Genomic DNA, 72089 nt, shown 5'->3' with positions numbered 1-72089 from the left:
ATGGAGCTGTTAGCATCTGTCATCCACTAAGATGGAGTTGTTAGCATGTCCCATCTACTAACATGGAGCTGTTAGCATCTCCCATCCACTAACATGGAGTAGTTAGCATCTCCCATCCACTAACATGGAGTAGTTAGCATCTCCCATCCACTAACATGGAGTAGTTAGCATCTCCCATCCACTAACATGGAGTAGTTAGCATCTCCCATCCACTAACATGGAGTAGTTAGCATGTCCCATCCACTAACATGGAGTAGTTAGCATCTCCCATCCACTAACATGGAGTAGTTAGCATCTCCCATCCACTAACATGGAGTAGTTAGCATCTCCCATCCACTAACATGGAGTAGCTAGCATCTCCCATCCACAAACATGGAGTAGTTAGCATCTCCCATCAACTAACATGGAGTAGTTAGTATCTCCCATCCACTAACATGGAGTTCTTAGCATCTCCCATCCACTAACATGGAGTAGTTAGCATCTCCCATCCACTAACATGGAGTAGTTAGCATGTCGCATCCACTAACATGGAGTAGTTAGCATCTCCCATCCACTAACATGGAGCTGTTAGCATCTCCCATCCACTAACATGGAGTAGTTAACATCTCCCCTCCACTAACATGGAGAAGTTAGCATCTCCCATCCACTAACATGGAGTAGTTAGCATCTCCCATCCACTAACATGGAGTAGTTAGCATGTCCCATCCACTAACATGGAGCTGGTGGCATCAGTCCTTCACTAACATGGAGTTGTTAGCATGTTCCATCCACTAACATGGAGTTGTTAGCTTCTCCCAGCTGCTTTTGACAGTCACTGAATGAAGGCAATCAGTGGCAGAGTTTGATTGACAGCTGCTGTCAGCTGTGTAACTGCAATACATGCCCATATATGGTAATGTGAGTTAGAGTGGAGAGAGGAGAAAATAAAAGTCTTTTTTGGGGAAACAACTGGTCCTTGTTCCTTTGCTGTTTGGCAAAACTGAACAAAAAATATCACGTTTGATAGAAAAATTTGTTGTCTATCAGTTGGTGAGGCTTTCAGAGCAGTCAGACTTTTAGTTTGGACTGTAGAGGCCTCAGTTTGTGAGAAGCGCGAGATTTTTCCCCATCCGGCTCCATTATAACTGAGAGCAAAAAAAATGCAGAGCGCACACCTTTTCTTACCTGTGAAAACATACATATAGCATGATATTTTCCCCACTTATGTTACATCATCTTGTTCGGGAGAACCTGCTGGAACTTTGCGTGTGCTCGGTTTGTTGATAGGAGTCACGGTTTAGCCGCAGTCGCCACTTGTTCGAGGTGCTGAAAAAAGGCGACTTTTTTCCTTTTTTCCCCATTATAACGGATGAGGGCCGGAGCAAGGCAGGATTTCAGACTTCCAACTTCGTACACTAATAAAATCCACACCGTCAGACTTTTGACAAAGTTGTTCACAACTTTTGTAGAGAAATTTGTCCTCTTTCACGTCGTGTGACTGTTATGTCTGTGCGACAAACGGTCTCGGAGGAGATAATTTTTTCGCGAGGAGTGATTTTCATCAAAATTTTACTTTGAAAGGGAAATAGCGGACTTCCTGTTGGATTTAGGTCAGGGGTGTGAGCGCGTGAAATGTAGATCTTGATGAGACGAACGCGTGCGTGTTGGTTTGATCTCTCTACGACATTCCTGCGGGCCGTAGCGTCTGTTTTAGACGTTTTTCGGGATCTAGGTGGCGCTATAGAGCAGATGCTGGTTTTTTTTTCCATTTTATCGAATTTTTCGCCGATCCGGATGTGTGTGCCAAATTTGGTGAGTTTTCGTGCATGTTTAGGGGGTCAAATTGGCGTTTATTTGGGCGTTAGTATAATAATAGAGAACGAGAACGACAAACGAACGAACGAAAAACAATAGAGACCTTGCCCTACGGGCAAGGTGGCCTGCGGCCACCTTGCCCTCCGGGGCTCGGTCCCTAATTAAAGCCGCAAGCGGCATTGGTCGGGACCGAGCCTCCCCGCCGGCCAGCGACTGAGACATCCACCCACTAACATGTAGCTGTTAGCATCTGTCATCCACTAACATGGAGTTGTTAGCATCTCCCATCCACTAACATGTAGCTCTTAGCATCTGTCATCCACTAACATGGAGTTGTTAGCATCTCCCATCCACTAACATTGAGTAGTTAGCATCTCCCATCCACTAACATGGAGTAGTTAGCATCTCCCATCCACTAACATGGAGTAGTTAGCATCTCCTATTCACTAACATGGAGTAGGTAGCATCTCCCATCCACTAACATTGAGTAGTTGGCATCTCCCATCCACTAACATAGAGTTATTAGCATCTCCCATCCAATAACATGGAATTATTAGCATCTCCCATCCACTAACATGGAGTAGTTAGCATCTCCCATCCACTAACATGGAGTTCTTAGCATTTCCCACCCACTAAAATGGAGCTCTTAGCATCTCCCATCCACTAACATGGAGTAGTTAGCATCTCCCATCCACTAACATGGAGTAGTTAGCATCTCCCATCCACTAACATGGAGTTGTTCGTATGTTCCATCCACTAACATGGAGTAGTTAGCTTCTCCCATCTGCTTTTGAGAGTCACTGAATGAAGGCAATCAGTGGCAGAGTTTGATTGACAGCTGCTGTCAGCTGTGTAACTGCATTGTATGCCCATATATGGTCATTTCAGTTAGAGTGGAGAGACGACAAAATTAAAGGGTTTTCTTTGGAAACAACTGCTCCTTGTTCCTTTGCTGTTTGGCAAAACTGAACAAAAAATATCACGTTTGATCGGAAAATTTGTTGTCTTTCAGTTGGTGAGGCTTTCAGAGCAGTCAGACTTTTAGTTTGGACCGTAGAGGCCTCAGTTTGTGAGAAGCGCGAGATTTTTCCCCATCCGGCTCCATTATAACTGAGAGCAAAAAAAAATGCAGAGCGCACACCTTTTCTTACCTGTGTAAACTTACAGATACATGATATTTTCCCCACTTATGTTACATCATCTTGTTCGGGAGAACCTGGTGAAACTTTGCGTGTGCTCGGTTTGTTGATAGGAGTCACGGTTTAGCCGCAGTCGTCACTTGTGCGAGGTGCTGAAAAAAGGCGACTTTTTTCCTTTTTTCCCCCATTATAACGGATGAGGGCTGGAGCAAGGCAGGATTTCAGACTTCCAACTTTGAACGCTAATAAAATCCACACCGTTAGACTTTTGACAAAGTTGTTCACAACTTTTGTAGAGAAAGTTGTCCTCTTTCACGTCACGTGACTCTTATGTCTGTACGACAAACGGTCTCGGAGGAGATAATTTTTTCGTGAGGCGTGATTTTGAGCCAAATTTTACTTTGAAAGGGAAATAGCGGATTTCCTGTTGGATTTAGGTCAGGGGTGTCAGCGCGTGAAATGTAGATCTCGAAGAGACGAACGCGTCAACGTAGGTTTGATCTCTCTGCGACATTCCTGCGGGCCGTGGCGCGTATTTTACTTTTTCTAGGTGGCGCTAGAGAGCAGATGGGGTCAATTTTTCCATTTTATAAAATTTTTCGCCGGTCATGATGTGCGTGCCAAATTTGGTGAGTTTTCGAGCATGTTTAGGGGGTGAAATTCGCGTTTATTTGGACGTTAGTATAATAATAAGAAGAAACGAACGAAATACAATAGAGACCTTGCCCTACGGGCATGGTGGCCTGCGGCCACCATGCCCTCCGGGGCTCGGTCCCTAATTAAAGCCGCAAGCGGCATTGGACGGGACCTCGCCCTCTGGCAAGGTGGCCCGACTGAGGTCGTCCTTGTACATTGATGACCGAAGTACATGTCACTGGGAACCTTGCTCCTCCATAGACTTCCAGCACCCTGTCACCGAACATGGAGTTGTTAGCATCTCCCATCCACTAACATGTAGCTGTTAGCATGTCTTTTCCACTAACATGCAGCAGTTAGCATCTCATATCCTCTAACATGGAGTTGTTAGCATGTCCCATCCACTAACATGTAGCTGTTAGCATCTGTCACCCACTAACATGGAATTATTAGCATCTCCCATCCATTAACATGTAGATATTAGCATCTGTCATACACTAACATTAAGGTGTTAGCGTCTCTCATCCGCTGACATGTAGCTGTTAGCATCTCTCATACACTAACATTTAGCTGTTAGCACTGAAGTCCAGGTCATTGGGAACCTTGCCAGTACATAAACATTCATTTTCATGACTTGACCTCATTTTCTGTTGTAATTGTGCTTTTAATTTGAAGGAATTTTGGGCTTTTATTTTGGAAAGGTAGTACACGCTGTCATAATCATGACGAACCCCTTGATACTCCATAAACATACATTTTCATGACTCTACATCATTTTCTGTTGTAAACGGGATTTTTTTATAAAGGATTTTTTTGCTTTTATTTTGGAAAGGTAGTCCATGCAACTTTGGTTTTTTTGACACCTGGACCTTATTTGCAGGTGTGTGCCTGCTCATATACTCACTCAGACAGACATCGTGCAGCTCGGAGTCCTTCAGAAGTTATTTAGATCCAACCGATTCAGCAGGGGCCACGGCAATGGAGCTTCCCGCACTGCAGCTCCATTGCCGTGGCCCCCGCTGAATCGGTTGGATCTGAATAACTTCTGAAGGACTCCGATAGTGACTCTTTACATCGCTGAAACTCTGAAAGAAGGATGAATTTGTTGTAAACAAGCTTGAATACTATGTTTTAGGCCTTCAGAGACCTATATGACATGACTGAAAAATAGCATCATATGTACACTTTAATGACAGCTGCTGTCGACTGCACTGCATGCCCATATATGGTCAGTAGTGGGACTTCCTGTTGGATTTAGGTTATTGGTGTGCAATGGGTGATTTTTAGATCTCGATGAGATGAACACATGAGCAATTGGTTTTATCTCTCTACGACATTCCTACGGGCTGCAGCGGCCATTTTTTCCAAAAATGTGACTTTTATTTTGAAGGGCTGATAAAATCCACACCGTGTGACTTTTGACAAAGTTTGAAACATCGTTTGTAGAGAAGCTTCTCCTCTATCAGGCCGCATTACTTTGACGTCTCTACGACAAACGGCCTCGGACAAGATAATTTTTAAATGAGGAGTGATTTTTACTTTGAAAGGGAAATAGCGTACTTCCTGTAGGATTTAGGTAATGCATGTCAATGGATGATTTTTAGATCTTGATAAGACAAACATATGAGCAATTGGTTTGATCTCTCTACGACATTCCTACGGGCAGTAGCGACCGCTTTATTAAAAATGTGACTTTTATTTTGAAAGGGAAATAACGGACTTCCTGTTAGATTTTGGTTTTCGGTGTCAATTGGTCATTTTTAGATCTCTGTGAGACTAACGCATGACCATTGGTTTTATCTTTGTCCGGCTTTTCTTTGGGCCGTAGCAACCATTGTAGTGTTTCAAGTGGATTTTAAGACTTTTAGCTTTAAGGGTTAACAGCATCCACACCATGAGACTTTTGAAAAAGTTTTTAACAATATCGGAAGAGAAACTTGTCCTCTATTATTTCACGCCACTCTGACGTCTCTACGACAAACGGTCTCGGAGGAGATAATTTTTAAATGAGGAGTGATTTTTTACTTTGAAAGGGAAATAGCGGACTTCCTGTTGGATTTAGGTAATGCATGTCAATGGATGATTTTTAGATCTTGATAAGACAAACATATGAGCAATTGGTTTGATCTCTCTACGACATTCCTACGGGCAGTAGCGACCGCTTTAATAAAAATGTGACTTTTATTTTGAAAGGGAAGTAACGGACTTCCTGTTGGATTTTGGTTTTCGGTGTCAATTGGTCATTTTTAGATCTCTGTGAGACTGACGCATGACCATTGGTTTTATCTCTCTCTGGCTTTTCTTTGGGCCGTGGCGACCATTGTAGTGCTTCAAGTGGATTTTAAGACTTTTAGCTTTAAGGGTTAACAGCATCCACACAATGAGACTTTTGAAAAAGTTTTTAACAATATCGGAAGAGAAACTTGTCCTCTATTATTTCACGCCACTCTGACGTCTCTACGACAAACGGTCTCGGAGCAGATAATTTTTAAATGAGGAGTCATTTTTTACTTTGAAAGGGAAATAGCGGACTTCCTGTTGGATTTAGGTCTTTTTTGTCAATGAGAGATTTGTAGACCTCGACGAGACGAATGTGTGAATAATTGGTTTGATCTCTCTACAACATTCCTATTGGCCATAGCGACCCTTTTTTCAAAAATGTGAGTTTTATTTTGAAGGGCTAATAAAATCCAAACCGTGTGACTTTTGAAAAAGTTGTTTCCACCTCTTGTAGAGACACTTCCATTCTATCAGGCCGCACTAGTCTGGCATCTGTACAATAAATGGTGTTGTAAAAAAGCTGCTTGAAGCTTTTACTTTGAAAGGCAAATGGCGGACTTCCTGTTGGATTTAGGTCAAGGGTGTCAATGGATGATTTTTAGATCTCAATGAGTCGAACGTTTGAACAATTGGTTTTATCTCTCTACAACATTCCTACTTGACAGCGGTGCAGATTTTATGCCTCTTGGTTGCTCTAGTTTGTAGTTGCTAGTTTGTAGGTGGCGCTAGAGAGCAGATAGTATTAAGTTTTTTATTTTATCAAATTTTTCGCGTGTCTGGATGTGCCTGCCAATTTTGGTGAGTTTTCGTGCATGTTTAGGGGGTCAAATTTGCCGTCAAACATGCGGGATGTATAATAATAATAATAAGAAACGAACGAATAACAATAGAGGCCTTGCCCTCAGGCAAGGTGGCCTCAGTTGAGGCCACCTCGCCCTCGGGCTCGGTCCCTAATTAAAGCCGCAAGCGGCATTGGACGGGACCTCGCCCTCTGGCAAGGTGGCCCGACTGAGGTCGTCCTTGTACATTGATGACCGAAGTCCAGGTCACTGGGAACCTTGCTCCTCCACAGACTTCCAGCACCCTGTCACCGAACATGGAGGTGTTAGCATCTCCCATCCACTAACATGTAGCTGTTAGCATCTCTTATCCACGAACATGGAGTTGTTAGCATTTCCCATACATTAACATGTAGATATTAGCATCTGTCATACACTAACATGAAGGTGTTAGCATCTGCCACCTGCTAACATTTAGCTGTTAGCACTGACGTTTAGGTAATCGGGAACCTTGTCAGTACATAAACATTCATTTTCATGACTTGACCTCATTTTCTGTTGTAAATTTGCTTTTAATTTGAAGGAATTTTGGGCTTTTATTTTGGAAAGGCAGTACACGCTGTCATAATCACCGGCTAACACATTGTTCTCCATAAACATCCATTTTCATGACTGTACTTCATTTTCTGTTGTGAATGGGCCTTTCTTTTGCAGGAATTCTTTGCTTTTGTTTTGGAAAGGTAGTACATGCAACTCCGGTTTTTTTGACACCTGGACCTTATTTGTAGGTGTGTGCCTGCTCATATACTCACTCACACAGACATCGTGCAGCTTGGAGTCCTTCAGAAGTTATTTAGATCCAACCGATTCAGCAGGGGCCACGGCAATGGAGCTTCCCGCACTGCAGCTCCATTGCCGTGGCCCCCGCTGAATCGGTTGGATCTGAATAACTTCTGAAGGACTCCGATAGTGACTCTTTACACCGCTGAAACTCTGAAAGAAGGATGAATTTGTTGTAAACAAGCTTGAATACTATGTCTTAGGCCTTCAGAGATCTATCTGACATGACTGAAAAATAGCATCATATGTACACTTTAATGACAGCTGCTGTCGACTGCACTGCATGCCCATATATGGTCAGTAGTGGGCTTCCTGTTGGATTTAGGTTATTGGTGTCAATGGGTGATTTTTAGATCTCGATGAGATGAACACATGAGCAATTGGTTTTATCTCTCTATGACATTCCTACCGCCTGTAGCGGCCATTTTTTCCAAAAATGTGACTTTTATTTTGAAGGGCTGATAAAATCCACACCGTGTGACTTTTGACAAAGTTTGAAACATCGTTTGTAGAGAAGCTTCTCCTCTATCAGGCCGCATTACTTTGACGTCTCTACGACAAACGGTCTCGGACAAGATAATTTTTAAATGAGGAGTGATTTTTACTTTGAAAGGGAAATAGCGGACTTCCTGTAGGATTTAGGTAATGCATGTCAATGGATGATTTTTAGATCTTCATAAGACAAACATATGAGCAATTGGTTTGATCTCTCTACGACATTCCTATGGGCAGTAGCGACCGCTTTATTAAAAATGTGACTTTTATTTTGAAAGGGAAATAACGGACTTCCTGTTGGATTTTGGTTTTCGGTGTCAATTGGTCATTTTTAGATCTCTGTGAGACTAACGCATGACCATTGGTTTTATCTCTCTCGGCTTTTCTTTGGGCTGTAGCGACCATTGTAGTGCTTTCAAGTGGATTTTAAGACTTTTAGCTTTAAGGGTTAACAGCATCCACACAATGAGACTTTTGAAAAAGTTTTTAACAATATCGGAAGAGAAACTTGTCCTCTATTATTTCACGCCACTCTGACGTCTCTACGACAAACGGTCTCGGAGCAGATAATTTTTAAATGAGGAGTGATTTTTTTACTTTGAAAGGGAAATAGCGGACTTCCTGTTGGATTTAGGTCTTTTTTGTCAATGAGAGATTTGTAGACCTCGACGAGACGAATGTGTGAATAATTGGTTTGATCTCTCTACAACATTCCTATTGGCCGTAGCGACCCTTTTTTCAAAAATGTGAGTTTTATTTTGAAAGGCTAATAAAATGTAAACCGTGTGACTTTTGAAAAAGTTGTTTACACCTCTTGTAGAGACACTTCTCCTCTATCAGAACGCGCTACTCTGACATCTCTACAATAAATGGTGTTGTAAAAAAGCTGCGTGAAGCTTTTACTTTGAAAGGTAATTGGCGGACTTCCTGTTGGATTTAGGTCAAGGGTGTCAATGGTTGATTTTTAGATCTTAATGAGTTGAACGTTTGAACAATTGGTTTTATCTCTCTACAACATTCCTACTTGACAGCGGTGCAGATTTTATGCCTCTTGGTTGCTCTAGTTTGTAGTTGCTAGTTTGTAGGTGGCGCTAGAGAGCAGATAGTGTTAAGTTTTTTATTTTATCAAATTTTTCGCGTGTCTGGATGTGCCTGCCAATTTTGGTGAGTTTTCGTGCATGTTTAGGGGGTCAAAATTGCATTTAAAGACGCCAGGAGTATAATAATAATAATAAGATTAAAGCCGCAAGCGGCATTGGACGGGACCTCGCCCTCTGGCAAGGTGGCCCGACTGAGGTCGTCCTCGTACCTTGATGACCGAAGTCCAAGTCACTGGGAACCTTGCTCCTCCATAGACTTCCAGCACCCTCTCACCCACTAACATGGAGTTGTTAGCATCCCCCATCCACTGACGTGGAGCTTTTAGCATCTGTCATCCGCTAACATGTAGCTGTTAGCATCCCCCATCTGCTAGCATGTAGCTGTTAGCATCTTCCATTCGCTAACATGTAGCTGTTAGCATCTCCCATCCGCTAACATGTAGCTGTTAGCATCTCCCATCCGCTAGCATGTAGCTGTTAGCATCTTCCATCCGCTAACATGTAGCTGTTAGCATCTCTCATCCGCTAGCATGTAGCTGTTAGCATCTCCCATCCGCTCACATGTAGCCGTCAGCATCTCCCACCCGCTAACATGTAGCTGTTAGCATCTGTCATCCGCTAACATGTCGCTGTTAGCATCTCCCATCCGCTAACATGTAGCTGTTAGCATCTCCCATCCGCTAACATGTAGCTGTTAGCATCCAAGCTGCACCATGTTTGTCTGAGTGAGTATATGACCAGGCACACACCTATAAATAAGGTCCAGGTATCAAAAAAACCGGAGTTGCCCTTTAACACTGTTGAATTTGAAATTATCCCTGTGCTTTGTTAAAAATGTCATATTTTGCAAAAATATGGGGTGTGAGGCTCTTATTTTGATAGTCATGTCTGCTCCACTATGTCAAACACCAATATATCCATGTGAGTGTGATTCCATACATTCATTTGCCTGTTTGAGCAGCAATCCATCACTCGTGTGATTTATGGTCACGGAGCGCCATCTACTGTGGAAAGCAGAGACAACATGCAGAATGTTTTACAGCAGCTCTCAGATCAGCCCTGAGGCTCAATGCCCATATATGGCATAAGTAGGTCACATGATGTTAGAGTGTGACTCGGCAGACACACAGTTTCTCTTTGGTTAAAACAGCTGGGGAAATGCATTTCCGTGGACCAAAGTGAGCAAACAATGTCAGAAAGTGATAGGAAATTTAGTTGTCTTTCACTGTAGAGCTTTTCAGAGCAGTCAGACTTATAGTTTTGAAACGGGAGGCTTAATTGATGAAGAAGGTGAGATTTTTGAGCAAAATTTGAGCAAAATTTTGAGCAGAAAGTGTGAATGATGGACTTCCTGTTTGATTTAGGTCATGGGTACGAGTGAGTAAGTTGTAGATCTCGATGAGACGAACGCGTGCATATGTTTCTTTTCTCTGTACCACACTGTGAAGGGTGAAACAGTCCATATTAGTGGTTTTTGAGTGAAAAGTGTTTTGAGGCACATTTGATTTGACAGGAAATAACGGACTTCCTGTTGGATTTAGGTATAGGTATGTCTCTTGGTAAATTGTAGAGCTCGATGAGACGAACTCATCCATGTTGATTTTATTTCTCTGCGACATTCGTGCGGGTCGCACTGTCCATTGTAGTGTTGCAAGTGCGTTTTCAGACTTCAAACTTTAAGGGTTAATAAAATCCACACCCTGAGACTTTTGAAAAAGTTTTTAACAACTTTGTGAGAGACACTTGTCCTCTTTTATTTGGCACTACTCTGACGTCTCGACGACAAGCGGTCTCGGAGCAGATAATTTTTAAAGGAGGAGTCATTTTCGGCTGATTTTCATGAAAATTTGACATATAACTCGAAATAGCGGACTTCCTGTTGGATTTAGCATAAAAATATCAGATCCTTTTTTGTAGATCTCAAGGAGACGAACGCATGAGAGTTGGTTTGATCTCTCTGCGACATTCCTGCGAGTTACGGTGGGCTTTTTTCACGTTTCTAGGTGGCGCTAGAGAGCGGATGGAGTTAAGGGGTTAATTTTTCAATTGGATAAAATTTTTTGCCAGTCTGCATGTGCCTGCCAATTTTGGTGAGTTTTTGAGCATGTTTAGGGGGTCAAAACTGCGTTTAAAGACGGTGTCAGTATAATAATAATAAGAAACGAACGAAGAACAATAGAGGCCTTGCCCTCAGGCAAGGTGGCCTCAGTTGAGGCCACCTCGCCCTCGGGCTCGGTCCCTAAAAAAACGAACGAAGAACAATAGAGGCCTTGCCCTCAGGCAAGGTGGCCTCAGTTGAGGCCACCTCGCCCTCGGGCTCGGTCCCTAATAAGAAACGAACGAATAACAATAGAGACCTTGCCCTCCGGGCATGGTGGCCTGCGGCCACCATGCCCTCCGGGCTCGGTCCCTAATAAACGAACGAATAACAATAGAGACCTTGCCCTACGGGCAAGGTGGCCTGCGGCCACCTTGCCCTCCGGGGCTCGGTCCCTAATAAACGAACGAAAAACAATAGAGACCTTGCCCTCCGGGCATGGTGGCCTGCGGCCACCATGCCCTCCGGGCTCGGTCCCTAAATATGAAACTGAAACAGTCTTTATCCCAGGTCCATTTGTGTGTTAATGTAACCCAGGAAAAAAGTAAACAAACATCAAATTGACTTTTAAAAATTATGTTTGGAATTTTCACAATATATAAAAAAGTAATTTCAAATGTGATTAAAAAAAAATAACTTCTTCAGTCACGACTCCACTTTGTCTCCAGTGTAAACCTTGGTAATAACGACTGATGTAGGACTAAAAACAACCAACAGTTTCTCCTTTCCGTTTTTACATCCATGTCATTCACATACTTTCTTTCTTTGCTTCTTTTGCCTTCTTTAATATGTAACATCAGTTTGTCTTCTCGACTGTGTGACGGCTTCCTGACCATCTGCTGGGTTCTGGAGCAGGAATGAAGGCAGTCCATAGAAAGGTAGGCTACACACTGGACAGATCAGCAGTCCATCAGAAGACAAACACAAAGAGACAGACACTCACATTCAAACCACGCTATATTTAGACTCAATCGATGACCCAAGACACAGGTTGTTGGGCTGTGGGAAGAAACTGGAGCATCACAGAAAATCCAATATATGCAGAGAGAGAACATGCAAACTGCTGACATTCTTCAAGCTGCTCCAAAACAATGAGACAACGGATATCTAAGTTACCTGACATGTATTCCAAGGTTTTCTCACTTTTTCTCACCAACAACTTCTAATTCTGATCATATTTGGTGGCTTCCTCATGGTTTAGGCCCAGCATGAATTTCATTTCTACGTAATCTTCTGGATCCAACCTGCTCTCTGTTCAGAGGCAGAAACAAACATGCAGGAACTAATTTTAATTATTGAGACGACTCAATGATGCTGTACTGCATAAAACTTTTGTCTTCTATTTAGTTTAGTTTTCTTTAATTTTATATGTTGATGTAAAGCACCATTTGCATATTTACTTTCTGAAGATTACATTGCCTTGCCTTCTAAAAAAAAAAAAAAATATCTTCACACACGTTATCTTCATGCACCGTCTTTTGACAACTAAACCACAGGTTGTGAGCTTCATCATGTTCTTCTCACTTCAAACATCCTGTGTACAAGACTGTCTCATGTCTCGTCATTCTTCAGCGGGGAAATGGATAACCGCAGCATCTGTTTCTGAGTTTGAATTTGTTCGCTAATTAAATAGTTAACCTGGTCAGTTTTAGACAGACGACACAGGCCAAGAAAAACACAGAGGTTGTTGCAGAAATATTTGCTCTCAAGAATTAATAAATGCATTGTGTGTAAATGAAGAGTTCTGCAACTTGTTGATAGTTCTTGCACAAATGGAGGATTCATCACAGTGTGTGTTCCAAGAGTGTGAGTTTAGACTTCATTGTGAGAAGTGACGAAGTGAGAAGTTTCTAATGAGGGGCCGTATAAGACACAATTCATTCTGGCCCTCTCACACACATATATTTTCTCTCTCACACACATATACATTGTCTTTTTACACACATACTACATTCTTCTTGCATATATATATATATATATATATATATATATATATATATATATATATATATATATATATATATATATATATATATGTATGTGTGTATATATATATATATATATATATATATATATGTATGTATATATATATATTCTCCTCGCATACACATATATCGTCTTGCTTACACACATATATTTTCATTGTCACACACATACTTTATCCTCTCACTTGCGTACTTTCTCCTAAATAAATAGGCATATCTGTTTATGTACAAAGAATATGTATGTATCTAAGAGAGGAATATATGTGTGTTCAAGTGAGTATAGTGGAAAAGGAAGTGAGCATAGTGGAAGAGGAAGTCCATCATTTACAGGGTGTGCAGAATTATTAGGCAAATGAGTATTTTGACCACTTCATCTGCTCTATGCATGTTGTCCTACTCCAAGCAGTACAGGCTTGAAGGTCTGAAAGCCAATGAAGAGTATCAGGTGATGTACATCTCTCTGAAAAGTCAAAAATAGTGAGATGTCTTGCAGAGGGATGCAGCACTCTTAAAATTGCTGAGCTTTTGAGGCGTGATCATCGAACAATCAACCGTTTCATTCAAAATAGTCAACAGGGTCGCAAGAAGCGTGTTGAAAAAACAAGGCATAAAATAACTGGCCATGAACTGAGGAAAATCAAGCGTGAAGCTGCCAAGATGCCACTTGCCACCAGGTATGCCATATACCAGAGCTGCAACATCGCTGGAGTGCCAAAAAGAACAAGGTGTGCAATAATCAGGGACATGGCCGAGGGCAGGAAGGCTGAAAAACGGCCACTACTGAACAAGACACACAAGATAAAAGGTCACAGCTGGGCCAAGGAATATCGTACGACTGATTTTTCTAAGGTTTTACAGACTGATGAAATGGGAGTGAGTCCTGGCGGGCCAGATGGATGGGCCTGTGGCTGAGACCTCCACTCCGACTCAGACGCTAACAAGGTGGAGGTGGGGTACCGGTATGGGCTGGTGTGGAATACAGCTAAGAAAAAAAGTTTTTCTGAAAGTTTGTCTTTACATTCCTTAGTTATTAACAAGTTGTTCATAGAATTCTTTTGTTGTGTAGTTTTTTCTAAATTACTCAAACAAAAGGAATCGCCGCCCCCCCCCGGCCTCAGTCCACTTAGTCCTGTTAGTCCTGGATCTAATGAAGGCTTCTTGATCTCTATGAAGATACAAATGGACTAATTACTTCCGCCATTCCGCCAGGAGGTTATGTAATCATGTTGGTTGGTTGGTTTGTTTGTTGGTTGGTTGGTTGGTTGGTTTGTTAGCAAGATCCCGGAAAAAGTAATTGACGGATTGCAATGAAACTTTGTGGAAAGGTGGGTCTTGGGCTAACTTAGATTTGATGAAATTTTGGTGAAGATCCGGATCACTGTCTGGATCCAGGTTTTTGTAAAGGATTCTTTATCACTGAGAGATAGGGAGTCTTTCACATGGTCGGGCAGGCCCGCCGACAGGGGGCGACAAACGGCCTGGTTCACACAGGACGCGCTGCCTCTGAGGCGGAAGTGGGAAGCGCAGGTTCATACAGGAGACGCGGGGGACCGCAGCGTCCGTAGCGGCTCGCACCGTGGACCGGGGCCGCTCTGCTCCTCTTATTTTCTCCGCGAGCTGCGCGCCGTGCACCGCCAGTTGTAAAGCTGGACAGAGCAGATCGCACCACACAGGAAGTCTGGAACGGAAAATACGAGAGAATCCGGTCAATTTTCAAATTAAAATGAAGTAAAATAACATAAATTATGTCGCTTTTCAGTTTTCCTTTTCAGATAAACACACACACACACACACACACACACACACACACACACACACACACACAGGGAGAGAGGGTGACAGACAGAGGCACCGCACGCTGCAGCGCTCGGCTCCGATCGCAATTATATATGGTGTTCTTACGGTTGTTGGTGACTGATTTGAGCTGTGGTGGAGGTCTGCGCTCTCTGAGTGCCAATTTCTAGTTTAAACTGTAATACATGTTAGACAAACTGCAGAGAGGTATGGTATTAGCAAAGTTTTTTCCCCTCTTTTTTGTTATTTTTTTATTATCAAGTTTGTAAACAAACAATGTGACAATGTGACATGGTACATTGAAGAGCAAACTGTCAAGACAACAGACAAGCCAGTATGGTATTACAGCAAATAGAGTAGCACCTGACGCGCCGACATCTGGCCCTTCTCAGACCGCCAGAACCACTCATGGACCTGATTCTTCCCCAGAGCATCATCCTTGTAGGCTTGCTGCAACAAGGTGAGTGTTTCTGCTGGTTGGGTACCCCCTCGTATGTGTATATACATATATATATATATTAGGGGTGGGACTCGATTAAAAAAATTAATCTAATTAATTAGGGCCTTTGTAATTAATTAATCTCAATTAATCGCATATCGATATTTGACCCGAGATCAGTGAGAACCTTTCTTTTTCTAATGGATTTTGGTATAGTGAATCAATATAGTGATACATAAGCTTAAGCAACAAAACACTGTTCATTTTTTCAGCAGGGAAGGAGGAATTTAACCAAGATAAATAAACCAATACACATTGATTAGTGCAACTTTTGTTGGGCTGGGCGAGGGTCCTTGAAGTAGTCGGAGTGACATCTTTTCAACTCTAGCTGTATGCCAGGCTTGCGTGTTGGCCGCTGCTGCGACATGCTTAGCATTCAGATGATATAGCAGGCCCGATGTGCTGCGATGGTATGCAAATTCTTTGCTGCACAATATGCATACAGCTTTGGTTTTATCCACGCTGCCATCCGCTGGCTTTTTAAATCTAAATTTTCTGTGCACGAGACCAAGTAGTGCGCTGTCGTCGGGAGCAGTGTTGCCAACTCCCCAGTAAGGAAAGTCACTATTGGCTGTCCTAAAAGTCGCCAGAAGTTGCTAGATGAGGTCGTTACCTAATTTGCAATTTGCATGTAATTGTAATGGGCGCTGTAGGAGAGAGGAATAACGTCATGGGAGAAGCAAAATGTGAGTTAAAAAAACACCCTAAATATGTTTAGAACTGCAAATGAATTTTCTTCTGTTTATTCTTGGTTTGTCAGCAGTGAGCAGTGGCGTATTTGCGCACACGCGATTCATTTGAAGTGTGGAGGAGTGGTGTGGGTCTGCTCTCTGCTCTGACTGCAGGAGGGAGCGCTGCGTGAGACTGGCCGCCTGTGAGTGCTTTGGGACGGGGAGGGGCTCACGCAGCACCCGCAGCTCATTGAGGACAGCAGCTGCAGAACGAGACGTCCTGTCACGTCTCCAGAGCACCAGAAAAAGTCGCTAAATTTGTTGCTTGTCGCTTTTGACAAAAAAAGTCGGCAGGAGGCTTTGGAAAGTCGCCAGATTTAACGAGAAAGTCACCAAATCGGGAGCTGTTTCGTTGTGGTGTCACAGCGAAATATGTCCGGGTGAAACTCGTCCGGTGACAAACGTTCCGCGACAATTTGCGATAATTTTTTTATCGCGTTAAAATTTCTGTAATTAATTAATCGTAACTAACGCGTGAAAGTCACAGCCTTAATATATATATATATATATATATATATATATATATATATATATATATATATATATATATATATATATATATATATATATGTACGTATATATATATATATATACATATGAGGGAAAGTCTAAGGGTTCTTCTGACGATTAAAGTCCTCCACCAGATTGCACAGCTCCATTGCACACTTCCTCTTCATATTAACCTGGTAAAAGTCATATTGACATGTGCAGCAACAAATTGCTTCACATGTCAGTCTGGGATTTCACTCGGCAAATCCGTTCGGGGAAGGAGGGACTTGCTGTAGGACTCTTTGCGTTCATTGGATGGGAGGACACACTGCGCCCGCCTAACCATGTTTGGTTTCAGCCAACCACTGCAAAGAAAAATCCTCTTGCTTATCGTTTTTCAAAGACAATAGAGGATTAATCCCAAACAGATTTCGTTGCTGTCGGGATATCCATTGTTTTCGCGAGCCATGCTAATATTATTAACAGTCCGTCGCTTCCTGCTTTCGTCAAAGCTTCATGTCCAGCCCTAAATGATGTGTGATTGGTCCGACCGAAAAAAGTCAGACCCAGAGCACATAGGCGCGAGTGGTACAAGATGGATTCTCATGATGTGAGAACAAATACCGCGAGAATTCAACTTGCCGGCAAGGTTATCTTCATATATCTCAGTGATGAATAATACTGACAAAGCTCTTCATGACAAACATAGAAATCCGGTTTTGTTTTCCTGAATTTATTTTTATGGACAAAAAATTTACCAAGAATAATAATAGTTTAAATGTTCGTGTCATGTCTTATGTTTCACAGGTGAGCCACATAAAATATTTTCTTTTGAAAGACTGGAGAAACTGTTGAATTGAGGAAAGAACCAGTAAATCAAATCTTCCAGTGTGGTATTAGCAAAGTGTAGTGGTGTCGCTGTAGCGTGACTCCATCAGTGGGCGCAGGACCCGGCTGTGTTGTGGTGTCGTCTCCATAGCAACAGTGGCTGTGTCTCCCAGAGGAAATATCTCTTCAGGAGCAGCAATGGCTGCAATCCAGGCTTTGAGAGAGTTTATGATAAGGCGATTATCTGCTGATGCTGGAGAAATCTTCACTGTGTTTGAACAAACCATCGTCCAGTACCAAGAGGAGCTCGAGCGACAGAGCAGACTGCTGGAAATCACCTTTAAAGCTCCAAAGGAGTCCCACAGAACAGGTAAACCCTCCAACACTTCTATGAATCACAGCGTGGGCACACAGTGGAACTTTATTCAGAGGATCCAAATGTTTATCACTTCTGTTAGTTTGCACGCGGAGCTGAACTTTACAGATCTCAAGCATAAATAAACTCTGCGTCTGTTAACCCTCAGACATTTCATTTTCTCAGAGGGACGTAACTCAACCCAGAGAATGAGGAGTAACTAACCTGTTTCACAGAGAGTAACTTAACCTGCAGCAGCAGACTCTCTGGAACTAATCTGGTCTGGGCAGGTTTTTCAATCAAAACCTGAAGTTTCTCTCTGAGTTGGCAAACTTTCAGCCACACACAGAGTTTAATTTCCTCATTCATTCATTCATTCATTCATTCATTCATTCATTCATTCAGCTGGAGAGTTTAACATATTTCTGCCGCCTGTCCTTTAAAACACAGTCCATCAGGCTCAGCAGTGTAGAGTTTTTCTCACTAACACGTGTTCTTTTGATAATGATCCGTCTGGAGATTGGTCTGTTTTAGCAGTGCAGTTTCACAGAGTCCATCATCTATAAACACAACCTGATCCTTTTTGGAAACAATGTTTTATGCAATGTTGGAGAAGCACAATGAATAAAAACAAGGCACAGATAACATAGATAACACTATCTATCTATCCATGTTTTGAATTATTGGGCGAATCCCAATTCTCTGCTTAATCCTCAATCTTACTCCTCATTCCTCAAAATGCGCGCTCCCGTGAGGTTAAGTGGTGTCCCATTCCTAAACAAGTTGAGGAAAGGAGCGAGACTAAGGGACGTTATCTCCCTTAATTTTGAGATTCTACCAGACCTACCTTGGAGTTAAGGATAACCCAGAATGCTTGTTAAATAGTTCGTTTTGCTGTTATTTTATTAATAAAAACTTGTGTATATTACTTTGGGAGTAATTGTATTAACTTTCTATCAGAGATAATACGTATTTACAAAGGCTATTAGAAAGACATCAAGAAAATTCATTTGAATGCATTTATTAACAAGGTCACACAGCAAAATGTTAAACATTTCTAATGCAGGGCGCATTACTTACAGTTATAAAGGGCGTTGTTATTGATCATTGACCCAAATTATTACTGCTGCCAGCCCCCCACCACCACCACCACTGCTACCGCGCTAAATTCTGCAGCGCCTTGACAACGGAGAGGGGAAAAAAACAGCGGTCCACGTGTGTGCGCTCTCTCTTCTTCGGACGGTCCAAAGAAGCGTCGCGCTGGCCGCTAGCCCCCTCCCGACGGCCCAAAAACTCCCCGCCGCGTGCGCTCCCCCCTGGCCAAACTCTTTTCCTGCAGGAAACGCTGCACTTCTGGCTTTCTTCTACCCTCTTGCGCAGTGCTGCCCCCTGTGGTCCAAGGACGTAACTGTCTTTAAGGGTTGTCCCATTTCCAAGTGACATTACATTCCTTAACACTTGTTTTTAGGAGGCACTTAATTTGAGATTGAGGATCAAGGTTGAGGAGTGAGGATTAAGCAGAGAATTGGGATTGGGCCATTATCTATAGATTAAAAGACAGTTGTGTGTAAAAGCAGCATGTTGCACCATCAAACTGACATTTAGTATGTAATTTGCACTGTAAAACATGTTGAAAATCAGCATGTTACTCCCAGATTATTCCGAGGTGTCTCCTGTTTTAACAATATTTTCACATTTCATTTGAAGCTGCTGCCAGGGGTGCTTCTCTGAATCTTGTTGCATCTGAAATAAATAAGTTAGTAGCCGACAATTAAAGTAGTTCCCCCCGTATCATTATTGTGATGGTAAAGGGCTACATTTAAACCGATGTGATCGGTGTTCCAGAGGATGCTTCTGCTCTCCAGTCCCCCGCCGCTGTGGTCAAACTATTAATGGAAGTTTTTCCACTGGACAAAGAGCCACTTGTGGACAGAGCCGTCTGCCCACAGCTCCGTGAGATTGAAGGAGTCCTCTGCAGGCTGCTGCCAGAAGAAGCCAAGTTATTCATTAACATGATCACCAACTAAAGCAGCTGGACTCTGGATTCTCATGAGGACGTTCAATCATTATCTTCAGCTTTGTCTCAAACCCGCAGGTGAATTGGTACTTTCACAAATACAGACTGCCCATTAGAGTCGGTTGAAATATTGTGGTTTGGTTGAATATTTACCAGAGCTCTGAGGGTGCAATATGTTGTTTAATGTTTGAATTCATTATTATTATTTTTATTATTATGTTGTTACTGCACATCTGTTGGCATTGGCATCCTCACTATAATGTGCCCTCACTTTCAGTTATTGGAATAGTGCAGGGTTTTTTCTCTTTACTGGCCTGCATATTTAAAGCTCATAATCTGCAGCGGTTGATCATTTACACTTAGTTACTCAGTAGGAAGTATCTTAGGAGGAGAATGGCTCCTGTTGGAGTCTTGTTGGGCTGCTCCTATTGTTTGGGGATGGGAACAGCTAATGTGCACTTGGGGTGGTGGTGGTGGGTAACTTGTATTAATTACAACTGGATCAGATGTGAGTGAGACAGTGGAATCTCCAATTTGGGGAGCAAGTCGAGAAGCCACTTGTCTTTTTAGCTGATATGCTGATAATCTGCTCATTTTAATAACAGTTACTGCTGTTCAGAGGATGATATTCTCTGATATTCGGAAGAGGTCACTTTGGAAAGAAGAGAGTTGTCAACAACAACAACAAAAAGACGCAGGAATATGACTGATGTGCATGTGAAAAGAAGAAACATTCTTCAACAAACTCACCCTGAGCATAAAAGATGTACCAGATGTGCCTCTTTCTTTGCCAGAAACTGTAGCTGCCATTAAATCCATGCAAAGCAATCAAGCCCCAGGTCCTGATGGATTTTGTACTGAGTTTTATAGAAGTTGCAGTCCTTCTCTCTCTTCACTCTTCTTCTCTCAGTGTGCAATGAATCTTTTGAATATGGTTCGCTGCCTCCGACCCTAAAGAACGGCAGAGCCCAGCATCATGTGCCTCCTACAGACCTCTGCCTCTGCTGAATGTTGACGTCAAGATTTTAGCCAAAGCCCGAGCAACAAGCCTTGAAAAGGTTCTCCCTGTCAATAGCTCAGAAGAACAAAATGGCTTTATTAAAGGACGTAACTTCTGTAGTACAGTTTTTAATGTCATTTTTTTAGAAATTTCTTCCCCACTGTCTGGAGTTGTCATTTTGTTGTACTTATGTGTGGATTTGGTAATCGTGTCATATCTTGGATTCGCCTTCTTTATGCTTGCCCCAGGCTGGTGTTCACAGAAATAATTTTCTTTTTAGCTATTTTACACTTTCATGCAGTACCAGACAAGGATGTCCTCTTTTCCCATTACTCTATGCTGTAGCCACTGAAGCTCTTCCAGTTGCATTAAAATCCCTCCCTATGTATTAGGCCTGGGCGATATACCGAAAATTTATCGTTACCGAGATTTATCACGATAACCGACGTCATTTTTCCCATGGCGGTAAATTCGGTATTTAAAAAAAGTCCGTTTTGGCTGTGTAGGTGGGCTGTGTTCATGTCCCTTTAAGACGCTGCACTACGCGACTCCACCAACTCCTGTTTAAAATCCCAGCAGCCAGCAGAAGAAGCTGTCAGCAGAGCAGACAGAAGCTGTTCTACCCTCTGAACATCCGAACCAGCAGACACTCTGGACACCTAGCATGGCGACATGCTAATTTAGCTGCTCGCGGCTACAGGCTAACAGCCTGCAGGGCTGCAGATTAATGCTGGTTGACCGTCCCGGACAGTAAAACTCCTCATCAGCTGATTGGCTGATATTTCCTGCAGAAGCTCCTCATGCTCTTTTATTGAACAGGCTGTATGTTCTGGTGTTGCATTTGTTTATATCACGCTGCATGTACAGCTCCGAGTCCTGCTCCGTGTCTTCTTCTCCATTTTGGAGCTGCTGTGTCAGAGTAACAGCGCCATCTGAAGGCGTGGTAGTTGAACTACATCGTTTTGAGTCCTTGTTATGTTGCGTGGATGTAGATATTTCCTGAAGTGATGCTGTGTGGACAGGAAACTGAGAAGGAGATTATAAACAAACAAGTTGGGCTCATTTGTAGCTCAGGGACAGGTAGACATCCAGTCGTGTTCCATTCTCAGCTGCTGATAACGCCACATCACACTGGAAACATCTGGAACCACGTACCATTAATAATTTCCCATAGTCTTCCAGTCATCGGATTTTCCCTAAAGCCCACAGAGAAGACATTTACATTAACAGCAGAGTTCTGTCGGATTTGGACGTCTGTTGCTGTGAAAGTTAGGATACATAGATATGTTTTGTACCCTAATATTGATAAATCTAATAGGATTTCAAGAAAATTGACCCCATATCATGAGAAATAAAATAATAATGTTTGCACCACCTGAGCCCACAGTAAACTGTCATAAGTTTAATCCAGTACAATAAAAAGCTGTGATTAAATTGCCCCCCCCAAGTAGCTATCGTCCATTTATCGTTATCGAGGTGAACTGCTCAATATTATCGTGATATTGATTTGAGGCCATATCGCCCAGCTCTACTATGTATGCTGAGTGCTGTCAGAGCTTTTTTTTCCTTCTTTCTTTCTTTTTTAAACTTTCTTGCTCTGACTTTAAAATGAACATGTAGCCAGCACCTTGTCATGGCTTTCTTGCTCGCTACCATAAAGAAGTTTAATGAGTAACTGTCCTTTTTGGTGACACCTCTCCAACCAGGGGATCTTGTGTGGAAAAGGATATTTTAACATTTATTTGTTTTCATTTTTATTTTGTCTGAATAATCTGCAGCAGGTTTTATTTATATTCTCAATGAGTCCTGTCCTGTCTCATCCATCTATCACTGTAAACTACTCACATCCATCACATCAGCGAATTTGTCTTGTTTCCCTCCAGAGAGTCCACAGCAACACATCAGTCGCCACAAGACGAGCTCCATTCAGGAGCAGGAGGAACATGAAGCTCCACACATCAATGAGGAGGAGGATGTCATTGATGTGACTGTTACTGATGGTGAAAGAGACGATTCCCTGGACTCTGTGAGAGACTTGACCACCCAGAGACTGACTGCTGCTGCTGTGGAAATCTTCACCATGTTTGAGCAAACTATTGTCCAGTACAAGAAGGATATTGCCCGTCAGAACAGACTGCTGGAAATCACCCTTCAACCTCAAGTCAAGCCACACAGAACAGGTATGGAGAAGTCTGAATGAACACATGAGGGGCCGGACAAGACTTAATCCATTCTGGCCCTCTCACACACACACATACATTTTCTTTTTACACACATACAGTCTCCTTTCACATCCAAAAATTTTAGTTTTCACGGACACACACTTCATTCTCTCACATGCATACATTCTCCTAAATAAATATGCATATGTACAAAGAAAATATATGCATGTAAGAAAGGAATACATGTGTGTGTGAGTGAAGTGGAAAAGGAAGTCCATCATTTATTGCGCTGTGATTGGCTGAAAAGCTCAAGCAGGAAGGTGTTGTGGAGTCTGAGCGCTGCTGCGAGCCACTGGGGTATTAAGAAATAATTTATCATTCCCAGAAATGGCCGGATCCTCATCCTCGTGGCTTGAGCAGCAGGTGACAGGATCGTCTGCACCAAGCTTCACTCACAGCATGGTGGAAAGTGAGATCAGACCCGCCAACTTCCAAGTGGCTTCAGCAGGACAAGCAGGTAACGCTAACACTACACAAGGTCAGCTGGAGGATGAGGGCAGTGTTTTTCATGGCGCGGGGCGGCACCCCAGCAATTACATATTAGATGCCAGAGCGTCACAGCAAACGAACAATGACGGACGCTAACTTTGAAAAGCGACTCTGTGAAGCCAGTAGGCTGTTGCTCCGTCTACAAAGACATCCAGAGAATGAAAAAGTCATGGACGGAGAGAGGAGACTCTGTCGGGAGGGATGAGAAGGCATGCCAACAGAAATGAAACTATCTAATCACTTGGGCACCGCCAGAGCAATTCAGCAACGAAAAAAAGGCTAAATAAACTTTAATAGTAAATGATAATATGCTGAAAATGTATGTGCTTCATTTTCTATAAATAAGCTGTAATAAAAGAGCAGAGAAACAGTCTGGAGCAACAGAAAAGCTCCCCAAGGATGCGTGGATCAGACCGCATGCATGGTACACACCGCTGAGCCCAAAATGTAGCTTGAGAGAAAGTGCATGCACATTGCTGGTGCGCGCACGCACCAAGCGACACGCAGACATGTGAAGCATGGACCACGCTTTAGCGGACAAAGCCTCCATCAGAGTGGGTGCTGTGCGAGGTGCGTGAACTCATGGCCCGTCCAGTAAACTTGTGACTCAACAAATACGGTCATTTTGATTCTGCATTTTCTGGGGGGATTATCGCTCACAGTGAAAGAAGAAGCTAGAGGGAGCATCCATCCCTGTGATGGTCTGGGACCGGGACCGAACCAGTGCGCCCTGCACTTTAACGTTCAGCAGGTCGGCTAAAGCCATGATTTTCCTTTTGAGGTTTTCAAAGTCACCTCGATTTCCTGTGGTCTCACTTAAATGTTCCAGTTCCACTATTTAGGTCTCTAGATCCTTCATAGATCTGGTGATATCACTTGTGACATTGAGGGTGTGCTGCTGACGCAGGAGTTTGATCTGCGTCTTACCGTGGTCCCACCACTGCCTGAGACTGCTAAAATCTCCCTTCCTCTGCCTAAAACCCTCCCAAAAAACATTAAAGCATCCCTAAAACTTCTATCAAAGGTTAAAACAGAGTTAAAATGCCAGTAATAAAATACTAATAAAAACACTCCTTACAAGTAGACAATGATCAGTAAAACCAACCGGTAAAATGTCACACCTCCTAAAAACATTAAAATGATGCTTAAAACAATAAATACGATCCAGCCTGGCTGAGGAGACCCTGCTCTCTCTAAAGTGGGACCAGGTGTACTGCCGACAGTCAGGATGATCCTTCTCCAGACGTCCACAATGCCCTGAGAGTGGACCAGCTGCTTCAAGACGTGCTGAGAGGCTGGATGAGGCTCTGCATGGTCCAGATCTAAAGTTGCGTCTTCCGTGCAGTTAAAATCCCCCCCCCACAAACAAATAGTCCTCCAACCCACACCCACTTACCACCTCAGACAGCTTGAGGAAAAACTGCTTTCATCTCTGCGCCAGCTGATGGGGCATAAATGTTAATAAATACAAGTTTAAAATGGTGGAACTGAGCTTTGACTAAAAGCAGCCTCCCCTGTACACAATGCTGGACCTCCAGGGAGTCGGGGTTAAAAGCCCTGGAGAAGAGGAGGCCCACTCCTCCACTGAGAGGAGTAAGGTGGCTTAAGATGGCCTCCCCCCTCCATTCCCTCCTCCATTCAGCCTCAATGCTAAAATCACTGTGCATTTCTTGAAGGAACAGGAGTGTGGCTGTCTCATAGACTGACTGTCTCTTTCTCAGATCTCTGGCTCCATTTATGTTTAAAACGCTTAAAAACATCCATGGTAAATGAGATGTCTGAAACCAGGATAAGAACAAATAAATTAATTAAAAAACACTTGGCTGCCACCTTCATCATTTAATTGTTTCCTCGCTTTTGTCACAAGTTTCTTTAAATGATAACACTCTTGATCAGTGAGGCCAGAGTCCTGCCTGTTACTCATATGCAACCTGGCTGAAAAACATAAAAAAACTCAAATCAGAAAAATGATCCCCCACCTTCACCTTGTGCTGATTTTTGGTCTGGTGTAAGAATGTCTTGATTTTATCTGTGCTGTACGGTGAACTGTTATGACCCGGAGAGTCAAACATATTCTTTAAGGACACAGGACAAAACATCGATAAGGGTTCAACTTTTTATTTAATGTTCTCCACCGAGTCGGCGTCTTCATGCGATGAGTTGACGGAGCTCTGAAAGAGAAACGAACCCTTTTCACCCATGCCCGAAAAGTTACATCAAAATGAAACAAAGTATCAAACGGAAGGAGGCCCAGATGCACCAGCCAAACTTAAGAAAAAGACGAGGTCACAGCCCAGCTGCTATGCAGCCGTCGAAGCTGATCCCTCGTCCAAACTAAAGAAAAAACCCCAACTAAACCCGATCAAAAGAAAGGCGAAAACGGGACGGCTGGTCACACCTGGACAGAAAAAGACAGCGATCAAAAAAAAAAAGGGGGAAAAAGGAAACGGCAAAGACACGAAGCCGGCTAGCTGGCTAGCATGCCCTGGCCAGCAACATGCTTGGCTGTCGGAGCTGGAGTCCAAGGTGCGCTGGCGAGCGCACCTGGCGTGGCAGGTGTAACGAGGTGAGCGAGCAAGAGAGAGAGAGACAGACCCGATGACCCGACCAAGAGCGCCGCCTCAATCCTGCTATTTATAGCTAGGGTTGCCAACTCCCAGAGATTGAAATAAGGAACGCCTCTCGCGGGCAGCTGAAAAAAACTGGGTTTTTGGGGTCAAAAACGCATATCTAACAGCATTTTGCCACAGTTATACCTATTACAGACTATAAAAACACATTAGGCTGCTGCATTACACCTACAGTAGCAAGATTGTCATAACTCATGATCAGCTTGATCTGTTTGTATTTGAGGCCTACAGTGAGACAGTTATCATTCAAGTATCATCATCATGATGGACAGCAGCTCTCAGCCACTGCACCGGACGGTAGAGCAGCTCAGCAGCTGCTTCAGAGGCGACTGAGACCCTCAGAGCAGGAAGGAGCTACCACAGGTCTCTCATCCCCACCGCTGTCAGACTGTACAATTCTACTCTGTAGAATATGTGCAGTAATCCTGGACATTATAATATCCTGCACCCCCCCCCCCCCCCCCCTTTCAGAAATTCAGCGACACTTTATCATCCATTCACTCTGCTGTGTCCATTCACTCTGCTAAAACATATTGTACATATTATATATCATACTGTATAGTTATATATTGCATATTGTATTGTATATATTATATATTTCCTTTTATAAATTCAGGTTGTACATACAGTTAGATCTTCATTGTCTTGAGCTTCTATTATCAATCCTAGTATGATTTGCACTATTACTTGTTAATTATTGCACCATTCATTACTTTTGCACCCCGCTGTGGGTTCTATAAGCCGATACACCTGGAAATTTCTCCATTGTGAGATTAATAAAGTCTTCTATTCTATTCTATTCCTAACCTATTCTATATTTATTGCTAAATGTGCAAAAAAACATCAAACAGCTGCTGTCTCTTCTGGATTTTAACATGTTCTTTTTTTATTTTCAACTAAAAAAGTGCAAAATCAAAACTGTAAAACCTTCTGAACAAAAAACCAACAAGGTTCCGTTTCTAAACTGAAAACACTCCACAGTCTGCAGCAGCAGACACAAATCAATGAACTAAACATGATATATCCGATATGGAAACGGCACAAACGTACATGTCTCTGGAAGCCATGCTGCGCTGCTTTAATATTTTGATTTACTTCTTCCCGTGCGCTCTGTGACGAAATGACTATTGGCCAATGAACTGCCGTAGCCTATAGGAACGGTCTTTTTTGACCAATGAGATAAGAGTGACTCTGTGTTGTCGACCCATCTCTGTCAGCTCATTGGTCACAGAACGTCAGAGAGCCAGTGAACAATTTACCGGAAGTTTTCAAAAAAAAGCGCATGTTCCATTGCTCACGCTCTCACAAAAATACGGAACAAAGTGCGTTCCTTTTCAGCTCAATACGGAACGCACACTTTTACATCCAATTACGGAACGATTCCGTTTTTCAAGGAACGGTTGGCAACTCTATTTATAGCGCGGCGGCGCGACTCGCTCCAGCCAAAACCGAAAAAAAGAAAAAAGATAATTATTTCAAAAAAGAAACAAAACTCAAAACAGGATCAATATTCACTAAATACCTGAACGGAAAAAAAAAACAAACTAACGTAAAAAAAAAAAACACGATGTGCCTGCAGCACATCACATTCTGTGAGCTGCTAAAAAAGACATCACTGCTGTCTGACACACACTCACTGTCACTGTCTGACCCCCGCCCCTCCACATAGCTTTTCTTTGCATCTGCATTTTTGCCTTCTTTCTTTCTTTTGCCCAGTTTAACTCTGTCCACTCTATCCTCCTCCATCTCTTCCTCCTCCACCTGTTCAGCCCACGACGAGCTCCTGCCTGCCTCTCCTCCTTTCTCGTCCACCACCTTTCCTCCCTGTTCCTTTTCCACTTGCACCTCCTCCACCTGTTCCTCCATCGCTGTCTCTCCCTGTTCCTCCTCCACCACTGTCTCACCCTGATCCTGCTCCACCCATCCCTCCACCTCACCAGCACCGCGTCCCGCAGAACCCGGCTCCCCCGAGCCCGACTCCGCTGAGCCGGACTCCGCTGAGCCGGACTCTGCCGAACCAAATGGAACTGACGCAGCCGGGCAGGCCCTGATGGTGTCCCTCCTGTCCACAGCCGAAACACTTCATGCCAGCTGAGCTCGCGAAAACCATGTAGTCATAATCATTTACTCTCACGCGGAATCGGAGGTTGAGCTCCGGAGCTATTTATGATCCTCAATAACCGGAACGAGGCCTCGTTCCGGTTATTGAGGATCATAAATACGTGTCTTCTGTGACACACAGCGTTCTTCAGCAGCTGAGACTTACATCCAGACAGGAAGTCCTTCACGGAGGACACCACCTTTCCAAATCTGGACAGCTCGCTGATCAGAAGCTCGTCTGGCACGAAGGGATGGACGTTGGACAGGACGACCCGGACAGCCGGCTGAGACAGCGGCTGGACCGGGACGAACCTGTCTGCAACAGTAATGTCTGACTCCACCACAGCGTTAGCCTGCTCCACCCGGTCCAGGAAGATCACCATGGCGCTGTTCATCCTCGCGACCGACTTGACGTTATCGTAGCCCACTTTCTCCCCCACAGCCAGGGCCACGTCCTCCACGCTGCAGGGGAACTGGGCCACAACCAGGACCCCGTGTTTGCAGGTGAGCGGTCTGAGGTTGGTCATGGCAGCAGCCAGACCCCCAAACAGACCGCAAAACCCACCAAGAAACCCAGAAACGATATAAACTAATAAATGTGCTCTGTGATTAATAAACTACAGTGAAAGTGAACAATAATAACTTGAACAAACAGAAAAAACAAGCAAAAACGAGACACCACACACACCACGCTCTCACACACTCCAGCCGCCGCCCACTCCCAGCATGCACTGAGTTTGAGAGAGAGAGAGAGAGAGAGAGAGAGAGAGAGAGAGAGAGAGAGAGAGAGAGAGAGAGAGAGAGAGAGAGAGAGACTTGTGTTGAAGTCAACAACCAGCCTCCTCACATACCTGTTGATGTTCTTGAGACGATCCCAAAGAACTTGAAATTCAAAGATAGTCTGAATTTAAACCAGCATAAAAACCTCATTCTGGATCTCGTTGGAGAGATGGTCTGTTTGCTGGAAAAATATCCCGACACAGTTCCAGTCCACATGGTCCTTCATGATTAAATGTACCATACAGCCTTGTGGAGGAACTGAGCCTCATCACCTCATACCAGGTATCATGGTAAACAGTTTATAGAACGTTGAGCTGATATGAGAGGAGATGATTGAATCTATCACAGAGAAAAAGTTGATCCTAAATACTTAATCATTCATCTACCAGCTGTTCAGCAGCAAAAGCAGCACATCAAGCTATTATGTAATAATTAACTTGAGTTTCAGTGGGTTTTTTTTGTTTTTGTTTTGTTTTTTAAGCCGGGACCGTGGAATTAATCTCACTGACTTTTGCACTTTTTTGTCCCTCCAGAACTTCAACAGGATCATGACTGGGGAGAGTATCAGGTCTTTAAGCAGGAATCAAGCTACTGTCTAGAGCAAGGAGAACCAGAACCTCAACAGATAAAAGAGGAACAGGAAGAGCCAGGACTTCTACAGGTTAAAGAGAACCACGAGGAACCAGAACCTCCACAGATCAACGTGGAACAAGAAGAACAAGGTCAAGGTTCCAATCGACAGAGTAATTTCTTGGTTCTCGTAGGAAATCACACAGGTGAGAAGCCACATTCTTGTGAATTATGTGGAAAAAGTTTCTCTGGAAAGAGTGCTTTGTTGTGCCACATGAGAACTCACACTGGTGAGAAACCGTACTCCTGTGTTACATGTGGAAAGAGTTTCAATCAGCGTAGTAGTTTGTTTAGACACATGAAAACTCACACAGGTGAGAAGCCACAATCCTGTGAAACATGTGGAAAAAGTTTCAGTTTAAAGGGTAATTTGTTGCGCCACATGAGAATTCACACAGGTGAGAAACCATACTCTTGTCAAACATGTGGGAAACGTTTCAGTCAACACAATAGTTTTTTCCTACCACTTGAGAACTCACACAGGTGAGAAGCCACAATCCTGTGAAACATGTGGAAAAAGTTTCAGTTTAAAGGGTAATTTGTTGCGCCACATGAGAATTCACACAGGTGAGAAACCATACTCTTGTCAAACATGTGGGAAACGTTTCAGTCAACACAATAGTTTTTCCTACCACTTGAGAACTCACACAGGTGAGAAGCCACAATCCTGTGAAACATGTGGAAAAAGTTTCAGTTTAAAGGGTAATTTGTTGAGCCACATGAGAACTCACACTGGTGAGAAACCGTACTCCTGTGTTACATGTGGAAAGAGTTTCAATCAGCGTAGTAGTTTGTTTAGACACATGAGAACTCACATATGAGAAGCCATATTCCTGTGAGACTTGGGGTCAGATTTTCTTCTTGTAGTTGATTGCTGCACCACGCAAATTCTCACAAAGAGACAAAATCATGAAAGCCTTGGTGGGAAATCTCATTCAAGAAGAAAAACGTATGGCCAAAATCACAGGGCACATCATCTCAGTGTTCCATCCATCCATCCATTTTCTTCCGCTTATCCGGGGCCGGGTCGCAGGGGCAGCAGTCTCAGCAGGGATGCCCAGACTTCCCTGTCCCCAGACACTTCCTCCAGTTCCTCTGGGAGGATCCCAAGGTGTTCTCAGGCCAGCCGAGAGACATAGTCTCTCCAGCGTGTCCTGGGTCTTCCCTGGGGTCTCCTGCCAGTGGGACATGCCCGGAACACCTCCCCAGGGAGGCATCCAAGAGGCATCCTAACCAGATGCCCGAGCCACCTCAGCTGGCCCCTCTCGATGTGGAGGAGTAGCGGCTCTACTCCGAGTTCCTCCCTGGTGACTGAGCTCCTCACCCTATCTCTAAGGGAGCGCCCAGCCACCCTACGGAGGAAGCTCATTTCAGCCGCTTGTATCCGGGATCTTGTCCTTTTGGTCATGACCCAAAGTTCATGACCATAGGTGAGGGTGGGAACGTAGATTGACCGGTAAATCGAGAGCTTCGCCTTTCGGCTCAGCTCCCTCTTCACCACAACGGACCGATACAACGACCGCATCACTGTGGCCGCTGCACCGATCCGCCTGTCAATCTCACGCTCCATCCGTCCCCCACTCGTGAACAAGACCCCAAGATACTTGAACTCCTCCACTTGGGCCAGAGTCTCTCCACTGACCTGGAGAGGGCATGCCACCTTCTTCCGGTCGAGGACCATGGCCTCAGATTTGGAGGTGCTCATCCTCATCCCTGTCGCTTCACACTTGGCTGCGAACCGCCCCAGTGCATGCTGTAGATCCGGGTTCGATGAAGCCAACAGGACAACATCATCTGCAAAAAGCAGTAATGAAATCCTGTGGTCCCCGAACCGGACCCCCTCCGGCCCCTGGCTGCACCTAGAAATTCTGTCCATAAAGATTATAAACAGAACCGGTGACAAAGGGCAGCCCTTCCGGAGTTCAACATGCACCGGGAACAGGTCCGACTTACTGCCGGCAATGCAGACCAGACTCCTACTCCGGTCATACAGAGACCGGACGGCACTTAACAAGGGGCCCCGGACTCCGTATTCCCGGAGCACCCCCCACAAGACACCACGAGGGACGCGGTCGAACGCCTTCTCCAAGTCCACAAAACACATGTGAACTGGTTGGGCGAACTCCCACGAACCTTCGAGCACCCTATGGAGGGTATAGAGCTGGTCCACTGTTCCACGACCAGGACGAAAACCGCATTGTTCCTCCTGAATCCGAGGTTCGGCTATCGGTCGAATCCTCCTCTCCAGTACCCTGGAATAGACTTTCCCAGGGAGGTTGAGGAGTGTGATCCCCCTATAGTTGGAGCACACCCTCCGGTCCCCCCTTTTTAAACAGGGGGACCACCACCCCGGTCTGCCAGTCCAGAGGCACCGTCCCCGACTGCCACGCGATGTTGCAGAGACGTGTCAACCAAGAGAGTCTCTGCACATTCAGAGACTTAAGATACTCAGGGCGAATCTCGTCCACCCCCGGTGCCTTGCCACCGAGGAGCTTACCAACCACCTCGGAGACTTCAGCTTGGGTGATGGACGAGTCCACCTCTGAGACCTCAGCCTCTGCTTCCTCCACGGAAGACGTGGCGACGGGATTGAGGAGGTCCTCGAAGTATTCCTTCCACCATCCAACAATATCCCCAGTTGAGGGCAGCAACTCCCCACCTCCACTGCAAACAGTGTTGGCGGAGACCTGCTTTCCCCTCCTGAGGCGCCGGACAGTTTGCCAGAATTTCTTCAAGGCCGACCGATAGTCCTCCTCCATGGCCTCCCCGAACTCCTCCCAGACCCGAGTTTTTGCCTCCACAACCACTCGGGCTGCAGTCGCTTGGCCTGCCGGTACCTGTCAGCTGCTTCGGGAGTCCCATGAGCCAACAAGGCTCGATAGGACTCTTTCCTCAGCTTGACGGCAGCCCTTACTTCTGGTGTCCACCACCGGGTTCGGGGGTTGCCGCCACGACAGGCACCGGAGACCTTACGACCACAGCTCCGGGCAGCTGCTTCGACAATGGAGGTGGAGAACATGGTCCACTCGGACTCAATGTCCCCAGCCTCCCTCGGGACATGAGAGAAGCTCTCCCGGAGGTGGGAGTTGAAAACCCTGCTGACAGAGGGTTCCACCAGACGTTCCCAGCAGATCCTCACAACACGTTTGGGTCTGCCAAGTCTGTCCGGTTTCCTCCTCCGCCAGCGAATCCAACTCACCACCAGGTGGTGATCGGTCGATTGCTCTGCCCCTCTCTTCACCCGAGTGTCCAAAACACGCGGCCGAAGGTCAGATGACACGACCACAAAGTCGATCATCGACCTCCGACCTAGGGTGTCCTGGTGCCAAGTGCACTTATGGACACCCCTGTGCTCGAACATGGTGTTTGTTATGGACAAACTGTGACTAGCACAGAAGTCCAATAACAAAACACCACTCGGGTTCAGATCAGGGAGGCCGTGCGATCCAATCACCCCCTCCAGGTCTCACTGTCACTGTCCACGTGGGCGTTGAAGTCCCCCAGTAGAACAATGGAGTCCCCAGTGGGAGCACTGTCCAGCACCCCTACCAGGGACTCCAAGAAGGCCAGGTACTCTACACTGCTGTTCGGCCCATAAGCCGAGACAACAGCGAGGCACCTATCCCCAACCCGAAGGCGCAGGGATGCGACCCTCTCGTTCACTGGGGTAAACTCCAACACATGGCGGCTGAGCTGTGGGGCTATAAGCAAACCCACACCAGCCCGCCGCCTCTCACCGCGGGCAACGCCAGAGAAGTGGAGAGTCCAGCCCTTCTCGAGAGGTTGGGTTCCAGAGCCCAGGCTATGTGTGGAGGTGAGCCCGACTATATCTAGCCAGTACCTCTCAACCTCCCTCACAAGCTCGGGCTCCTTCCCGCCAACGAGGTGACATTCCATGTCCCTAGAGCTAGTCTCTGTGTCTGAGGACTGGGTCGCTGGGCACCCTACCGTCGGCTGCCACCCAATCCACACTGCACTCGGCCCCTATGGTTCCCTCGGTGGGTGGTGGGTCCACCGGAGGTCAGGCCCACGTCGTCCCTTCGGGCTGAGCCCGACCGGGCCCCGTGGGCAAAGGCCCGGCCACCAGGCGCTCGCCTACGAGCCCCAAAGCCAGGCCTGGCTCCAGGGTGGGGCCCCGGCTGCGCCATACCGGGCGACGTAACAACCTTTGCTGTCTCTCTTCTCATAAGGGTTTTCGAACTGCTCTCAGTCTGACCCGTCACCCAGGACCTGTTTGCCATGGGAGACCCTACTGGGGGGCATAAAGCCCCCCGGCAACATAGCTCCTGGGATCATGCGGGCTCTCAAACTCCCCCACCACGATAAGGTGGCAGTTCTAGAGGGAGATCTCAGTGTTTGTTTTTCAAACATGAATGAGTCAGAATTTGACTTTTCACTGCTTTCACTCTATATTCTAAGTAAAAAAGAAAAATTGGCATTTTGCTTGCTGCCTTTGAAAATGTTATCAATCATACACAAGGCAAAAAACCAATACTGATTGAAAAAGCCAAAAACATCGCTGATTATACCACACCAAAAATGTCAGCGTGTCTGATGAGGAATATTTTGACTTGTGCGTCACAAACTTTGATTATAAACATCTCCAGACACCTGCACTGAAAATTCACCACTGTTGAATTAACTCTGTTTTTTTATTTATTTATTTATTTTTTTTTTTTTTTTGTTAAAATCAACATTGTCCAGTTTTGACTTCTTAGCATGCTGGCACTCTGTAAAGTTCTACTACCTCTCCTCTCTGTTGACCAGTGTTAATACTGGGTTTATACTGAATGCTGTCTTATGAATGAAATTTAGAATTTGTGTATGTTGAAAAAAAATCTGGAATTATCAATCAATGCAGTGGTGAAAAAAAAGCATTTTCCAGCTGCGACTGCTTTCAAAGTTAAAATCTTACTTGCCGGCCAGAGACTTTGAGAGAGTCACGCATATGTTCATTACAGCTCGCCTGGACTACTGTAACTCTCTATATTTTGGTTTAGACCAGGCGTCTATGGGAAGACTGCAGTTGGTCCAAAATGCTGCAGCTCGTCTGCTGACTGGAACCAAGCGTCACTCCAGTCCTGGCCTCACTACACTGGCTCCCAGTTTTTTACAGGGTCCAGTTTAAAGTTCTCCTCATTGTGTTTAAATGCCTCAATGGCCTGGCTCCTGATTATCTGTGTGAGCTGCTGTCTGCTCACACTCCAACAAGAACCTTGAGGTCATCCTCCTAGCTATTACTGTGGCGGCCCCTCGGCTCTGGAACAGTCTCCCTCTGCATGTCAGAGCTGCACAGACACTTCAGCACTTTAAAACTTCATCAAAGACTTATCTTTTCTCTCAGGCGTTCGACGGGTTGAGCTGAGCATTCACTGTAGTCACTGTCTTTTAATTTTTTAATGGATGTTTTTCTTCCTTTTAATGTCATTTTATATTATTTTATTGTTGTATTTATATTGCTTTTTTTTATTGTGAAGCACTTTGGGCTTTCAAGTTGAAAATGTGCTATACAAATAAATTTGACATTGACATTTGACATCAAATGTGCAGACACCTGTCCTACACACACCAGTCAGTATTCAGTGTTGATAAATGTTCAATTGTTCTTATTCAAAATTCTCATGCACTTTCTTAATCATTTGCCTTTAGAAACGGCTTAGATGAACCATATCTTCCGACTGCATGCCTCTGTCTAAAACATTTTTTTCCTTGCCTTTCATCATCATGGTAAAGAAGGTGGAAAACTCTCAGTCAATTAACTTGTTTCCTTTGCAATCCTAAATCCCCCTGCTGTGCCTGTTCAAACCCTGACTCCTCATCTTTGGTTGTGAAATGTCAAAAACCTTCACTGACAACCTGGCAGAGCTGTTGGACAAGAAATATAATTGATGTGGATCGTCATCTTTGGCTCTGATTCACCAAAAATTCCACAACAATAATAATTTAAGTTTTTTAAGTTAACATTGATCTTAAAAATCCAGGTGGATTGAATACAACAACTGAACTCTTGAATTCAATGCACAGTTTGGGTCTGTTCCCAGTAATATTTGAACCAACAAGAATCAAATCACACAGCACTGTTGCTCTTGATAACACCTTCAACAATGCAACAGACGTACAAATAGAGAGTGGAGAATTAATGACGGACATCAGTGATCCCATACCAATCTTCTTGGTCTGTCAGAATTATCAATGTGTAATACAAAGGACAGAAAAATGATTAGGGGTACTTCAGCAAAAAACTCTGTAGGCCGTCGAAGAGGACCTGTACAAAAACAGAAAACTGGGATTTGGTTTTTGTTCAAATATAATTACAGCCTATGACACACTCATAGACATAATAATTAGTCAGTATAAAAACAAAAAGAAATAAAACTGTGAACTGAACATATTGAAATAAGATGCAATGAATATTGTTAAAGATTGTGCATTGACCATATGGATATGATATTTATCAAAAATATAAACAAATTTATTACTGAATATGGCATGCCGTTCAGGAAATTAATCTTTGAATATATTGATCGAAACCTCAAATACTCGTATATTGACTGAAGCTTGACTATATTGACTGAAACCTTGAATATATTGGTAGTTGTTAATATAGTCATGTCATTCATAAACATGCTTATTGGAGGAAGTCGGAGCCCAGTGTCCAATCGCTGACCTCCAGCCACTCACTTTAATGTTCGGATTACGGGTGGGCGGTAGAAATGGTATAGACTGTATGCGATATAAATGTGGCCCACGGTAGGGATTTTGGTCATACCGCCCAACCGCGATAGCACATTACACCCACTAGATGGCAGTAATACAACTTTTAAGATGCCCGGTTCCCCGAAGAAAAAGTACACAACAAATAGTGATGGTGGCGAGCAGTGGACAGACAGAGGAAGAGCTCAAGAAAAAGATTGGTGCAAAATCTATAACAGCGGTTGGCAACTGGCGGCCCGCGGGTTACTTTTGCCTTGTGAACAACAAGATGCCTCAAGATTTGACAATCTGAGGCCGCTGTTTCACGGAGGCAGTAACACCGTCCATTAACCTGCTATCCAGCTCCTCCTAAACTGCCTTCATTACCTGTGGAACACCTTGAAACCCTCTGCATCAGTGAACAACCTGTGCCGTGCAGCTCCTGCTGCGTTCAGGGACACTTGCTAAAAGTAGCCTGCTGATAGACGCCACCAGTGTCTCAGTCAGCTAGTAGCTTAGCTGTTAGCTACCGACGAACTAGCTGGCTTTGAACGATTCCTTCGTGCTCCAACATAATCAAGTTGCCGACCCCTGATCTATAATCTGGACATGGTTTGGCTTCAAAGTAACTTGGCTTCTGTTATTTAATAGTTTAAAAACTACTTCCTGCTTCCATGCTTTACCATGTGCTATGGTAACCATTAAGAAACTGTGATGCTGTAATCATATGTCAAATTATACTGTGATATATATCGTCTACCATATAAGGTTCAAATTATACCGTGATATAAATTTTAGGCCATATCACCCACCCATCGGATGATGAGCTCCATCACCATGGTGAAGGCCAGTGGTGAGATGGTGCACCCCGCCATGATGCCTTTCTCCAGCAGCTGTCATCCAGTACAGTCATTCAGCATCGTCACACAGAACTCGGGGTCTTGAAAGTATGTCTTCACCAGCCTTGTGTCTCTCCAGGACATGGAAAAAACTTGTTTGCCTCCCAGAGCATCTCATGAGGGACCGAGCCAAAAGCATTTGCAAGGTCAAAGAATACAACGTAGAGATTTTTCTTTTCCGTCTTGGCACTCTGAATCTGATGCCAGATGATACTGGCATGTTCCACACAGCCTGAGAAGCCTCTTATTGCTGCCTTCTGCACTGCGGTATCGATTAGATTGTTGCTCTGTAGAAACGCGGAGAGCCGGTGGGCCACCACACCAAAGAATATCTTTCCCTCAACATTTAGGAGATTGATCTGCCAAAACTGACTTATGCTAGTTAGAGGAGTTTTCCCCCCTGCTCTTCGCCATGCTTTAAGCATTTTTCCCTTCTCCCACACTAGTCGCATCAGTTTCTGAGATGTTTCCAGAGGGGCTTTCTTCTACAGGTTGTAGGGGATACCATTTCACCCTGGGACCAATGCTGATCTTGCCCAAAGTGAGGGAACACAAAACAATACAAATGTTCTAAAACTCTCTGATTGATCCATACCTGACCTTCTGTGTTGAAGTTTGGGGGAGATTAACATACAGTCAGTATGCGTGAGACAAAAAAGAGCCATTGGAATGATCAGTTGAAAAAAGTACAGAGATCCAACAAATCAATTACTCAACCAGTTAAAAATATTGAAATTTCACAATGTAGCAATAGCATGCTGTAAATTGTGTGTAATGTTCAGAAAAAGACTTTACCTGTCAATGTTCAGAACAGATTTTCAAAAGAGAAAGTAACGATAAGTTAAAAGTAACAGAGATCTGTGAGGGAACGCTACATTTCAGTAGAAGGGTAGATCATGAATAATCCAGATAATGAATCAAAAGAATGTAACTCACATCAGATTCCAAAAATTGATCAAATCCAGGTTGTCACTGAAACACAAAGAATCACTGTGATATGAAAGAAAGCTGTTCAGAGTGAGAGTGGCTGTACAGGCCACTCAGATTTTAGTTTATTTTATTTTATTTTTATTTTTTTTTGCGATGTTCATTGAAATGTATTTTTTTCTTGTTATTTGCCTTTTGTTTTTGATGTTTGAAGAATATGATGGTTTGAGAAAAAGGTGCAGAGCAGATGATTTTTTTCCTCTTTTGCCTGCCTTTCATTCAAACAACTGAAAATTTTGTTCTGTGTTGTTTGAACTGAATTGTTTTTATTTGTACAATAAATGAAATAAAAAGTATTGGATCAACAAGGCCAACTTCTTTGTTTTTGTTGTTCATCTAAAGACATTTAGGTCTAAGATCAAGAGATGAATATGAGATAAGTGTTCAGAATGTCAGCCTTTATTTCCTAGTAGTTACATCTATATGAGTTAAACAACTTTGAAAACTCACCACAGCATTTAATGGAGAATTTTCAGCATTTTGCAACCTAATTTCAGAATCCTTGGGGGTCATGACGTTATAGGACAGTAAGACACGCCTGAAGAGTCACTGCTTGGATTCTGCAGGAGAATTGTCAGAATTCTGCTCTGGCAGGCTCGGGGGCAGTCCCAGTTTCCCTGGGTCCTACTGATTACTCATTACAGTCAGCTGGGGACTGCCTGCCTATTTAAGCCTCTCCCAGCCACCTGGTCCGTGCCGGATCGTTCCCCTTACCTGACTCCCTTTCTGCTGCAGAGGGACTCGGCTGCTCTGCCAAAGCATAGAGGGAGTTTTTGTCATGTCTTGCCTCGCCTCGACTTCGCCACGCCACGCCGTGGTCTCGCCCTGGACCACGCCACGGTCTCGCTGCTGCCAGGCTGCAGCTCTTGTGGTTATCTGCACTAAATAAACCTGTTCAATCACCGATCCTGCTTCTGTCTCTCTGCAACTGGGTCTGACTGCACACCGACCATGACAGAATGATCCGGCCAGACCCAGTAATGTTCCAACATCTCCATGAAACGCTGCTCAAAGAGCGAGCACTCCCCCGGCCGGAGTGCCGCCCTGCCGAGCAGCACATCCCAACTGTGCAGCGGGGCTCTGCTCCGCCTGCAAACGTTTCGAATTAACTGGTTTCTGTGTTAACTTGTCACCAACAGATGTTGAAAACCTGCCAGAAACTTTTAGTCGTGCTACGAACACAGGTTATCTACAGTTACAGTAAATTTATACATTTAGAGCCTTTTGTGAGGCTTATTTTAACATCTGCTGTTGCCAGCATGTGTTTAAAGAAATCCATCACTCGTTAACATGGGAACCAGTTAATCCATAATGCCAGCAGTGTGCTGGTCGTCTGCCACGCAGCTCTTTGAATAACTCGCTGTTCAGTGATTTGCAGCCATCTCTCCTCTCCAGTGTTTGCTCTCTTGGAGTTTTTGTTAAAAAAGTGTTTCTCAGCCATTGTTAAGTTTTTCTGCTTGCATTTTGACTTTCCTGCTTCCCATTCATCACTACGCACGAGGGACTGCATGCACTGAACAAACAATCCCCCGTTTAATCCGCTGTCAAGCACTGTATATATGAGACTCAGAGTGGATCATCGATCGGTGTAGACGACCTTGTACAATCGCATCTGAAATTTAATCCACTCTGGGTGAAGCACATCCACTCAGGTGTTTATATGTAACATGTAACAATCCGCTTCACCTTACAATTCAATTATACAGAGGATTTTGGGGTCCATGTAAACGTAGCCAATGCCACTAAATCAGGAGATAAGGTTACCTCTGGTGTGAATGTGTGTGAATGAATCAAAATGACTTAAAGCGATACTTCAACATTTTGGCAAATTGGCCCATTTAGGGCAATTCCCTAGTCATTTAGAACAGCCTACTTACTTTTTTTGTGAGGGCGAGCTGTTGTTTATTCAGCGGTGAGTCTGAGGAGAGCTTCACGGCGGACATAATGGAAGTGGATGGTACTTTTGCTTCCCTCATCAAACTCATCAATACATAATCCAACAACCCCAAAACACTTTGGTGAACACGTTATAATCTGCACATTCACTACGCTGTGAAATATTAATGCAAAATTAGGAGATTGAGTGGTTTTTGTGAAGATTGCTAAGACGGAACTACTTACTAAACATGGCGTCTGGGCGTAGTGATTTCAAAAGAAAAAGTAGTTCCCAGTATTTACTTCAATGTCGTAACGCTACAATATTATTTGTAGGTGTTTCACAGCGTACTGAATGTGCAGATTATAACGTGTCCACCCGAGTGTTTTGGGGTTGTTGGATTGTGTATTTGATGAGTTTGACGAGGGAAGCAAAAGTACCATCCACTTCCATTGTGTCCGCCATGAAGCTCTCCTCAGACCCACCGCTGAATAAACAACAGCTCACCCTCTCAAAAAAAAGTAAGTAGGCTGTTCTAAATGACTAGGGAATTGCTCTAAATGGGCCAGTTTGCCAAAATGTCGCTTTAAGGTTATTATGACCTCTGGTCATAATATCTCTTGACGCCGAAAAAGCATTCGACAGGGTGGAGTGGGCCTATCTCTTTTTTTTCCTTGCGACAGTTCGGTTTCAGTCGCAGCTTCATTTCGTGGATCAAATTACTTTACTCTTCTCCCTCTGCCTCAGTATGTACAAATAACCAACATTCTATTCCATTTCCTCTCTTTTGTGGCACGTGGCAGGGGTGCCTACTGTCTCCATTATATTTGCATTAGCAATTGAACCCTTGTCGGCTGCTCTAAAAAGGGAGACAGGATTCAGGGGAATTGAAAGATGGGGCATGTGCGGACGACTTACTTCTTTATGTGAAGGACCCTCAGACCAGTATTCCACACATCTTGACATTGTTAAATTCATTTGGTCGTCCATCTGGATACAAATTAAATATCACTAAAAGCAAATGCTTCCCAATCAACCAATTGGCCATAGACATACCACCATCGTCTATTTCTTTTGATTTAGATAACAAAGGATTTAAATACCTCGATATCACAATTACACGATCCATGCGAACAATGCAGGAACAAAATCTGATTTCATTGACAACAGCAGTTAAGTCAGATTTACAAAAATGGAATTATCTACCACTGTCTGGGGCAGGTAGGATACAAAAAATGAATGTTCTACTAATATATTTATTTGTCTTTCAGTGTCTGTCAATATTCCTTCCCAAATCGTTTTTCACCACTATAAATGATCATCATTCGTGTCATCATTCATCTGGGCCGGTAAACGCCCAAGGACGAGTCGGATATTACTATGCAGGGACAAATTAAAAAGAGGTCTAAGTCTATCTAATCTCATAAGTTACTATTGGGCTGCCAATGTGCACAAAATGATATCATGGTTTACATCTCCTCAATCTATTTGGTGCCAGAGTGAGTCAGTGTCCTGCTCCTCATCATTGTTAGCTCTAACATGTAGCACTTCACCCATCCCTACGTCAAATTTCACCTCCAACCTCGTAGTTCTTGCAAATCTAAAAATTTGGGCACAAATAAGACGTCACTTTGGATGGCTCACCCTTCCTCTTGCAATCCCCATCTGTCGTAACCACTTATTTATTCCAGCAAAGACAGACCCACGATTCACTGCTTTAGAACACAAAGGGCTACGCAGTTTGGGAGATCTTTACATTGACGATTCATTTGAAAGCTTCGATCAATTAATCTCTGCCTTTAACCTACATAGATCAGACTTCTTCCGGTACTTCCAGCTGCGGGACTTTGCAAAAACGTACGCCACATCATTCCTACATATTCCAAGACCCACTGGAATAGACCTGGCTCTTAAAGCTAAAACCCTAACAAAAGATCACGTCTCCTTATGGTACAAGTTATTTTTTTTTTGACTAATGACAATATTGTTAATAAGATAAAATTAAAGTGGGAATCAGAACTTCAGTTGAGTTTTTCCGAGACCTTATGGGCGGGGGCTATAAAAAACGTTAACTCGTCATCCAGCTGTGCGAGACTCTCTCTAATACAATTTAAAATCCTCTACAGGTTACATTACAGTAAAGAAAAACTCTCGAGACTCTACCCGGGCGAAATTGATGAAAAATGTAATAGATGTTCACAGGCTCCATGTAATCTTACCCACATGTTTTGGTCTTGTCCCAAATTGTCTAAATTCTGGCAACATTTCTTTAAAATAATTTCATAAGTACTGGGAAAAAAACGTAATCCCATCTCCGCATATCGCTATTTTCAGCAGACCTCCAGACAACCTTCATATCACAACCATTCAGAATAATGTTATAGCCTTCACCTCTCTGGTTGCCCGCAGAAGAATTCTTTTATTATGGAAGTCCCCTCAGCCACCATCTATTAAAGTTTGGCTACATGACATTTTATCTCTTCTGAAACTTGAGAAGATCAGGTTTTTTCTTAGAGTTTCATCAGACAGGTTCTACACTCATTGGAGACCACAATTCAACTATTTTGATAAGTTACCAGCACTGGAAATTTCTCTGCAAAGACCACTGTATGATTACATCTGAGTTGTCCCCCTTGCAGCGGGCCGCCAGTAGCGGATAGTGACCCCCAAGATTTGTTTACCCTGAAACACTCCAGCATAGTTTGTTTATTTTGATGCCAAGGAGTAGGCAGCCATCGACCATAGTATTGATTTTGTTCATCCAGCACAACCACCCGTCCTTTTTTTTGTTGTTGTTTTGTCTTCTGTATGTTTAATTATTTTGTCTTCCCATCCCCAAAGTAACTCTTCAATTATTTAAAAGGATCATATTGTTGGGGTAGGGAGAGGGTTTGTTCATTGTTTGTTCATCTATGTTCTTTTAATTTTGTAAAACGATCTGTGTAAACTACACAATCAACAAATCAATATGTGATGAGATAAAAACAGAAGATTAGATAAAAGTAAATTAAAGACAAAAAGGAATAAAAACAAAGAGTAAACATTGACATAACAACATGGAGATAGTGATATAAGCGGTAGCTAAAGTGAACGATTGTTGTGCGACGCTCAAGGGGCGTGGCTGTAGTGTGACGTCATCAGCAGGCGCAGGACCCCGGCCGCTGTGTTGCTGTGTCTCCCAGAGGAAATATCTCCTCCACAGCAGCAATGGCTGCAATCCAGGCTTTGAGAGAGTTTATCAACGAGCGACTGACGGCTGCTGCTGGAGAAATCTTCACCGCGTTTGAACAAACTATCGTCCAGTACCAAGAGGAGCTCGACCGACAGAACAGGCTGCTGGAAATCACCTTTAACCCGCCAAAGAAGTTCCACGGGACAGGTAAACCCTCCAACACTTGTATGAATCACAGCGTGGGCACACGGTGGAAGTTTATTCAGAGGGTCCGGGTTTTTATCACTCCTCTTTGTTACGCGGAGCTGAACTGGTTTTGTGACTTCATACGTGTGTGGATATCTGTAAGGTTCTCTGAGAGCTCTGTTGACGTGCTTTCATGTTTAGAGTAAGATTGATTTTCTGAGTGTGAATCCAGCAAGAAAGTTAGTCTCTCAGTCCCTGGCCTCATGACTCTGATCCTGTTCGAGAGCACGGAGCGAAACACACTTTATCCAAGGTGTGTGCCGTCAGATCTTATATATTTTAACTTTGTTTTTCTTATTTAAAGATGAACAGTTAAACAGACCGTCACAACTTACATCAGAGATCCCACAGTACTCTGTGTGTCACACTTGATCACGTTTTGGAGATTGCTGGGCTAAGAAGAGCTTCCCCTTTTCCTGATGCACACTCAGATTATAAGTTATAAAATATACGTGATGTAACTGGTTCCCAATATCTATAATGGTGTCCACAGACCGGACATGTTTTGGAGCCAGCGTCTTTCATGGCTTTCTTGCTGGCTGCCATAAAGAATTTAGACTAGAATAGAATAGAAACTTTATTGTCTGTCCCCAATGGTGACAGAAATTCTCCTTTGACAGGCTCACAAACACATTCACACATTCCCATCAAGACACATTTACACAATAAAGAATAAATAAATAAATACAGTGTTTAAAAGTGTTAGAAGTGTGCAATGTATCATTTAAAGTTGTTCAGGATGGTTACAGCAGATGGAATGAAATATTTTTTATAAGTGTTTTTCCGGGCCAGTGGGACTTTGCATCTTCTTGCCTGATGGCAGTAGCTGGAATAACCAGTGAAGGGGATGGGAGGGGTCTTCTGTGTTCAGAGTGGCCTTCCTGATCACAGAGCGGTCGTACAGTTCAGACAGCGGAGTGTGTAGTGAACCACATATTTCACTGGCCTGATGTATTATACGGGAGAGTCTGGTTTTGTGTTTGATGGTGAGCAAGCTGAACCAGGATGTGATGTTGAATGTGAGAATGGGTTTAATGAGAAAGTGTCCTTCTTGTTGATACCTCCCCCCACCAGGGGATGGAATGTGGAGGATATTTTAACCCTGGAGATTATTCTGGATAATTTCTCCTAAAACATTAAAATAAGGGGACAGCCCAAGCATTTTTTAATGCATTTTACTCCATCCTCCACACATGTATATGCATAAATCCAAGCATGTATTTCAATATATATGCATACAAATACAGTTACTGTGTGTGTGTGTGTGTGTGTGTGTGTGTGTGTATTTTGAATTCAACAACAACCGTTCTCACATACCTGTTGGTGTTCCCATAACTTGAAATCCAAAGATAGTCTGAATTTAAAAAACAAAAAAAACCCCAAAAACATCTCATTCTGGCTCACATAGGAGAGATGGTCTGTTTGCTGGACAAATATCCCGACACAGTTCCAGTCCACATGGTCCTTCATGATTAAATGTACCATACAGCCTTGTGGAGGAAGAAGGTTGAGCTGATGTGAGAGAAGATAAGTGAATCCATCACAGAGAAAAAGTTGATCCTTAAAAAAGTAATCATTCATCTACCAGATGTCAAGCAGCACATCAAGCTGCAATGTCATGATTTAATGCCGTTTTCGAAATTTGAATGGAAATGACCAACGTCAACTCTTCAGTTCCTGTGTTTCTTTATTTCAGCTGTGGAATTAATGTCACTAACTATTCATCTTACTTTGGTGTCCCTCCAGAGCTCCAACAGGATCATGACTGGAGAGAGGATCAGCTCTTTGAACAGGAAACAAACTGCTATCTCGAGCAAGGAGAACCAGAACCTCCACAGATCAAAGAGGAACAAGAAGAACCAGGACTTCTACAGTCTGAGAACCATGAGGAACCAGAACCTCCACAGATCAAAGAGGAACAAGAAGAACCAGAACTTCTACAGTTTAAAGAGAACCACGAGGAACCAGAACCTCCACAGATCAAAGAGGAACAGGAAGAACCAGGTCAAAGTTACAACCAACAGAGTAAGTTGACAATTCGTTTCACAACTCACAGAAGTTGGATTGTTGTGTAACATGTGAGGAAAGTCTCAGTCAACACAGTGATGTGTTGGTCCACATCATTCACCAACATCGCTGTAGGGTGAATGGTGCAGGACAGGGGGGACAGACAGAGAGGCCGTGTTCCCGCCAAAGATATTTGGCTCAACCTAACTGACGTAGCAGCCCGTGGTGGAGCCGGGAGCGACAGTGTGAACACGTTTTTCATGTTGGGTCGACCTATTTTTGGGAGGAGCCGGGGCCGCTTTGAGGAGGAGGTTCGAGGTTGACCCCGGCTCGATGTAGATGCAGTGAGAACACGGTCACTCCCTGGGTCGAGCCGACTTTCCTCATTTGCTGCACTTTTGTCCGTGTGAGGCTTCGGTAGTGCACGACACGTAACTCCATTGTGGGGACGTCGTTTCCTGTTATTCTGAGCGCGAACATCCAGCATGGCGGAAGCAACCGTGGGCAGACCCGGAGTTTCAGCGAAACAAGCCTTTTTCCTGGCCGAAAATTTTTTCAATCAATTTTTTAATTGATCGTGGGAGTCTCTTTAATTGACTCATGTGAAGGCACTGATCCTGGACTGGTTTCACCTGGCTTGATGAATCCGTGCGTTCTCATCCTGGCTTGGTTTTTTGTGCAGCCCATATTGGATTGGATGAGCCTGGCTCAGTTATTTATCCTGGATTTATGAATCCTACTTTTGTGCAACAGGCTGCTGGTGATGTCTTGAGCTTCTTGATAAGCTGTTATATTGGTGTCAGTATTGACTATGTTTACATGCAGCTAAAATTCGGGTTCAGGTCAATATCTGGGTTTCTGAAACATTAGGAAAACCCCGTTTACATGCTGTAACAGACAGAGAGTTACCCCGTTTACAAGTCAGCGCATTCAATCGGGATCTCCCTTTCCAAACCACGGCGCACGTCATGCTGTTCTCAAAACAAAACAGCTCTGACCGGAGCGGCTTTGTGTTGCCAGATTGGGTGCAGTTTCCTCCAAAGCAAGCTTCTTTATTAAACACGTTGGATGGGTTGATGAAATGATTATGTGTTTATGACGTGTTTTTTTTATCATACAAATACGGTTTTAACGTGCATTTTCAACCAAGATGGAGGTTTGGGCTGCTTTCTATGAGTTTCAGATTTTTTTACGGTCTAGATCGACAGATCTGGCAACCTCCTCCACTGGACTGCAGAGGCAGACGCTGCTGCAGTGACTCCGTTCTGTAGACAGAACGCAGACAGAACGGTTGTTCTGTTGTTCATGATTTTTCTGAAGGCCATACAAATCGCCGACTTTCAGAAGGAAGCATGTGCGACGTGCGCGCTCAAAATAACAGTTCGTATCGTGCGTCACGGAAGCCTCACACGGACAAAAGTGTGGTGAGTTTCGCGCCTACTCGTTGCTGGACTCAAAAGACCATGATTCATTGTGGATGGGAGCATGTGCAGAGCCAAAAACAATGTCCCTTAACTCGATATCTGTTTACACGGCGGCACTTTCGAGTTCGAAAAGGAGTAACCCAGCGGTCTTTATCGGGTTTTACATATCTCGAAAATGAGCTTTTCCGGGTTTTGGCGGGTGTTTACATGGCCACACGCTACTGGGTTTCGAGTTTGAAAAGGGTTTGAAAAGGGTTATTGGCTGCATGTAAACGTACTGATTGTTAAGTACTGAAGTGACATTGATTTTGGATTGTGTATGCTCTGTAGGGCATAAGTGTGCAAAACATTTTTTTTTGGCCGTGGTTGTTATAGTGTTGCAGTTTCAGAAACATGATAAAAGGTTTCCATGTTTGTTCAAAGTCTGCCAGTTTGTCCTTTAAAATAAATCAAATATTTTCAAAATAAAGTAGGAAGTAGAACATCTCTGAAGATACAAGTCTCTGACTCTGTGCAACTCCATTTCTTTCCAACGATCACATGTTGCATCTGTGACTGAGGCTGCGGTATTGGCTGCCATTTTACTTTCTGATAGATCAGGGTAACCTTGAGGCTGATTAGAAGGTGTCCTGCCATCATGAATATGAAGATATACGCATCTTCGACATCCTCGCATAAAAAAGCTGTTAGGCACAGGACTTTCCTCTTGTTTGAAGCGTCCATTGTGTAGCCCGCAGGAAACGTACGTTTAGTGAAGTGCTGGATCTCCCAAACCAGCATTCCTCGGTGAAAAAATCTTGTCAATAGGGTGTTCCAGATTGACATCATGGTCATGAGGCTTTCCGCAGCGATCGCCATGTTGAGGACCACCCAACAACAGTCAACAGATTGTCTGTTACTCATCGTCACCCATGCATGATTAGAGTAGTCCAGACTAGGGTTGGGCGATAATTTATTGTTACCGGTTTACCGCCAAAAAAAGTTCCCCCGGTAAATGGATTCATCGCCGCTCGCTTCTGTGTTGTTGCTGGCTGCTTCCGCGCTAGGTATCCTGATCAGGATAGCAGATCTTTTTATCAGGCTCAGAGAGCTTCTGCATTGAGGCTTGACAGGCTGCCTTCATTACTGATGCTATGATGCAGCCAGTGTGAAAAGTGTACCATAACTATGACTTTGACTGATTTTACGTGGTTGCTTTGTCTGCTTTGGCCTCTTCACTAGAGATGTTGATATCTAGAGTCCGACAGTGCTCAATTAATGATGGTCTGTTTATACCACAGCACACGTCAGACCACAAATCAGTCAATGTTTTTGGAAACTGAGGTTCACTGACTTTTAGTTTGAACTGGACATTGAACGGTGCAGACACGGTCAGGACTGCTGATTTCCTACCCAGTGCATTCAGTGAATTCAAAAATACCTGCTGCTCATTCTGTGAGCGCTCTGGAACATCACGTGACATGAGCACTGGGACATTTTTCGATGACTGAGGAGTTTCTGACAGAGTCCTGACACTGAATGCAGCCTCAGAGAAACGTCTTCTGCGAGTCCGTGAAGATGAAAAGTCCATTTCAGACACAGGTGCTGGGGCAACATCCCTCACACCACCAGGAAGTAGCCTGTAAGCTTTTGTCTGTGTGACAGTTCTCGATTGCTGGGTGCATGTGGCTCCAAGCCCAGCCTTGCAGTCACAGTTAGCCGTCATCACTGCTCTGTCCTTGTCCAAGGGGAAGTGGGCGAACTTCTGATGCTCTGGGAATGGTGAACCTGAAAAAGGTAGAAGTTTGTTATTGCAGTCGAAGTTAATGAACATTCAAAAAAAGACAAAAATGAATCTGAAAAAAATAAAACATTTGAAATAATTTGTAGAACTAATAGGATTTGTACATTGTTCCTGTTAGTTTCAGTCAGCGTGACGTTCCACTTTCCATTTTAGAGAAAAAAGGCTCAAGAAATCATATTGTAGGGGGCAGTGCCCTATAAATATTAGACATAGCGGCCTACACTGCGCTGGGATGTAAGATGGCATAAACTGGTGGTGTCAGGCCTGTGGTGACTCGGGCTGAACGATTTGGGAAAATAATGTAATTGCGATTTTTTTTCCCTAATATTGCGATTGCGATTTTATTATTTTAACTTCTTTTCCCCCCAAAAAAGCCATAAATATTTGTTTAAAATATGACCAACACAACATGAAATCTGTTTAGTGTAAAATGTTCTGTCCATTTGTATGAATAAAATTATAAGATTTACAACTTTAAATAAATGGGATTTTTATTTAAATGCTCCAAGAAACATAAGAACAAGCACTTTGTAAAAACTGTACAAAATCCACCATCTTGACAAAAAATATATAAAATAATAGGCATCTATCTCACTGCTCCCAAAGCAGTAGTAACATTTTATACAACTGAAGCATAGAATTTGACTCAATTTGAAAAATATTTTGTAGAATCTGAATAAAGTTATAAATAAAAAAACAAATGCACTTTTAGATTAGGCAAAAAAATAAACCAAACCAGTGCGTAACGGTACTGGAGCTCGGCATTTTCGCTTTGCAGGCGTCATATAAGAGGCACAGTAAATTTTTTTCAAGTGTTGGAACAAATTTGTTGTGTTACCTCTGGTTGTGGCAATGGAGGCACAACACGCTCTGCTCAATACTTGATGTTGCGCTGCATTGTTTTTTTTAAATCCGAAATAATCCCACACAACTGATGTGCTGTTCCTCCTCGGGACGAATGTCTCAGTAGTTTCTGAGGAGCCAGAGGCCACTGCGCAAAGCAAAGGGCAGCGGATGTTGGTGAATCCGTCACGGCGCTTCTCTCGCTTCTGTTTCTTCTTCTTCTTTGGAGCAATGGCGGGTGGCGACCAACAACTTAGGTGCATACCGCCACCTACTGTATCTCTTGGTGACTGCGCCTCAGGTTACCGCTTCCATTTGTGTCACGTGATTACATTTTAATCGCGCACGTTGCGATTGACAAATCGCGTTTTATCATATCGCAGCATTATTGCAAATGCAATTAATCGTTCAGCCCTAGTGGTGACAGTGGTAAGCTAACAGTTTTTTTTTTTTAAACTAACAGACTAGAACTTGTGCAGCGTCACGATTTGCTAGCTTACGTGTGCTTTCATACTTCTTGACATGTTTACATGCTGCTTTTGTAGCAAACCTTGCTAACATTGAGAGGCTGTGTTCTGCATGTGTTTTCCAGTGTGTTGGTGTCGACTGCTAAAGGACATTTTGTACGTATGCTGCTTTTAAAGCTCATTTCTACCGTGTACACAGCGTGCACCAACCTCCTCACAGTGGAGCCGTTGTTACAGATTGAAAATGCGCCACTTCGCTGTGTTAGCGCCAGTTTCAAACGGTAAAAGATCTCATACATCATTTGAAAGAGCATATAGTTGAGGGAAGGGCTGTATCATGGCCTGTAAGTGATTGTAAAAATCTTCAGTAAAAAATCGTCCTTTACTGCACACATGTCACGCATACAGAGAGAATGTTCTGAGGAAAACATAAGTGATATGTCCAGGGAACAGGTGTCTCCGTCTCCCAGCACTGTAACGTCATGTGAGGATGCTTCCCAGAACGCTGAGTCAGCAACCAGTGAAAGCTGTGAAATCCCACAGAATTTTAATGAGACCTTTCTCAGGAGTATTTGTTTATTCTATCTAAAGTTGAAAGGGCAGCTGCTCCTCCCTGCTTCAACAACACAGACTATAGTTGAAGAGATGCAAAACGTGCATGAGTTAGGACAGGATTTCACTATAAGTAAACTTAGGTCACTTTTAAAAGATTACATGAGTCTGACAGATTCTGAGAGATTGACAGAGTCTGTCACCAAAATTTGTGATTGTGTAAGAGAATCAGATCTATTCTCTGCCTGCCATCAGGGGCCACTCAGAACAACCTATTCAAGAGCTCAAACATTCAAAAATTTGTTTGAAAAGATTGAACCCAAAAAATAATATGAGGGACTGATGAGAATATGACAACAAGATATGGTCACTGTATTCCAGTGAAGCAAACATTGAAGACTTTATTACAATCAGAGTTGTAGAACAAAACAGTGCCCAACAGTGTCTTGACATCATAATTCAAGAATATTTGGAGTCAAGGCAGTGTTTGTTCCAGGAGTGTAAATTAAAACCAAAACATCTTTGTTTGCGACACTATCCGGCGCTGATTTTGAAGTTTGGCCCCCTTTACGACTGTAGACGATGCAACTTGAGAATAAGCGCAGCTACTTTAAGAGATGTGCCAGACATCTGAAAAACTTTAAAAATGTCTGTCTGAGAGACATCAGATGTTTCAGGCCTATGTTTCAGTGGGGACAGGAAGCAGTCAGCCACTGCTTGTCAAAGGCAGCTGTACATTTGATGCCAACCTTTACAGTGAAACAGTTAAACAAGCAGTGAGCGAATTTGGTTTTTCAGGAAACTACACGATTGTCTCCACAGAAATCCAGTATGAAGGAACAATGTACAAAAAAGGGCATTTCCTTGTGTCCAAAAATGATGAGACTGTGGAGTTAAGAGAGCGTCTCATTATTTTAATCAAAAATGATGCAAAGGTTTATTTTGTGACGGACATACATAAAGCTGACTGTTATTCTGAATACCATCTCTATGTGTGAAAAAAGACTGTGTGATATTGCAGTGTCTTGAAATCAGTGACTTGGCAGATTTTTATCCTTTAAAGGATAAGTACGGTTTGAACAGTTTTCACGTTGTTTATAGAAGGAAGTATAACAATATCCTCACCCAGAAGGCTTTTCTGATCCGAACACTGCTTCGGGAGAAATTTAGATCCAAACCTGAGCGGCGCACATCCGCATGCGTCTAGCAGATGAGCCATCGGTAATGCCGCTCCTAAAACGGCTTTAATTGTCCAAAAACTCATTAGTTTCACCAATATTTCCTCATGGTCGGCTCACGCCACTCCTCCACGACAGCCCGGTGTCGAGATTGTCTTATATGCAGATATATGTTCCATTTGAATTTACTACTTGGCGCAGTTAAGAAGTGCAGTACAGTGGTTTGGCCAGGAGGGAGAGTGTGGGGGTGGGGGGGTGTTGGCGAGCGTAATAACAACTCTGACGTCGGAGTGGGGGGAAGAGGGAGGGAGGGAGAGAGCGCATACCTGGAGTATCTGATGGGACACAGGGCAGGTTTTTTTTTTTTTTTTTTTTCCCCCCTCTCCGTTTACCCCGGGCGCTGCAGAATTTAACGCCGGCGGGGCGCCCGGACTGAAAAGGTCTGGCGGAGACCCTGATCTGTATCTCTATGTCTAGGCGGAAGTGTGACGTAAACAGGAGCTTACGGAAGCCGCAGTGTTTTGTGTTTTTTTGACTGCCAATGTTAACGCATGTTTCTGATCCCTGATCTTAGAATAAACATCCTCACGCTGCCAAACGCCTCTGGACTTCTTTCAAGCATATTAGAGATAAATGTTGTGGTTGTTTTGTTGACCTCTGAACTGAAAGCTTTGTTTACGGCTGCTGCGCCATGTGCAGTACGGCTCATTGTTTCCGGGGCAACCTGAGGCTACACACGGTGCTTTTTTTTTTCCCAGTTTAGCGTAAAATGGATGAATATCTGTCGGATGACGATGTTGTGGACGAGAACTTTGAATATGAAGAGTGTCCTTACAGTTTCGAACCAGAATATACAGATGAAGAGCTCATCGAAAGGCGAGCACAGAGGCAAAGAGAAGAACAGCTGCCAGAGAGCAACAAACCGCTGCACGTCTGCGAATAGACATCAGGTACAGGGGTGTCCCGATCCGATATTGAGATTGGATATTGGTCCGATATCAGCCAAAAAACGAGTATCGGATTTTATCGGATTGAATCTAAAATCTCCAATATAAGCGCCCCGTTAAGCCGTCCATTTTCCGCTCCAGCACTTCTGTCCAGAGGTGACTCTGGTTCACATTCTCAAACAGTAGGTGGCAGTAATGCACCTTAACGTTGGTGCCGTCTGCCACAAACGCCAAAGAAGAAGAGCACCCGGATCCAGCCCACCTGATCACAACACCACCGCCTCTGTGTGTGCAGTACTGTAGGAGCAGGAAGTCGCCGTGTGGCAGTATTTTACCGTGAACTCGGACAGAGACGCTGCAGCTGAGTGCGACACTTGTCATGCAGAAGGTTCCCATGGTGGCAGAGAACCCGGGAAGTTTAATACGACCAACCTCATTGCACGTTTGAAGTATGTTTTTTTTAGTGAAGACTAAGAGCCAGTCAGTGAACCTGGAGCTGTGAACTATGAAGTTTGATCAGGTGGACGGTGGACAGTATTGTGTTGATTTTGTTGTTTTTATCCTCGCCTTCAGTTCCCACCATTTACTGACAGTAAAAAATAACTGAAGAGGACTGGAATTGTTTGCACTTTAAAAGTATAATTTGGTTTTATTGGAGTCATTTAGGTTATTTTTCAGCTTATTCTAATGTATTTATTTTCTTCTTTTATTCATCTGTAGAGCACTGCAGGTATTATGTTGAAGGTTAAAATGTTTGTAACCAATCGGTTAATAATAAATGGGTCAGTTTTTCTCATACCTGCTGTTGCTGACTGCTGTTCTCTGTGTAACATCACTTGATCAAGCCTTTTCCAACATTCCACATTAAAAAATAAGTAAAGTATGTATGATTCACGCTGATATCGTATCGGACCGATATCGGTATCGGCCAAAACTCAAGGTTGCAATATCGGTATCGTATCGGAAGTGAAAAAGTTGTATCGGGACATCCCTAATCAGGTATCAGGTATAATAGGTATCAGAAGCATGCGTTAGCATCGGCAGTCGAAAAAACACACACACAACACTGCGGCTTCCGTAGCTCCCGCTTACGTCACACTACCGCCTCGACATATAGATATCTAGATGTAGGTGTCTAGATACGCGTGCACTTCTTAACTGCACCAAGTAGTAAATTCAAATGGAACATATATCTGTATATATGACAATCTCGACACCGGGCTGTCGTGGAGGAGTGGCGTGAGCCGACCATGAGGAAATATTGGTGAAACTAATGAGTTTTTGGACGATTAAAGCTGTTTTAGGAGCTGCGTTACCGATGGCCCATCTGCTAGATCAGGGGTTTTCAAAGTGCGGAATAGCAAGCCTCCCCAGATAGAAGTCAAAAAGATGGTGGCCCCCCTTTACCCGCTTACTCATATCGTCTGAGCGGGGGGGGGGGGGGGGGGGGTCCTTAAATTCTCTTAGCGATTCTCATTGAGTGAGATTGAGTGACGCCAGACTGGAAGGCTCAAAACAAACTACATGCCTGTGCCTGTCTGGTCCAGCTCTGCAGCTCTGTCACTCACACAGTCTGTGTGTGTCTGCTGTTAGCTGATGGAGGTTGCCAGATCTGCCCCAAATATAATGTTAATTCCATCTTACAATAGAAAGCAGTCCAAACAATTTCTTGTTGTTTGAATTTCCTACAATGAGTAAACCTGTACCTGTATGAGTAAGTAACCCCTGTTCTAATGCATATAATGATTAGATCGCGTTGTCATATATTCTACCAGAAGAATTACAAAAAACAATGTGAAGGCAAAAACACAACACAGATTTTGTTTTGAAATCACTGATTTAGGAATACGTATCTACTTTCCATCTGGCACCGACTTGTTTCTGTTCAGACTGAAGCAGCAGGGCTCCGGAGTGAGGGAAAATAGGGTCCTTGCTGAAAGTTTCCGGTCCGCGGCTCTGTGGCGGCGCCTGAGCAGACCGCAGCCGCACTGTGAGTCCATGCGCGGAGAGCATGGTGCGACGTCACGCACACAGCAGAACTGATAAGCAGAATCGTTAAGGAGACAGACAAATAATACCCTCTAGCGCCCCCCAGGGGAGGCGCGCCTCACACTTTGAAAACCGCTGTGCTAGACACATGCGGATGTGCGCCGCTCGATTTTTGATCTAAATTTCTCCCGAAGCAGTGTTCGGATCAGAAAAGCATTCTGGGTGAGTATATTGTTGTACTTCATTCTATAAACAACGTGAAAAACTGTTCAAACCGTACTTATCTTTTAAAGGATAGAAGAAAAAAAAAGGATAAGAAACCAAGTCATTCCACTGAAGTAGGGATGCACATGGTTAACTGTTTAACCGTTAACTGATAACAGGAACTTTGACCAATTAATATTATCTTTTTTTTTTTTTTTTTTTTTAAACTCCAGCTGGAGCCTCATGCGTCTTCATGCAGCTGGCATTATATTACAGATAATAATAATAATAATAATAATAATAATAATGCATTGGTTTTATATCGCGTTTTTCAGGACACTCAAAGACACTTTACATTGCATTATTCATTCTCTCCATACTGGGTGGGTGGTAAGCTACTGCTGTAGCCACAGCTGCCCTGGGGCAGACTGACAGAAGCGAGGCTGCCAATCTGCGCCATCGGCCCCTCCGACCACCAGATATCAATAGCGGCGCTGCAAACGACACCTTAAGTCAGGGGTGGGGAATCCTGGTCCTGGAGGGCCGCAAACCTGCATGTTTTCCATGTCTCCCTGCTTCAACACACCTGAATCGAATCAAGATTCATGGCCAAGTCCAGCAGAAAGCCAGATAACGAGCCTCATTGCCAATCAGCTGTGTTGAAGCAGGGAGACCATGGAAAACATGCAGGGCTGCGGCCCTCCCAGGACCAAGGGTCCCCACCCCTGCCTAAGTCACTGATTAATTCCAGTTGCCTTCTGTTGTTCAGTAGGGGAGGGTGCTCACTTTGGCGCATTTAAGCATGAGCACAAATCACATTATACTGAATTTATTTTTTTATTCCAGACACGCCGGGGGTCGTTTTGGGCTCATTCTGGGCTCAGCTTCGGTACTACGGACTGTTTATCTGCTCCTTTATTACAGATTATTTAGAGATTAAGCGCATTAAGCACATACATTGTCAGTACGTTATCATTAGGGACCGAGCCCTCCAGGCAAGGTGGCCACAGGCCACCTTGCCTGGAGGGCAAGGTCTTTATTGTTCTTCGTTCGTTTCTTCGTTATTATACTGACCTCGTATATAAACGCAAATTTGACCCCCTAAACATGCACGAAAACTCACCAAATTTGGCACGCACATCCGGACCGGCGAAACATTTTGTAAAATCCAAAAACGAACACCATCGGCTCTCTAGCGCCACCTAGATCCCAAAAAACGTCTAAAACTGTCGCTACGGCCCGCAGGAATGTCGCAGACAGATCAAACCAACGTTGACGCGTTTGTCTCATCGAGATCTAAAATTCACGTGCTGACACCCCTGACCTAAATCCAACAGGAAGTCCGCTATTTCCCTTTCAATGTAAAATTTTGCTCAAAATCATTCCTCACGAAAAAATTATCTCCTCCGAGACCGTTTGTCATACAGACGTAAGAGTCACTTGAAGTGATAGAGGACAATTTTCTCTACAAAAGTTGTGAACAACTTTGTCAGAAGTCTAACGGTGTGGATTTTATTACCGTTCAAAGTTGGAAGTCTGAAATCCTGCCTTGCTCCAGCCCTCATCCGTTATAATGGGGAAAAAAGGAAAAAAGTCGCCTTTTTTCAGCACCTCGAACAAGTGGCGACGGCAGCTAAACCGTGACTCCTATCAACAAACCGAGCACACGCAAAGTTTCACCAGGTTCTCCCGAACAAGATGATGTAACATAAGTGGGGAAAATATCATGTATCTGTAAGTTTTCACAGGTATGAAAAGGTGTGCACGCTGCATTTTTTTTGGCTCTTAGTTACAATGGAGCCGGATGGGGAAAAATCTCGCACTTCTCACAAACTGAGGCCTCTACGGTCCAAACTAAAAGTCTGACTGCTTTGAAATCCTCACCAACTGAAAGAGAACTAATTTTCCTATCAAACGTGATATTTTTTGTTCAGTTTTGCCAAACAGGAAAGGAACAAGGACAGTTGTTTCCCAAACAGAAGCTTTTATATTCTCCTCTCTCCACTCTAACTGAAATGACCATATATGGGCGTACAGTGCAGTTACACAGCTGACAGCAGCTGTCAATCAAACTCTGACACTCGGTGCCTTAAGTGACTGTCAAAAGCAGATGGGAGAAGCTAACAGCTCCATGTTAGTGGATGGGAGATGCTAACTACTCCATGTTAGTGGATGGGAGATGCTAACAACTCCATTTTAGTGGATAGGAGATGCTAACTACTCCATGTTAGTGGATGGGGGATGCTAGCAACTCCATGTCAGTGGATGGGAGATGCAAACAACTCCATGTTAGTGGATGGGAGATGCTAACTACTCCATGTTAGTGGATGACAGATGCTAAGAGCTACATGTTAGTGGATGGGAGATGCTAACAACTCCATGTCAGTGGATGGGAGATGCTAACAACTCCATGTTAGTGGATGGGAGATGCTAACTACTCCATGTTAGTGGATGACAGATGCTAACAGCTACTTGTTAGTGGATGGGACATGCTAACAAGTCCACAATTACAGATGCTAACAGCTACATGTTAGTGGATGGGAGATGCTAACAACTCCATGTTAGTGGATGGGAGATGCTAACTGCTCCATGTTAGTGGATGACAGATGCTAAGAGCTACATGTTAGTGGATGGGAGATGCTAACAACTCCATGTCAGTGGATGGCAGATGTTAACAGCTACATGTTAGTGGATGGGACATGCTAACAACTCCATGTCAGTAGATGACAGATGTTAACAGCTACATGTTAGTGGATGGGACATGCTAACAACTCCATGTTAGTGGATGACCGTTGCTAACAAATCCATGTTATTGGATGGGACATGCTAACAACTCCATGTTACTGGATGACTGATGCTAACAGGTCCATGTTAGAGGATTGGACTTGCTAACATCTCCATGTTAGTGGATGGGAGCGACTAGATAGTTTCACTTCTGTCGGCAGACCTTCTCCTCCCTCCAGACAGTCTGTTCTCTCTGTCCACGAGTTTTTCTCTCTCTGTGTCTTTCAGTGGAGCCATCAGGCTGGAGCTCCGTCTACCGCCACTTTTACCGTCATGTTTTGTTTGCTGTGGCGCTCTGGCGCATGCTGGTGCGACCTGCGTGCAACGCGGTCACAATTTCTGGCTGCTGCGCGGATCGGTCCTCGCGGACCCTAGCGGACAGGAATTCATGATGATTTTTACAACACGCTGACCAATGCGCAACCCACACCCACGCGGACATGTGAAGCATAGACGGGTGGTTATTAACCGGTTAAAGGGCGTCGGTTATCGATCATTAAAAAAAAATTCAAAATGTGCATCCCTACACACACACACACACACCCTGCACAACATCTTTTCCATATGATTATGAGCCTTGATGGGAGAAAACAAACAGAACAAAAAAACTTTTCTTGATGCATGTTATTTTCCTAACTGTACCAGATATGTCTGAATTGGAACCAACATTTTTGAGGAGTGCCATCAATGAGGTCCTACCTAACCTGGCAGAGATGTCCAAAAATATTTTGGAGGAGAGCTTGCAGTCCCTTGGGATCAAGACTAGTGACGATTTCAAGTTTCTTCAGGAGAGTGACTTATTGACAGCTTTGAGGCCCATTCAAGCCAGAAAATTGCTTGCTGCTTGGAAGTTGAGAGGTAAGTATAATAGCACTGGATGGAGTTAGTGCGCAAAAAAAATTAAACGTCCTCATAGTGCGTGTGTGCGTCTGTGTTTGTGCAGGACAAAGTGATGAAGGTAGCAGTGAATCTCGTCTCCTACCAGCACCTCCACCATCCATGAACTACGCCTCACCCAGCAGTTCAGCTTCGTCTTCTGCCATCAGCTGCCAAAGCCCTGCTGTTGACTGGATGGATACATACCAGGTTCCTTGGCGCCAATTTCCAGAAGAACTAATTCAGACTCTACAAAGGGAAAAACGTCCGACCCCTCGTCTGAGAAGAGAGATGGTCCGCATCGTTGCTTCAGATATGATGCAAAGAAATTCTTCAGTGAGTAAGAGAAACTTAACTGAAATTGCCAAAAGGATGGTGGCAAAGTATCCAAAATCTTTGCAAGACAACATAGAAGGAGATGTCATAGGCTCAGGCTATGACTCTCTGGTGAAACAACTTCAAAATAGAATAGAGAACATGAAGAGATCTACCACACCAAGAATAAGGAAAAGAAGGTGTCAGGCAGATGATTCTGATACAGGTGACGTCGCTCCAGAAAAACGAGCAGCGATCCAGGACACCTACGGGTGCATCAAGTGGGATGTAAAGTTTCTGCCTTTTGGAGAGACCCTGGAGAGTCAGCAAGAAAAGCAAGAAAAACTGAGGCAGATGTCCCAGCAAACCAATGCAAATCAGGAGGTGGTCAAACAACTAATGAGGGAAACGTTCTACACACAACGCAAACAAGTCAACCAAGGAAAAAATATAAAAGACCTCCTGGAAGGCTGGCCCTCTTGGTTCAGTGACCTTGGCATGGATGTGCATTTCAAAGAGCTGACAGGATTAGCACTGAAAGAAACTTTCCTACAGAATGTGGACAAGAAGGGGAAGCAGCTGCTGAACTTCTTCAGTACAGTTTGTGCGAGGAAGTCCAAGAAGTTCTTGCAGGCTGCCATGAAGGTGAAGATGTTAAGAGGTGCTGAGCTGAGCGGCTGCTCTGAAGATGTGAAGGAAATGGTCCTGCTGCTGATGGCCTATTTTGACGAAAGCGAGGAAAACATGCTTGCTAATGTGGAGGACAGCTGCTTGGCAGGACAAGTCCAGATAGACAAGCTCCCCTTAAGTCCTACCATTGTCGTCTGTGGTAAGTTAACTTCTTCGTGGTGTTTTTTCTTTTTTTCATGTTAATGTTACTCTGAACAGTATTAATCTGTCTGTCTGCTTGTCTGTGTGATTATGAATATGAATATACCAGTGTGTCTGTCAGCCTGTGTATGTCTGTAAGTCTTCCAGTGCTCAGAAGTGTTTCATGAGCATAACCATTTGTTTGTGTGTGATTTTCTTCCTTTTTTTTCAGGGCAGTCCTGCTTTAAGGCAACACGATTTATGCTGAGTGTAGACAGAGTCATTGTTCAGGAAAACATCCCCTCCTTTGTGTCGTCGTTGTGTTTGATGTTTGGAAGCTACTACAGTTTCAACATTCACTACCCGTCTGGTTTGGCATCCACCCTGGAGTTCCTGCAGAGGTGAGTTATTTTTCTCTTGAACTATCACAAAAAAAGCTCAAAAAAGTTGCTTGATCGACTATTTTATTGTTGTTTTGGAAGTTACTTTTTTATTAATGCATGTCTGTTTTTTCTTATCTTTTCAAAGATGCTTTTTCTCCATAAATCCTGAGAAGGGCACGAAAGTAGAGAAGAGCAGCAGCTCCTGTCTACACATGAACCCCAGAGTCCTCACTTTGATCCAAGACCTTTCGGATCATGAGTGGCGGGACATCTGAATACAGACTCAAGTAAGTATTTTCAGTAGTTTAATTTTTGGTTCTCAAAGGTGCATTAAGGAGTTTGCATGTTTCATGCAAAACAACGACCCCTACAGGCCTTGGGCGTAACTGCAGCTTAGTGAAACGTTCATACCTGTGACTCGCGTCCATGTACGTACACGGAAGAGGGGAACTCCTTCCTTGCTCTTTTAGTAGCGCTTGAGTAACCTTGAAGTGTCTTCTGCCTGGTGGGTCTGTGCTGGAGCTGTGGCAGTGCTAGAAGCCAGTCTTTTCTTACTTTCTGGAAGATCCATCTTCAATACTGCTCAGTTGTTGCTCGCTAAGCATCTGGCGGAGTAATGGCGGACAAAACGAAAGCTAAACAAATCAGGCCAGTATTACGTCATAATCTCTCAAATTCTCCCCCAAAAAATGCTGGTGCCGGACCGGCACTGTGACTTTCAAGTGACAATTTAGCGCTGTTAGAGGTACTAGCAATGAATATGTCAGGACACATTGTACACATCATTGAATATTTGTAACATATTTATGGTGGAAAATAAATATTTTTAAAGTTGAAAAACTCCTTAATGCACCTTTAAGTCAATAAAATATTATGCAACACAGTCAAGCTGTACAAAGGAATTAATAAACCGAACAATGTGTATGCTGAAGCCATAGATAAGTTATTGTTTTTGGTGATGCCCCAGTTAAATTAAAGTTTTCTTTAGGTGGCTTTGTCCTTTGAGCTTTAACAGTCAACATTACAGATAAAAATCTTTGAATTTTTTTTCGCGTGTGCATGTGTGCGTGCGTGTGTGTGCCTAGGACTGTCTCCCTCTGTGCTGATGAACCTTTGTGTGTCTAAGTCAGTGTACGTCTGTGAGCCTTCATGCATTCTTTATATATTTGTCTGTTTTTCTCCTGTTTCCAAAGATACTTTTCCTCCATCAACACAGAATGACAGAAGTCTAAAAGAGTTCCTAATTTGATCCCGTCCGTGGCAGCTCCCGTCTATACTTGAACCCCAGGCAACCTGATCCAAGGAAGATTCTTCATTTTGCTGAGTTCATTGAGCTTTCATTTCAAATGTTACAATGGAAAGTTGTGGACATGTTATAGATGACAGTTTGGTTGCACTTGATTTTATATGTACCCCGTTTACAAGTCAGCGCATATATATATATATATATATATATGTATATATATATATATGTATATATATATATATGTATATATATATATGTATGTATATATATATATATATATATATATATATATATATATATATATATATATTCAAGGTTGTGTGCCAGATGTTTTTGTTTTTCCCAAGAGATAAACGAAAGGAATACTTTATTCATTTGTTTAAAATTAAAGTGAACAAAATGCATACAACTGTTTGAAAACAGATTTTTGCTTACGTCTGTTGAAGTAATAAAACCTTGAAATGACAAGTTGTTATTATATTTGGTTTTTAAAAAAAGTATAATTGTTGCATACCATTCTCAGTTTTAATTGGTTCAAAGTCAAATATAAGCAGAAAGTGTTGGCATAAAATATAAAGGCAGTGTTGAGCCACATTTGCTTTCAGCCAACCATCCAGCTCAGTGCAAGTTGTTTTAATGGATGCCGTATCCTTTAATGTGCGATCAAACATCTTGCCCAGCTCTTAACTGGCTTCTCGGTGATGAAGGGATTGTTATTCCAGTGATGTGAAAGCGGAACTTGTCGTCCACTCTCAAGACCTGTTTCTGTCGCGGGCCAGGAAGCAGACAGGCAACATCTCTGCAGACCCCTCACACCCTGCACACAAACTCTTCAAGCTCCTCCAGTCCAGTAGGCGTTATAGAGCGAGACATGATAAAACCACCAGACACAGAGCCATAGCAGTCCAATTCCTTGCTTGTCATGCACAAACTTGGCCATTAAATCTAATTCTGACTCTGATTCTGATGGTAAAAGTGACAATTCCTTGGAGTCTGTGAGACACCTTACCATCCAGAGACTTCCAGTGGTGTGAAAAAGTATCTGAACCTTTTGGAATTTCTCACATTTCTGCATAAAATCACCATCAAATGTGATCTGATCTTTGTCAAAATCACACAGATGAAAAAAACAGTCTGCTTTAACTAAAACCACCCAAACATTTATAGGTTTTCATATTTTAATGAGGATAGCATGCAAACAATGACTACGTTTACATGTAGCTGATATATGTGTTCAGGTCAATATCTGGGTTTCTGAAACAGGAAAACCCCGTTTACATGCTTTAACAGACAGAGAGTTTCCCCGTTTACAAGTCAGCGCATTCAATCGGGATATCCTTTTCCAAACCACGGCGCACGTCATCGTGTTCTCAAAACGGCTCTGACCGGAGCGGCTTTGTGTTGCCAGATTGGGTGGGATTTCCACCAAAGCAAGCTTCTTTTTTGAACATGCTGGACGGGTTGATTAAATGATTGTGTTTATGACGTGTTTTTTTTAATCATACAAATACGGTTTTAACGTGCGTTTTCAACCGAGATGGAGGTTTGGGCTGCTTTCTACGAGTTTCAGATTTTTTACGGGCTAGATCGACAGATCTGGCAACCTCCTCCACTGGACTGCAGAGGCAGACGCTGCGGTGACTCCGTTCTGTAGACGGAACGCAGACAGAACGGTTGTTCTGTTGTACATGCTTTTTCTGAAGGCCATACAAATCACTGACTTTCAGAAGGAAGCATGTGCGACGTGCGCGCTCAGAATAACAGTTCATATTGTGTGTTACGGAAGCCTCACACGAACAAAAGTGTGGTGAGTTTCGCGCCTACTCATTGCTGGACTCAAAAGACCATGATTCATTGCGGATGGAGCATGCGCAGAGCCAAAAACAATGTCCCGTTTCTCGATATCTGTTTACACGGCGGCACTTTCGAGTTTGAGAAGGAGTACCCAGCGATCTTTATAGGGTTTTTAAAATCTCGAATATGAGCTTTTTTGGGTTTTTGTGGGTGTTTACATGGCCACGCGCTACTGGGTTTCGAGTTTGAAAAGGGTTTTTTGCTCCATGCAAACGTACTCAATAATGACAAAACGGAGAGGAAGAAGTAACTGAACCATCACATTTAATATTTTGTGCCCCCCCCCCCCCCCCCCCCCCCCCTTTGGCAGCAATAACTTCACCCAGACACTTCCTGTATCTGCAGATCAGTCTGGCACATTGGTCAGGACTAATCCTTCTTTACAAAACTGCTGTAGTTCAGTCAGATTCCTGGGATGTCTGGCATGAATCACTGTCTCGAGGTCATGCCACAGCATCTCAATGGGGTTCAAGTCTGGACTTAGACTTGGCCACTCCAGAACGTGTATTTTGTTGCATGTCTTTGACCCACAAATGATCTCCTGGCTGCAAGCAGGGCATGTTGTGAGCTCTGTGTCGTTTATCATAGTTCAGTTTTTGGTTTTGTCCGTAACTCTGTTCTCTCTCCTTCACTTTTCGCACATCAGCTCCCTTAGGATCGAGCTGACAAGGAACGACAGGAACAGTAGTACGTATCTTTCGCCCCATAAGCAGTTCTGTCGGACTATAACCATTTGCCAGAGGTGAGGCACGGTAAGCCATTAAAGCTAAGTAGGGGTCACTGGACTTCTTTAGTAAACTTTTGATAGTTCGAATAGCATGCTCCACCTCCCCATAACTCTGTGGGAAGTGAGGGCTGGATGTGACATGAGTAAAACTCCACATTTGAGCAAACCTCTGAAAAGCTTCACATGCAAATTTTAGACCATTATCTGAGCGTACAATGTCAGGAATACCATGTCTAGCAAATATAGATTTACAGTGGTCAACAACAGCTTCAGAAGTTGTACATGAAAGTTTGGCTACCTCAAGAAACCTTGCAAAATAGTCAACAATAGTGAGATACTGGTTTTTACCAAACTGAAACAGATCTAGACCTACTGTACACCATGGTCTAGAAGGAAACTCAGTTCCTAACATAGTCTCTGCAATGAACTCACTCACGGGCACATGTGTCACAGTTTTCAATGAGTTTTGTCCAATCTTTGCAAATCTTTGTCAAATCTTGACTTGAATGAAAACTTTTCAGGCGGCTTCACTTAGGGCCATTTTTTGGTCACTGCTTGTTAGTTAGCTCCGGCCTACCTTCACGATGCTAACTCTCGCCGACTCGCGTTATTTCAAGCTTTTGCAGTCTTTTGCTCTGGCGATTTACATTTGTCGGTTTTTCTCTCCTCTTTGCCGCATTTTTGGCTCACTTCTGACACCATGTTGTATCTACTGATTTATAGTTGAGGTCCGGTGTATGGAGAGAAGGGACGACACAGCCATGTTCAAACCGGAACTTTATTAACTTCTTCCAGGAAACATGTAGGGCACAAAGGTTCCCACTCCCAGCCTATCACTACATTACCCATCAGAACAGACTGCTGGAAATCATCTTTAAAGGAGTCAAATTATGCTATTTTTCAGTCACGTCATATAGGTCACAAACGCCCAAAAACATAGTATATAAGTTTGTTTGCCCCAAATTTGTCCTATGTTCGGAGTTTGAGCGTTCTAAAAAGTGGCTCTGAGGAGCCTTCTTCAGAACAGCCTGTTTTTGACAGCCTAATTTCCGTGATGAACTTGAACGCATCTGGCCACGCCCACCTCGTAAATTCTCTGTAGTTAAGAAAGCACCTTACAGGAAGTTACACTGGAAGTTTCAAAATAAAACACAATACACGACCTCACGGACGTAACCTTTTTCCTATATGTTGTTATTCCGCCGCCTCGGGAGGAGAGAATCAGCTCAACAGGGTCCCAAACAGTAGCGAACACGGAAATTAGGGCTGAACGATATGGGCAAAATTTCATATCACATCTCGATATCGATACGATATATTACAATGGATTCAGTGAAAGTTAAGCATTTTTCAGAAAAATAAAAACATCATAATACTAAAGGATGTAAAAAAAAAAAAAAATGCAGTTTTATTCATGAGAAGTCACTGCCTCTACCACCAAACTCGTTTGTACAGATTCTGCAGCCGCCCTCTGCCATCAGCTGTCAACCAGTAAACGAGGTTTGTGGTTGGCTGGCCTTACATGTGCATGGGCGAGCTCACATGCAGGGCAAGCAGGGGAAATCTTGATGTCGTTGATTTTGAGAAACTAATGTCCTGAATGTTCATATCCCGATATCGATATAACGATATATCGTTCAGCCCTAGTGGAAATTACTGTTTTTATATAGAATGAACCATACAAAAGGAACTATTGGATAATGAAAAACACTCATTTGAGATCAAAACATAAACCATGTAGTCATCCTTGCTGGAAGTCTATAAATTACAGATCAATGTGGCTGGACGAGCAGAGCGACCTTGCAGAAGCGAAATGAGGTGTGTTTTTTTGTTTTATTTTCTGTTTATAGCATGTGTTGTTCGTGTGATATCGAGAGCAGAGAGCCTCTTAGAGGAGCAGCCCTCTTCATCCGGACGGCGCTGCTGGTGTGTGTTGACTTTGGAGTGCGCCTCCGCTGGGCACCGGAGCTTTGCAGCTTCCCGGCGAGGAGAGGAGCGGCCCAGCGGCCCCGCTGGCTTCAGGACCAGCTTCTGTGGAGCAGCTCCGGGCCGTTTACCCAATCGGCCCCAACTCGGCTCCTGGAAGTCAGACGCCCGGGCGCCGTCACAGCCGCGGCCGACTCAAAGTGCCTCTCTGCTGGGGAGAGGAGCTCCGCTACGTTCCCATCCGAGCTAATTGTGGCTAAGTTAGCAAAAACTGTCAGCTGGTCAGCTGACCCACCTGAAGACGGTGGAGGAGCTGACTTTATGAAAACACTGGCGATGGATGAGAAAATACAGCCGAAATGAGCGACCTGTCCGGGGGCCGGCCAAAGGCTGGATTCTCTTCCGGGGGGGGGAGTGGTGTTCCTCTTCATGACGTCGAGAAGAGGAAGATTTCAGAACCGCGTGTTGGAGTGTATATTTTCTTAAAAGTGGAGCGCACAATTGAGGGAGGTGACTGAATTTTTCACTCCTGGGGGATCATACAGAGGCTCTGGGAGGCAATATGACTGTAAAGACCTTTTTAAAGTGAATTTTGCATAATATGACTCCTTGAAACCTCAAATCAAGTTACTCAGAACAAGTATGGAAAAGTCCGAATGAACACATGAATCTGACTCACGGGGGTTCTACACGTGCATATTCATGCATCCAAACATGTACTGTTTTTAAATATATATGTTTATTTCACTGTATAAATGTGTTGCTTGAAGGGCAATTTGATTTGCAGCAAACAGCAAATGATCACATTTAAACAACATATCAGAAAACAAGTATACACAGTGTGAGCAGAGTTGTCACAAGGGCAAAATTAACCACAATACCCAAAGAACAACACTGGTGAGAAAATGAAAGCCAAGAATACACTCATTAAATAAGTAAGTAAATGTCTATAAACATTCAGACCGATCCCACGTTGAAAAAAACCAAGTAAAATAATCACAGTGCATGCAGTTACTTCCTCTTCTCTGTGGTGTTTAAAGCCTTGATAGAAAGTGGCATGAAGGAGAGCTTGTATCTGTTTTAGTGACTGTGGGAACAGCTAGTCGGACAGCGGAAGGAAGCAGCCTGTACTCCAGATTAAGAGGATGACTTCGATCTTGATATTTTAATCAAGTATTTTTCTTTTACTCGTGTCTTTGAAAACACTTTTATGTGTCTTAAAGCACACAGTGTCACATCAGCAGTTGAATTCCAGTGTTTGTTTTAAAACTGGAACTGTGGAAATAATGTCACTAACTTTTTTCTTGTACTTTTTGTCCCTCCAGAGCTCCAACAGGATCATGACTGGAGAGAGGATCAGCTCTCTAAACAGGAGTCCAGCTGCTTTCTAGAGCGAGAACCAGAACCTCCACAGATCAAAGAGGAGCAAGAACAACTAGGTCAAAGTTCCAACCGACAGAGTATCAGAACTCACACAGGTGAGAAACCATATTCTTGTGAAACATGTGGGAAAAGTTTCAATAAACAGAGTGATTTGGTTTGCCATATGAGAACTCACACAGGTGAGAAGCCGTACTCTTGTGAAACATGTGGGAAAAGTTTCAGTCTCCGTAGTAGTGTTTTCAACCACGTGAAAACTCACACAGGTGAAAAGCCCTTTTCTTGTGAAACATGTGGGAAACGTTTCTTTCAAAAGGGTAATTTGTTGTGCCACTTAAGAATACACACAGGTGAGAAGCCATATTCTTGTGAAACATGTGGGAAAAGTTTCACTAAAAAGAGTGATTTGGTTCGCCATATGAGAATTCACACAGGTGAGAAGTCGTACTCTTGTTCTACATGTGGAAAACGTTTCAGTCGAAGCAGTAATTTGTTGGCCCACATGAGAACTCACAGGTGAGGAGCCGTTCTCTTATGAAACTCATTATTATATATTCCTATAGAATGAAGAACTTTGTGTTCTTCATCAAAACGAAGAAAAAAAGAATGTAACTCACACCAGATTGAACAAAATGATCAAATCCATGTTTTTGTAACCCAGTTGCACTGCGTGTCTGCTCTTTGCTGGGCGCCTCTCCACAAAACCTGCGTAGCTCTGCATTGTGTTTCTTGCTGTATTTTAGTGCAGGGTGTCATGCAGAGAGAAGAGGACCAGACAGCAGGGTTCGAAGTTGTGATGGAGACTGTATTTTTGGTCGACCGCTCATACATGCACAACCTTAAACAGTAGAAAGAAAAGAATCATTCTCATGTTTATCTTTCTTTAACATTCACAATACGCAAGTCATCCTGACTGCTAATGAATTGACTGAGACTGTCCAGGCCACTCACACTTCAGTTTTTTGGGGTTTTGTTGTCGTTTGCCATTTGTTTGCCATGTTCAATGAAAGGTATCATTTTTTATTATTTGCCTTTTGTTTTTCATGTTTGAAGGACATGATTGTATGAGAAAAAGGTACACAGCAGATGAATTTATTCTTTTCTCTGCTCCTTTTCATTCAAGCAACTGAAAATGTTTTGTATCATTTGAACTGATTTTTTTTTTCCTTTTTCATTGAATGAAAATAAACAGTCCGTCTAAAATACTGGAACAAGACCAATTTCTTTGTTTTTCTTGTTCATCAAAAGACATTTGGGTTTTATATGAAGAGATGAATCTGAGACAAGAGTTCAGAATGTCAGCTTCTGTCAGCTGGTAGTTACATCTATATGAGTTAAACAACTTTGGTCCAGAAACGGCAAGGTTGGCTGAAGATGGTGGCGGTTGAGTCCACGCTGACCCTCAGCCACAGGCTGCCACGGCAAAAGCTGTCGTCAAGCTGCCGAAATACGACAGCACCAACCAGCTGGAGCTGTATCTGAAGCTGATGCAAATTCCAGCTGCACACATTAGCCACATTTACACGGGCCCCGTATAATCGGGATTCCAAGGCAAAGTCGATTGTAAATGCGTCGTATAAATGCCCAAGTGGATTCGCTTCACTTGGAGCGGATTGTATTTCGGATCCGATTGTACGAGGTGTTCTACACTGATCGATAATCCGCTTCGTGTCTCATGTAAACGCCGTCTGACAGCCAAGCGGTTTAAACGGTTGATTATTTGTACGTCGTGACGTGATGACTTGGCCAGTAAACAGGACGCAGAAAAGTCAAAAACAAGCAGAAGAACTCGACAGAGCAGAGCAGCGCGGTGCCTTCATCCTGCGTCGGGAGCCGTGAGTGGGGTGCTGGGGACAACAGACCAGTTTGTTCCCCCCTGTCGGCGGGCCTGCTCAACTATGTCAAAGACTGCCCTATCTCTCAATGATAAAGGATCCTTTAAAAAGTTCCTGGATCCAGACAGTGATTCGGATCATCACCAAAATTTAATGGATTCTAAGTTAGCCCAAGACCCACCTTTCCACAAAGTTTCATTGCAATCTGTCCATTACTTTTTCCATAATGTTGCTAACAAACCAACCAACAAACCGATGTGATTACATACCCTCCTTGGCGGAGGTAACTATGTGCAAATCTGTCAACAAGTCACAGACACTCGTTCATTGAAATAGTGTAGATTCAAAAACGAGCACACATATCCACAGACACTGACAACTGGGTGAGTACTGCTTTCTCGTGCATTCCAGTTCAACAACAACAATTCAAGTTCAATAATCAAGTCAGAGTTGTATCATGTTTCTGAGAGGAAAAACGAGAGCAGATTATAGTCTTCTTTAACTGCTGGACGCTGTCGACCAACACAGCTTCAATAGAACCACACAGTGGGGCAGTTCTGATTGTCACAGGCCATCATATCACCTTTGTTCTCTGATCCACGACAAAAGCACCATGACTTGACAGCTGTTTCCTTCTTCCGGGCTTCTTCTGCACCCAGTCATTTGTGAAATGTCTGTGATCTTTGTGAGATTTCTATTTTCTGAACTATTCATATGTGCAATTGCTGATCCTGTAAACTAGGTAGTTGGTTATATCAATAAAGTCGGAGGCAGTAATGTGGAGTCGGAGCTTCAGTCTTTATTTCTGAGGTCGTACAGATCTATGTTATTGATTGTTGACAATTTAGCCAAATACCGATCCCTGATAAGTTTGTCCCGTACGGTATCCTCTCGCTCTTCTTAGTCCTCTTGTCATGGATTTTTATTTAAAAAGGATCCTAGGCCAGTCACGGTGCGAAAAAACCCACAAACATATTTCCGGGAAAATCTCAAAATCTTCAAGTATATCTACTCTTGGTTCTTGAAGTCTTCAATCGTAGTTCTCCTCGAAACAATCAGGCAGAGTCGAAGTCAGAATGCAAAAAGAGGACTTTATTTCCAAAAAAACCCCCTGGCAGTCAGGTAGACCAAAAAGAACTGACGCCCCGATCGCTCTCCGCTCCATCTATTTATACTATTTTTTGGGAGTTCGTTGCATCTCAATTGACTCTTCGTCAAGACACAATTGCTCTAAACCATTCGTTGCTTCTCAATTGACTCTCTTCCCCCCTCCCTACAAAGGTCAATGTCCGTGACCCCTTGGGAGGCCCTATCAGCCTCCATCAAGTCTCCATCCATCCTTCCCAAATGCCAGGTGTTGTGCAACAATTCACATAGTGTCACATTCCTTGTCCAATGAGCCTCATTTGCGCCAGAGGGAGACAGAGAGGCAGTTGACCTGCAGTCCTAGCTTTAGAAAAAAACAAACTGTCCAGCTGCCAAGAGGCTGCCGTAAAAATGAAAAATGGCAGGCAGGAGAACAGAAAAAGGATACATGTCTTTTCCACGCCTGTGTCCACTAGCACACTATAACTAACAGAGACATGCATGATATGAATAATAGTAAATAACATAATTAATAAGCATGATGTAAAGAATATTATAAAATTATTCAACACTCTCCAGATTGGTGACTGGTAAACAGGTTAAAAACTCACTATGCTCCAACCTAACTGCTGCTTGTTTACACCCACGATGCATCCAAAATTCTACAATTCTACAATTTCATTTAGCAGACGCTTTTGTCCAAAGCGACGTACAACACAAGCAAGAATATAGACATAAGAAAGAAAGAAACCATTAGTAAATGCTTCAATTGCGTCAAGTGCGATTGGTCAAGGGAGCTGCCATCAAGTTGCAGAAGAGGAGCCACTACCCCCCCCCCCCCCCCCCTTTTTTTTTTTGTGTGTGTGTCAACTTAGTCAGTGGTCCATAAGTGCTGGGTTTTAGAACACCTGACCTATTCTTCCCTGAACAGGGGGTCGGATTAAGTCCCTAGGTGTTCTCTGAACAATTGAGTCTTCAATTGTCTCTTGAAAGTAGAAAGAGACTCGGCGGAACGCACTGAGTTAGGTAGTTCGTTCCACCATTTGGGAACAACAGAGGAGAAGAGTCTGGCAAGAGAGCCGTGCTGGGCTGGAAGCACCAGACGTCTCTCACATGCAGAGCGAAGAGGGCGTGAAGGAGAGTAGACCTGGATCAGGGAGTCCAGGTAGGCTGGAGCCGTTCTTGTAAGCGTTTTGTAAGCCAGGAGGAGAGATTTGAATTTGATCCTGGCTGCAACTGGAAGCCAGTGAAGGGGGATCAACAGAGGAGGACATGAGCTCTTTTGGGCTGGTTGAAGACCAGACCTGCTGCATTCTGGATCATCTGTAGAGGTTTGACTGTACATGCAGGGAGACCCGCCAGAAGAGAGTTGCAGTAGTCAATGTGTGATATCACGAGAGCCTGAACCAGAAGCTGTGTGGCCTGTTGGGTTAGGAAGGGTCTGATCTTCCTGATGTTGTAGAGGGCATAACGACAAGACCGAGAAACTGAGGCCACATGAACCTTAAAGGTCAGCAAGTCATCAATCATGACACCCAGGTTTCTGGTTGAGTTTGTGGGCACAAGTAGGCTCGAGTGAAGTTGGACACTGATCTGAGGCTGGACAGATGGACAGGCTGGAAAGACCATGAGTTCAGTCTTAGACAGATTTAGCTGAAGGTGGCGTTCCTTCATCCAGGTGGAGATATCAGCCAGACATGCTGATATCCGAGCTGAGACTGTCGTGTCGTCAGGTTGAAAAGAGAGGAAGAGCTGAGTGTCGTCAGCATAACAGTGGTAGGAGAAGCCATGGGAGCGAATCACTGCACCAAGTGTACAGACAGAAGAGTAAGGGGCCAAGCACCGACCCCTGAGGGACCCCTGTTGATAGGCCATGTGACCTTGACTCCT

At 43.7% G+C, this 72089-nt stretch overlaps 2 protein-coding genes across 2 annotated transcripts; both read left to right on the top strand.

Annotated features, from left to right (window-relative positions):
* Positions 1-29873: 29873 nt before the first annotated feature.
* LOC115402814 (gastrula zinc finger protein XlCGF57.1-like) lies at positions 29874-30531 on the top strand (the record flags this gene model as incomplete). The annotated part of the gene is given in 2 exon segments (XM_030111385.1): positions 29874-30155; positions 30157-30531. Coding segments are annotated over 2 exon segments (657 nt in total), but the record flags the coding sequence as incomplete, so codon positions are not given.
* A 12819-nt stretch (positions 30532-43350) lies between these two features.
* On the top strand, positions 43351-68034 carry LOC115402806 (gastrula zinc finger protein XlCGF49.1-like). Its single transcript, XM_030111373.1, has 2 exons — positions 43351-43544; positions 67224-68034. Exons 1-2 carry the CDS (start codon positions 43373-43375, stop codon positions 67796-67798), a joined length of 747 nt encoding a protein of 248 aa, XP_029967233.1. The 5' UTR covers positions 43351-43372; the 3' UTR covers positions 67799-68034.
* Positions 68035-72089: the final 4055 nt, after the last annotated feature.

This window comes from Salarias fasciatus, chromosome 2, assembly GCF_902148845.1.
Source record: "Salarias fasciatus chromosome 2, fSalaFa1.1, whole genome shotgun sequence".
NCBI classification, from domain to species: Eukaryota; Metazoa; Chordata; class Actinopteri; order Blenniiformes; family Blenniidae; genus Salarias; species Salarias fasciatus.
This window is presented reverse-complemented; position numbering and strand designations above follow the sequence as displayed.

Coding starts and splice junctions, on each gene's coding strand:
- LOC115402806 (XM_030111373.1), top strand. CDS start 43,373: ATGGCTGCAATCCAGGCTTTGAGAGAGTTTATCAACGAGCGACTGACG. Junction 43,545..67,223: donor AAAGAAGTTCCACGGGACAG/GTAAACCCTCCA, acceptor TTGTCCCTCCAG/AGCTCCAACAGGATCATGAC.